Here is a 60,948-nt window from a genome sequence, read left to right as displayed (position 1 = left end):
ATTTGATTGGATAATGCTAGTAGAATTCACATCTAAAACTTTTGATGATTATTGCATGTCGATTGGGGTTGAATTGAACATCAAGTACCTCATGTTCATACCCACAACTGCCTGGCATAATCATTTATTAAGCGTTTACAAATGATTGCTTAATCGTTGGTCATACGTACCAAGCTCCCAATCACTGCTTGGGGACATGCAATATTTCATGCATCCATATTGGTCCACCTGAGGCATGTTGTGACCTAACCATATAGCGTCATTCAGTTGGTTACCGAATACGAACTCGACATATCACATCTGTGCGTTTTTGGTTGTGCAATTTATGTGCCGATTTTGCCGCCCTAGGTACAAAAATAAGGCCTCAGAGAAGGATAAGAATCTATGTCGGATATGATTCTCCTTCAATCATTCGTTACTTAGAACCTTTGACAGATGATACATTAGCGGGTAGGCAATCATCTGCCCCTACACAAAAGCGTGGCAGACCTCTTGGCTTAAAGGATTCATACCCCTGGAAAAGGAAACCCACGACACAGGCCCCTGAAGAGCCTACCGTGAATCCCACTATCGCCTACTTATTCTATCCAACTCATGAGGAAATTCTAGATTACGGAAACGTCCTTGAAGAGACGAATCCACCTCAAAAAAAACGTGAGATTTCGGTCCATTATGCTAGCTTGGATGATGTTTGTGTAGAAATTAGGGGTGGCCCATGAATCTGCACCAAAATTGAAACTTTTTACGGTGCGGTTTTGAAGCCAAAATCGAAATGAAATCAAATCGTTTAATTTGGTTTGGTGTGGTTTTAAACGGTTTCGGTTTGGGTTTTTGAGAAAAAAATTACAATTTTAAATTTACACCTATTTACTTATAAGACGATCTTATTTTCCTTGTACATTAATCAATGAACTTGCAGCAAAAGAGTTCACCAAAAAAAACAAAAAAAACTGCAGCAAAGGAAGTCAGAAATAGAGAGATTTGTCTGACCATATGCAATAGTAGCACTAATATACAACACACAAGCATTAAAGAAAGTATATATGTATACATTTTTCATATTGCACAATTTGTTTAAGTTATATATCAAGATAAACACTATTATGAAGCACATTTCTCAAGCGAAAGAATGTTGCTATTTACAAGTGTGCTACATTAATCAGGTTTAAGCTTCTAGCACATCTATGAACTATGTGCATTATTTAGATCGAGTGAAGTGTTATGATCAAGGGTTGGAATTAGTAATTCTACTTGTTGACTACACATCTTTTTGTGTGTGGCCAGATAGAAGAACATGAGTTTTGAGAGAGAGATAGAGAGATGTATGGAGTCGAATAGAGGTGCAAAATTTGATGACATTCTATTCTAGTGTAGTTGAGTTCATACTATACATGTATGGACTCTAATAAAGAACCAATTAGAACATAACATTTCAATATATGGTGCAGTTTCAGTTTCGGTGAGGTTTTGAAAACCCAAAACTGAAACTAAACCATTTTCTTAGCCGCTGTTCAGTTTCGAAACCGCAACCGTTTCAAAACCATAAAACCGAACCGTTTGGTACGGTCTGATTTGATTCATGTTTCGGTTTTTGGTTCCAAGTGCCCACCCATAGTAGAAATGAGATGATCGTCGACGATGCATTAACATATGTAGTAGCTACTGAGATCATGTTGAGCAATGACATTGAACCCCATTCTGTTGATGAATCCAAGTCAAAGTCAAACTTGATTCACTTAGCTCCTAATTCTCCACATGTGAAACCCGTTGGATACAAGTGGGTTTTCATTCGGAAGCGTAATAAGAAAAACAAAATGTGCATTACAAATCTTGTTGCGCAAGGCTTCTCACAACGTCCCCGGATTGACTATAACGAAACTTATTCACCCATTATGGATGTGATTACTTTTTGCTACCTTATCAGTTTGGTAGTTTCTGAAAAACTGAGTATGCAGCTGATGGACGTAGTAACTGTGTATCTCTATGGGGATCTTGATACGAAAATTTATATGAAAGTTCCTGAATGACTTACATTGGCTGGATCAAATATTTCCAAATCCTGGAACACACTCTCAATTCAGCTGAGGCGTTCACTCTACAATTTGAAGCAATCCGAAAGAATGTGGTATAACCGTTTGAGTGAGTATTTGATTAGTTAGGGATATGTGAACAATGAACTATGCCCTTGTGTGTTCATTAAAAAGTCACATTCCGGTTTTACGATAGTTGCAGTTCATGTCGACGACATAAACCTCAACGAAACTTCTGAAGAGCTCGAGAGAACTACCGCGCACCTTAAGTTGAAATTTGAGATGAAAGATCTAGGAATGACTCGATATTGTCTTGGTCTTGAGATAGAGCACTGTTTAGATGGAATCTTCGTACATCAATCAAACTACACCCAGAGAAAGTGTTGGGCCGCTTTAACCAGGATAAAGCAAAGCCTTCGAGTACTCTTATGGTCGTTAGATCGTTAGATGCAAAAGGAGATCCCTTCCATCTGAATGAGGAAGATGAAGAGATTTTGGAGCCTGAAGTTCCTTATCTAATTGCGATAGGTTATTGTACTTAGCTTAATGCACTAGACTCGACATCTCCTTTGCTATTAACCTTTTGACAAGATACAGTAATGCATTAACACGCAGACACTGGACTGGTGTTAAAGATATTTTTCGTTACCTTAAGGGTACCACAGATTTGGGCTTGTTCTATCCTTACGGATCCTCAAGTGATGCTACACCCTTTATCTCGAATCGATTCTCACCTTGTTGGTTATGCCGATGCAGGATACTTATCTGATCCGCATAAGGCGCGCTCTCAAACAGGTTATGCCTTTACCGTTTGAGGCACCGCATTCTCTTAGAGGTTAACTAAACAGACCTTAGTTGCCACTTCATATAACCATGTTGAAATTCTCGCCCTATAATGGTTGAGAGTAGTTGTTGGCCATATTCAAGGCTCCTGCAACCTTTACCCCGTCAGTGACATTCCGACGACGATCTATAAAGACAACGCATCATGCATCGAACAACTCAATAAGGGTTACATCAAATGAGACGACACTAAGCACATTGCACCAAAGTTTTTCTTCTCACATCAACAACAAGAGCATCAAAAGATTGAAGTCACGCAAATCCATTCATAAGACAATCTGGCCGACCTCTTCACCAAATCACTACCGAATGTGACGTTTCAGAAGCTTGTTCAAGGAATTGGTATGCCTAAACTTTTTGAGTTGTAACATTGTTAGTTCTCTTTGGAATTATGTCAAACTCAAGGGGAGTATCTTGAAGTATACTTACTTGATCTTAATGTACTCTTTTTCTTACGATTAAGAGCATTTTTTCCATTGGGTTTTTGCTACCTAACAAGGTTTTGATGAGGCACCCACCTTGGGTTGATTATATCCTTAATGATGTCCCGTAGACATTTCATTTGACTTTGTATTTCTCACGCATTTTTCCTTAGCCAATGGGTTTTGTCCCTACTCGGGTTGACCATAGTCATTGGGTTTTTTGTGAGACTTAGTTCCACATGCAAGTTCTTACTATACTTTGAGACTAGCGTGTTCCCAGAATCAATGCCGACGAGTTGGCTTTCTCAACTCTACATAATGCCAAATCTACTTGAGTATTTACACACTCAAGGGGGAGTGTTATAAACTTCTTATTTAAGTGTGATTGTGTAAATCCTAGATTAGATTTGATTATAGTTATTCTTCTCTATTAGGATTTGTATTCCTTGGAGGAGAATGATTTATTCCTTCCCTAATTACTATAAATAAGGGCACTGTGTAGGGGAAATAACACATTCTCTACACAACCCATCAAACACATCTCTCTTTATATTTTCTTTGTGCCGCCGACCCCTTCTCCTTGTCAGTTTAATATAGGCCACAACAAAATAATGATTTTAGCCTAACTTTTTGTTTTTAGTAATTTTTTTTTGCAAATAAAATTTATTTGGATTATACTAATTTATTTTTATGAACATTTAAATCTAAAAATATTTAAATTCTGATAAGAAATTAAAAATTATACAAATACATAGATATTTATAAAATTTTAAGTTAAATTTGATTTAAATAATTTTCTAAAATTATTTTAAACGTTAGATTTAATTTTGAGCCTTCAACTCCTTTTTTTTTTTTTACTATTATATTTGATCTCATCACACCATCAGTCATGCTGTAACATTGCCCGACAACCTTGAATCAATTAATCAAGAAAATGACACTTGACCAAACAGCGCTCAACCCCTTTATATGATTGTTTGACTTCAAGTTCAATTCACTCCAATATGAGAAAAGGAATTATAGGGAAATCAAAATTGAATAAAGGTTAAGACCTTAAATTATGATATTTTAATTGAAAATTTAATTTAACAATGGTATCTAAACTACATATTAATAGAATTCTTTTTGTCAATCAAAAGAGGGTGAAAAAACTAATTAGTCTTTTATCACACCGAAAAAGGTAAGAGCAGTAATGTAATTTTACAAAATAAAATTTTACTGTTTTTTGTATAAGCCTCACTTATAGGTGATTTTAATATCTTTAATTTAAAAAAATTATAAAATAAAAAATAAAGAATAAGCCTCTCTCCCTTTCGCCCCACTACCATGTTCACTCTCACTCTCTTCATTTTTCATTCAATTTTAAAAATAAAAATAAAAAATTTGACCATACTAGCAGTTAAACCAAATCTAACAAAATCTCTACTAATTAATAAAACACTCATTGTCAATCAAAACCCTATGAAATTACCAGTTTAACCATCTAATTAAAAAAGCACATGAATAAGAAATATGGGGCAGAATTGTAATTTCACACAACTAAATTTTGTTTTTTTTTTCAAAGTCTCACCTACATGTAATCCTAACATATCTCTAATTTAAAAAAAACAAAACAAAAAAAAAATTCTCACTCCCACATTCTTTATCACTTTCTTCCTCTCTCCTTCTAGTGGAAAATTAATTGAACTTTGAATTTTCTATTTCTAAGAAGACCGAAATGACCATTATGACCTTGTGAGCACGGCCAGTGCGGGTCCGCTCATTTGACGGGCCTTTGGCTCTCTCCCTTTCAAAATCTCATTTGCACGGTTGCAGTTGCACTATCACTCTCATTGTTCTCTCTTCGCTCCGAGTCGCCGTCGAGCACCGACTTCCAGTTCCGATGACGTCGCCGCTCGTTGACAAAGAGTATTTCAACGAAATCGACAAGGCTCGCAGCTATCTCCGCGCTCTCGTTTACAGCAGAAGCTGCGCTCCGATCATGCTCCGCTTGTCGTATGCTCTCTCTTTCTCTTATGTTTTTTTTTTCCCGAGAAAATTTTCGATGAATGAAATATCCGATTCGGTTGCTTGCATTTTCTCAGTAGCCAACATAACTAGTGCTCGGTGTTTCATACTTACAGAATGGCCTTTGATTTCTCTTTGTAAATGAAGTGTTTGCATGTCATTGTTTGTATCGATTTTGTTAGAGTTATGGTGATTGATTGTTTTGGAGGCGTGAATTTGTAGGTGGCACGATGCTGGGACCTACGATGCCAAGACGAAAACAGGTGGGCCGAATGGGTCGATTCGTAACGAGGTAGAGTACTCTCATGGTTCCAACAATGGCTTGAAGAAGGCTATTGATTTTTGCGGTATGTTCGTTTCTGTTGTTCCGTATCGTCAATCTTTATTCGATTTACGAAACTTGATCAGTTGATCTTATGGTTGGAAAAGACCAGTGATTAATTTAAGCAACATTCAATTCTGTATACGAGAATCGAGATGATTGTAAGTTTTTTTTTTTTTGGTGTCATATGACATGCTATGCAAGCTTAATTGATTCATTGGTTGTTTCTGTGAGTTTATCGGTGATACTGAATGTGCATCTATGTTACAATTGGTCTTTGTTTGCAATTCAGACAGCAAAAGTCCTTAATGCCAAGCATTTAACATGTTTAGATGGTTTCACTGTCTTGTATATGTAACTGAGAAGACAATGTGCTTACTTGAGTGAGCTTCAATTCTGATTTTCTAAATGAAACTGATAAGGGAACTATAACGAAACCATACGTAAGCAATTATGTATTGAAGTTGTCATTATGTATCATATTATGTTGTCTCCAAGGTGCTTTACTTGTTTCAGTATTTGTGTAATAATAGTGCCATCCTTTTGGCCATTATACAAGATTGTATGATCACTAATTCAACAAAGAGTACCTACAATTAATGCTTTTGAGAGTCATGCTTTTGAGTTAGATATACAATGTAGGGTGTTTTGACGGGTGCTTCTTTTTTATGTCAGAGGAAGTGAAGTCTAAGCATCCAAGGATTACATATGCAGACCTATACCAGGTGATTATAGTTCTGAATGATTTACTCAGCCTGTTATATAATTTTAGCTCATCAAATTATTTGCAAATGAAGAGCTTGTACAAAGATCATCACAGTTTTTCCTAAAAAATATGTGGGAGATAGCATGGATTCTTTTATGAAGATAGCAACTAAGGGGCACGCTTACTTGTATTTTCAGCTTGCAGGTGTTGTTGCAGTTGAGGTCACTGGAGGCCCCGCCATTGATATTTCTCCAGGCAGGAAGGTGTGTTGCAGCCAGTGATCGCTTATTTCAAGAAACATGGCTAGTTTCCTTATCACTGTTGTGAATTTTTCTTCTGCTTTTTTCTACTTGTTCTTAGGATTCTAAAATTTCTCCTAAGGAAGGACAACTTCCAGATGCTAAACGAGGTTTATTCCAATACCTAAGATATCTTCTTCAAGTTTTATATTTCCCTATTTTAATATTTCTCATAAGCTAGCTTTTTCGTTGGGTTTTAATTCATATATGTTATGCATTTCAATATCAGAGATTTAGAACATTTTTGTTTAGACTAGATTAAAAGTTCTCTAATAACATCTCTGTTATATTTTTGCATTGCTGTTTGCTTTCTCTAGTGCAAGATAATGGAGAACACTATTTCAAGCATTTTATCTTGTAATCCATTGTTTTATTCTAATTTCTTCTGTTTTATATACATAGAATAAGTTTCCATGCAAAATAATTTGCAATTGGAGCTTGATGGCATGAGTTTAACAGTGAGGTTATCTTTACTGTATTTCAAGTGTGAGTTAAATTTGATGCCTGTGGAGAGTACTTCTCCCAGTACAGTGGTACTGGTAACATAGTTTGCCTGTATGGAAGAGAGATTTATTATCCTAGAGTTTTCTTGTTCAAATTTGTTACTTCTATAAATGTTTTGCTATTAGTTTATAAGAGTCAGAGATACTTGTTAAGCAACTTTGTATCCATGTCAGGATGTGGAACATGGTACGTCTTCAATTTGTAGTTCTTGGTATTGGTTGCAAGCTCTTTATGCAAATAGTTCTAGTCATTAGCATGCACAGGCTTCCTATAGAACTCTTCAAAGCCACAGAAGCAACCGAGGCTTCCAACTTTTATTTTGAATATTACTCATTTTTGGTTGCCACATCACTATTATATTCCAAGTTGAGATTTGGGATTGTTTCTTGGTTTGCACGGTGGGATTGCTCTATTATTCCATGGCATTGCCATAAGCTAATCCATGTTAAAACTCAACCCACTTCTCCCCATCTCCTAGGTTTCTTAATGTATTTAGAATGCTGGAGATTTATGACAAGTTGTCATGCTTGCTTGTGTATCAAGTTTTTGTTGTTCATTAGTAGAAATTTAATTTCTTGTCGGTGTCTTTTGTCTTTTGATAATGGGTGCACCACATTTGAGGGAAAAGTTCTATAGAATGATGGGGCTGTCTGACAAGGATATTGTTGCACTATCTGGGGGTCATACACTGGTAATTCTTCCTCCTTGTTTGTATCTATAAATGCTCTTCTTTGTTATTAGTTAGACATGTTTACTCTGTGTCATTTGCTCTCATCTTATAAGGAAGGCACATCCAAACAGATCTGGTTTTGATGGTCCTTGGACTAAGGAACCTCTGCAGTTTGATAACTCATACTTTGTGTAAGACTTGAAAAATTGGTGAAAATTTACCATTTTATGTCATTATGTTTGCATGTGATTATGAACATTTGTTGCTACTCATTGTTGATAGTGAACTATTGAACGAATCAGAGGGGTTGTTGAAACTTCCTACAGATGCAGCTTTAGTAGCGGATCCTGAGTTCCGTAAATATGTCGATCTGTATATAAAGGTAATTTGGGTTCGGGCTTGTTTCAGTCCTATTTTGCTGGTAAACAGTGTTGGTCGTTTATCACTGCTAGTGCTAGATTATATTTGCAGACCTACTTTGTTTGTTTAGAGCTACTTTAATATTGTCGATTGGCAGTAATTTTAACAAATATCAAATGTGGCTCACCCATATTCTGGTGGTGCGTGATCTGGTCAACCCTGACCTGCCAACCACTCGGAAATTGCTAGATTTGGATTGAGCCATTTATAAGATGTTTTACTTCTTAGTTCTAATAAGGCCTTGTAAGTTTTAAGCAATCCAATAAAAAAAAGGTTCGGTCTGGATTGAAATGGAGTTTACTCAAGTAAACTATCTCTCCTTTTCTTCAATTTGGGCTAGCATATTATCTTAATTGATATTAACCGATACTGGGTTAAACCAGGTTCATTGTCCCTAAATATGCAGTAACAGAACACCTCTTCTGGGACCATTGCCACTTAAAAGCTGAGGCTAATTTGGTTAATTTTTACATTTGTCATGGTTCTTCGATAGGACCCATTTGCAGCAGATACGGAACCCCAATTTCGTGTTTGGTTGAATTGACTGAACTTTGTTAGACCAAGTTACTTAGCTAGGGATGGGCATGCGTGAGTTCAGGGCCCTGCACCAGCTGGGGTGCCTGTCCCGCTGTGCATATATATTTTTATATCATTATTGAATGTTACATTTTTATTAAGTTAGATGATTTATCTGATTATTTAAATTATTAGGTTTGACATCTAATTACAGTAATTATTGTGTCAAAATTCAGTGTTTGTACGATTATTTGTGATTAACATTTAGACTAATATTTGATATTTAGTAAGACGTGTTTGAATTTAGGACGTTTAGCCAATACAGAAAAAATATATATAAGGTGGCGGGACGGAACATCTGAGGGTGGGGATCAAAACACCCCATGAGGTGCGGATGGGGCTGATGAATTTTAAGGGGAAGTTTGGGATGATGAGTGGCATCCCGACCCAGTTATCTCTTGTGCCCATCCCTTTGTTTGGTTTTGATGTTTTTATTTTTTTATTTTTAAGGGGAGGGGAAGGGTTTGAAACTATTCCAATAATGTAGGGGAGGGGGAGTTCCGAAATCAGGATGCATGGGTGGAAACACCCTATCCACTAAGTTATTGGACCACGTAAAATCAAATATGTATAAAATTAGGATTTTTTTAGATATCTATAAAATTAGCTATTGTTGCGAGTTTATTTATGCTTTTTTATTTGACATTCCTTTTCTTACTTTTGTTAAATTTGGCGCATGACAGGATGAGGAAGCATTTTGAAGAGATTATGCTGGATCGCATAAGAAACTTTCGGAACTCGGGTTTACTCCAAACCCCACTTCCTGTAAGGCAAGTGCTAAGGACAGCACCGTACTGGCACAAGAAGCGGTAGGAGTTGCTGTTGCTGCTGTTGTTGTGAGCTTAGGCTACTTATAAGAAGCTCACAAAAGAGCCAAGTAGAGTCGTAGAAGTCGTATACTTGCTTAACTGATTACCTCGATCTTCTTTATTCTTTCCGGCTGGAGATTTCATTGATCCCGTATGAATAATTGCCACAAGCCTTTGCAGCTTAGTATCTCGATTGGGTAGTAGAAAGATATAAGTAAACTTTATATTCATTTCGAAGAAGATAGTGACATGAGCACCTACTACTGCTCTTTTATCTACTCTCTTGAAACCTTTACTTTGGTACTCGAATGCGTGACGTCCTATAAAGGGGCTTCTTGTTTCGTTTGCGTGTAAGTTGGCTAGTTTTGTTATTCCTAATAGATTGCTTAGGGCTAGTTTGGTATTGTTGTGCTTTGAAAAAAAACTGCTGTGAGAATAAGTGGCTGTGCTGTGAGAATAAGCGGCTATGAAATAAATCAGCAGAGTGTTTGGTAAACTTTTTTGTAAAAGTGCTTTTGGAAAAAAAAGCAGTCTGATAGTAGGTCTTTTCATTAAAGGAGCACTGTAGCTCTGTGTGCTTTGAAAAAAAACCAGTTTTCCAAAGCTGCAAATAGTAGCTTCAGCTTTTTCCTTTGATTTCAACTTATTCTCACAGCAGCTTCCAAAATAAGCCTTTTTTTTTTAGTTTACCAAACACTTAAAACCCTCACATCTTTTTTTCATGGATGTTTTTTTTTAGGGAGACTTTGGATGCGGTCCCTAGTTATGAACAGTCTTTGACTGAAACCTTGTTGGTTTTCAATTTTTGATCCAAGTCCCTGAAATTAATTGATGATTTATTTCTATGTACGTTACTATATTTTTTAAATTAAAAATTAAAATTTATAGTTGTTTATAGTAATGAGATTTTAAATAAAAAACCATAATTTGTGGGATTAAAAATATTAAAATATAAATATACTATTGTGTGTGTGTGTGTGTGTAAACATGGGTACATTCATAAAAAATAACCAAAAAATTATTGTATCAAAACATGGGTACATTTAGCAAAAATAAAAATGGGTACAAATAAATAAAAAAATATGGGTACAATACAAATAAAACTTTAAAAAAATATGGGCACAAAAAGAAATTAATATATGGGTACAAATTAAAACTGAAAGGAAAATTGGTACAAATTAAAAAAGGGTTGCAAATTAAAAATGGGTACAAACTAAAAATAAAAATATATGATAAAAAATTTAGCCATAAATATAAATATACTAATTGTAACATTTTTAATATTAAATGAATATATTTAGAAATAAAAAATATTTTATTATTGAAATAATTAATGATATTATTAATACAAAGGACCTTGATCAAAAATTGAAAAGTAATAAGGTTTTAATCAATAGAGTAGTAAAAATAAGGATGAAAACCTAATTACTCCTTTTTTTTAAGCACCTCACTCCCAAACCACCCCTTAGTCCACCGTACTCTAGTTATACTTGAGATTTTCTCTGTACGATATCCGTTCATTCACATGATTTGATTATTTGAAGGATAGATTCCTCGTTTAGAGCTTATATTTTAGGTTTTAAGTGCAAATGTGATACTTAAAACCTAAAATTTAAATAATTAACCAATTCAAGACTAAAGGGTTGAATTTTAAGCTCTAACAGGTGATTCTACGCTCTGAATAACCACCTCGATAAAAAAAAAGCATTAAGGTTGAACAATTTAGAAAAAAAAGGTGAAAATTTATCAGAGAACAAACGTTCTATTTAGAACGTCAAGAAATGTACTATCTTTTTAGATCATCGTCGTGATAGCTTTGGTGACCAAAAATTAGTCCTATGACAGCCTTCGTGTCACATTGAATTCCGTGTGAAATTAAAAAGAAAAAAAAAACATCGTCTAATATGAGAAAGGATACCGAATACGCTAGGGAAGTTAATAATAGGATTAGGCCTAATTTTGTGAAGGGTAGAGGTTTATCCAAATGCACCATGGTCCATGCACTGCATGTGGGTCATTGAAAAAATAGACCGTGCTCTAAGTTCCACAGATGCCCCCACATGGGAAGGGGCAGCCGGCCAAAAGAGGTAGGTAAAGCTCAAAGGACAGCCCTCCACCTCAATACCTAAGCACATGCCATTCACGTGTTGATGTGCTGGCTCTCACCTTACAAATACAATTGTGATTAAAATTTCCGATCTGGGGTTACATACATCCATACCCTCCTAAAGTTCCCTTAACCAAATTGCCTAATTGCTTTGATTAGTTTTGATTCTCTTGCCACGTTTCTTGTTGCTCCCTTTCTTTGCATTGTCCATGTGCCAATGTGGGTGTTTTGTAGGAAAAACTGGCTGCAGATAGAAACCATGTAGCTAATCACTGGTGTCAACACACAACCTAAAAGATTGCAATCATTGCGTTCAAGTTAGTAAAGAATTTGAGATTTGCTAGATGTGGGGATATATTTAATAATACGAGTCTCTAACAAGTTTTTTTTTTTTTTTCTTTCAATTAAGCGTCAGCTGATCTTGACTGTTGATGCATTGTGCATTTTACTCTATAAAGAGTAGATTTAGGCTAAGTCGTCCTAGTGGCTCAAATTGCGTAATGATAACATATATGCAAGAAGAATGCTGGAGTCTGAGCTGATCCTGAGGGTTAATGCATTATGCATTATGAATTGTACAGTATAGTTGGAATTAGTCAACGAGTCCTTGGCCTCAATCCACCTCATCATTACTCTTAGTTCAAAAAATATGGATAAGGTTAATTGTGAGGGGAAGTGATTAAGAGAGTTGTCCTTGTAACTTGTGGGGAAGGAGTGAAAATATTTGTTAAAATCATGCCAAAGTTCAACATCAAGGAGTGAGTGAAAGAAGCCATAAGAAGGAGGAGGAGTTGCACTGGGTGCCATAGGACAGTCTGAAAAGGATGACAAAAGGTAGGTGAAATACACGCACAGATAACAAGTGGACCTCTCCCTCCCTCTCTCTCTCTCCCCCCTCTCTTTCGAAAACAACTTGTGCCCATGATCCTTAACTCTCCTCCTACCATCCACTTGAAATACATGATCATGAGAGAGAGAGAGAGGAGAGAGAGTGCATGTGTGGTGGTGGGTAAGGTAACAAAAAAAATTTAAATGCAAATCCCCCCGGGGGGGGGGGGGGGTGTGGAGATGACAACAAGACGGTGAATCAAAGCTTCGCATCGCTTCCCAAACCCTATCCCTTGTTGCCTAAACTTGCACCACAAGGTTGGAAGGGGAAGGAAAAAGGTGGAGGGTGAACCAAAGGCCACATACACCTACAACCATACTCATCAACCTACTTTTTCTTTCATCATCCTCCCTCCCTTTAACCCCAACTTCCCACCCTTCTAGAAGCCATTCTCTCTCTCTCTCTCTCTCTCTCTCTCATGCATTACCAATAGAATAAACAACCACAACTACCATCTCTGTTCTTATGCACAAGAATAGCCAAATCAGCTAGTGACATCTCTTCCCAAAAACCCACTACAACCAACTTATTAAAATAACTAGGTTCATTACTTTTACAAATCTACCTCACTTCATGATCTAAGTATAAGTCCCATAAATTTTGATCAGTATACAACATTTATCCAGACATGTACTCGACAAAAATTTACAATATCACTAATTATATACAATTATATGTCTATTTATTTCGTGATATTATTCGTCACAAAACGAAGAGAGATAGGAACACGTAATCGCTTCTATCATGACATTCCATGGAACCAACTCTGAAGCATTCAAGACTTCCAACAGTGAGCAATAAAAACTAGCAGAAGAAAAAGAACCAGAATTTTGCCTTGGGAGGGGGACAAATGAAAAGTACTGCAGACAAAGACTCTCATGGTCAGTATGAACTACTACACCGTTAATATTCAAATAGTTTCCATCTACATTTGTTATCGTACATGGTGTCTGGTGAACTGGAGTTACATATTTTATCTTAAAAGTTTCAGAAACACACAGATAAAACAGAAATCTCACCATGTTTTGCCCTAATATATAAATGAAATTGTTATTGGCACTTCAAAAATCTTATTTTGCATTCTAAACTTTCTATACTTAGAAAGAAAAATACGTTTGTAAGGAGTGTATAATGAAATTTTTGAAATGCTAATAACAGTTTTTTATATAAATACATATATATATATATATGTATATATACTTTACTAAGATTTTGCACTCTAAACTTTCTATACTTAGAAAGAAAAATACGCTTGTAAGGAATGTATAATAAAATTTTTGAAATGTTAATAATAGTTTTTTATATAAATACATATATATATATATTTCTTTTACACCTACCTGAAGGTTCGTAGGGCCAACAGTTAATGTCCCTTTAACTTATTATATGCGATTTTGATTCCATAATAATATCATCTAGTGAGAGAGAGAGAGAGAGAGAGGAGAGAGAGCCCACCAGCCACTCCCTCTAACCTGTCTCACCAACTCGCATCTAGAAGCAATTAGGGTCCCTTCTCTCTCTCTCTTTCTCTCCCTCCTCTTTTTTCTCTCACTTCTTTTTCTCTTAGTCAAAAGGCTATAAAATCATACGCCAAGTCCTCACAAGGGCCGGCCTTTCTGTTGCAGCAAATGCAAATACAAAAAAACAAGGCCTTCCATTTTTTTCCACCACCACCAGCACTTCATCTGTGTCTAAAACCAAAAAACCAGACATAAACAACAACAAAGGCAACGGCTTTTCTAGCTGCAACTAATTATTCTTCTTAAAGCTTTCAAGTTTTTCCATATTTTTTTTAAATGGGAAGATCTCCTTGCTGTGAGAAGGCTCACACCAACAAAGGAGCTTGGACCAAGGAAGAAGACGACCGCCTCATTGCCTACATCAGAGCTCACGGCGAGGGTTGCTGGAGGTCACTGCCCAAGGCGGCGGGCCTCCTCCGATGCGGGAAGAGCTGCAGGCTGCGGTGGATCAACTACCTTAGACCTGATCTCAAGCGTGGCAATTTCACTGAAGAAGAAGATGAGCTCATCATCAAACTCCATAGCCTCCTCGGAAACAAGTAAGCGCAACTAATTCATTTATCTCTTCGTGCATACCCTGTTTTAAAAACAAAGTGTTTGCGAGTTTAGACGAGAATAATACTATGATGGGTAAACTCATGCGAAGTCCTCGTGTAATAAAAACAGTGTTTAAAAACATTTGAAAATTGTGTTATATGTTTTTGGCTTCTTTAAGATTAATGGGTTTTGTTTGGATTATGCTTTCAGATGGTCTTTGATAGCTGGAAGGCTGCCTGGAAGAACAGACAATGAGATAAAGAACTACTGGAACACCCACATAAGAAGGAAGCTTTTGACCAGAGGGATTGACCCCACAACTCACAGGCCACTCAATGAGACACCTCAGGAATCTGCAACCACAATTTCTTTTGCTGCCGCTTCTGCAAATATCAAAGAAGAGGATAAAAAAATCTCCATAACCAATGGGCTTGTTTGCAAAGATTCAAAAAACCCAGTTCAGGAAAGGTGCCCTGACTTGAATCTTGACCTTCAAATCAGCCCTCCCTGCCAGCCTCAGCAACCCAGTGACGGTTTGAAGAGTGGAGGGCGGGGACTCTGCTTTTCTTGCAGTTTGGGGCTTCAAGATGCAAAGAACTGCAGCTGTGGGAGGGATGCTATTGGTGGCGCCACCAGTGGCACCACCAATATTGGTTATGATTTCTTGGGGTTGAAAAATGGGGTCTTGGATTACAGAAGCTTGGAGATGAAATGAGGTTAATTAATGAGTCATGAAAAATTAAAAAATTGTAAGATGTAGTTGGAATGAGAGTGGAGAGAAATGAGAGAAAGAGATTGCTTTTGCTAATTATCCCATCAAAGCTCTCTACTTTTTTCTCTAATTTTTATGACGGTTGGTGCATATTTTAGTATAATACCAGTACAGAGCTGATTGATGATGAATGCCTATGATCATATTTACTAGAATGTGAGTTATTTTTATGTTTATTGTTTTAGAAAAAAATTTGAGCCATGTTATTTCCCTTTCTTTTTCTATTTAAAAGGACAAATTGGGATTTGTCAGATTCATACCAGATCTTCAAAAGGGTTTAATGCCATGTTATGGTGGTTGTTGCTACTAGCGACTTTAAGTAAGAGTGTGATGCTATTAACATACCTTTTTTTTATATTTCTTGCATACTTTTGTTCATTGATTTTTTTTTTAATTTATTCGATTTAAATATTGAAAATTAAAAAAGGTGTGCAAGAGATAAAATATGTGTGTGGATAGCACTAACTCAATTTTTTTATTGGGATCTTTGTATACCCAAAGATAGGGAAATGGTTTTTGAGATTTTTGTGTATTTCTCTTCCAAACTCAAAATAATGACACTTCTTTGTTTTTCAACTAAGAGCAATATTGTTGTTTCTTTTTTTAATTTTGACAAAAATGATATTTTAAACTAGGAGAAATTAGGTTCTCATCCTTCCTTTTGCTACTCCATTGATTAAAATCATATTCCTTTTCAATTTTTGATCAAAGTCCTTGGGTATTGATAACATCATTAATTATAATAATTTTTTTTATATTTCTAAATATATTCATTTAATGTTAAAAATGTTACAATCAGTATATTTATATTTATGACTAAATTTTTTTATCATATATTTTTAGTTTTAGTTTGTACCCATTTTTAATTTGTAATTCTTTTTTAATTTGTACCAATTTTCTTTTCAGTTTTAATTTGTACCCATATATTTTTTTGTATTTGCACTTTTTATTTTGATAAATGTACCCATGCTAATTATATGTACCCATTCATATAAAACTTTTTAATCTTAAAATGTACTCATTCTTAAATATACCAATTTGTTATATGTAAAATGTACCCTTTTTTTTATATAAAATCTATTCAATTTTTTTCTAATCCATTTTTAAACTTATATGGGTACATTCTTTTTTCTTTTATTTTAAAATGTATCCATGTCAAGTTTAATCGAAGAAATTTACTAATGTTATTAAGCCTAATATCTTTTTTATTGTGATTTTGAAGAATGTATCCATGTTTTGATACAAATTTTTTTGGTTAATTTTGACAAATGTACCCATGTTTGTATACACACACACAATAGTATATTTATATTTTAATATTTTTAATCCCTCAAATTATGGTTTTTTATTTATTTAAAATGTCATTTATATAAACAACTAAAATTTCTAATTTTTAATTTAAAAAATATAGTAACGTACATAGAAATAAATTATCACATTAATTTTAGAGACCTTGATCAAAAATTAAAAACCAATAAGGTTTCAATCAAATAATATTCATAATTAAGGACCGCATCCAAAATCTCTCTTTAAACTATTTTGATATAAGAGAAAGAGAATTTAAACTTGAAAAATAAGATATCAAGCACACTAAATTGACTTAACTTATATCTTCGAAACTATAATGATTTTGCTTCAAGACTTGAACATGATAGTGTAGTCAATCCTTACCCTCCTTGTTGGAGATATTCAAAAAAGCATAGTTTCTTTTTTATTAATTTCTATAAACAATTGTTTTTAAATATCCAGTCATCTATGAAATCACCAATCCATTATTGAGATTTGATATTTGAACCAGTTGTTAGATTCTTTATTGGGTTGGGGGGTTTGTCTCTTTGTTGAAGAAGGGGATTGAATTATCATTTGGGAGGAGATGGATAAGCTCTGAGAGGAGGAGAAATAAGAGAGATAGGGAGTGGTGGGTAACCTATCACTTCTTTAGTTAAAAGCCCAGGAAACTATTTAAAAAGCGTGAAGGGAACTAACAACTGTGCGTAGTATCCCCATATCTCTACCACCAACTTCCCAATTAGTCTCAAAGCCCCACCTTCAAATTATCAAAAACCCTTGAGGACCCAACCTACCATACTATTTTTCACAAATATGAAAAACCATAGGTACAACCATCATGGGACGGTCTAGTAGTTGGAGACGAATTCTAAGTTCGTATTTCACACGGCACGTCTTGGGTTCGATTCTTGATGGTTAATCACACGATTGTGACTATGAGAGGCTGAAATACCTCTATAAGTCTTTCTGGCCTCCAAAAGAGTGAACTATAGTGACGAAGCCATCAGCTCGTCCCGTTTTTTTTCCAAAAAACAAAAAAAGAAAAAAAAAGAAAGAGAGAGAACCCATACCTATATATCCCCCTCTTGTTAATTTGATTATTTTCTCATTCATGACACCACCTTCTCTCTAGCGAAATTCATTAATACTACAATTCTCAGAAAATCTACTCTATTTTTTAGGGTAACGAGCTATGTCATGTAAAGAAAGAGAAAAAAAACGCATAATTGTATACAACTGGTGACACTCAAAACTTTCTTATTTCGTTTAAAATTTAAACCAAATCAAATTACTTTGCAAGGGTACTTCATTCTACAAAGAATGAAAAGTTTGGGATTTAAGGGATATTCATTATTGGAGAGAATCATTGTAGTATGCATACTAGTTATCTTTCTAATTTAGAAGTTTTACAATAACCACTTACCTAAACCCTATACATCCCACCATATTTTTTAAGGAATACTAATGAAAAGGGCTTGAAAACTTTGAGTTTTAACGATAAGGACAAAATAAAGGGTAAAGTAAATAGTAACTGTGAACACGGAAAATTCCTGAAACGAAAGAGACAAGAACAACGTGCACAAACAAATATTTGTAATTTTGATGATTTTGGGTTACAATCTCTCTCTATTTTGATCATCTGATTCGATCTCCGTAAGGTGTGTATTTGTGGGTGTTTCGTTGATCCAAGGGTCGTCGAGGCTTGATCTTAGATGAACAGTTGGAAGTTTCTTCAAAGGGTCGTGGGCTTGATCTTTGAAGGTGGATTTGAGCGGATCTTCAAGGGCGTTTGGGCTTGATCTTGAAGAACAGTGATGAACGGATCTTCAAGGGCTTTTGGGCTTGATCTTGAAGAATGGTTGGATGTGTGGATTTGTCGACGTTTGTTGATCCAAAGGGCCGTTGGGGCTTGATCTTGGATGAACGGATGATGAACGATGGTGTTTTCTTCAAGGGCCGTCGGGGCTTGATCTTGAATTGGTGGATGATTGTTGATCCAAAGGGCCGTTTGGGCTTGATCTTGGATGAACGGATGATGAACGATGGTGTTTTCTTCAAGGGCCGTCGGGGCTTGATCTTGAAAGAGCGATGAACGAAGAACGAAGAACACTTTCTTCAAGGGCCGTCAGGGCTTGATCTTGAATTGGTGGATGATTGTTGATCTAAAGGGCCGTTTGGGCTTGATCTTGGAAGAACGATGAACGAAGAACGAAGAAGGCTTTCTTGATTCTTCGGGAACCTGGATGCTTGAGAGCTTCGGAGTTTCAGAGCTTTAGAGCTTCAAGGTGTAATATGAATTGGTTCCCTTAAATGAATGAAATGGGCTTGTATTTATAGAATTTTCCAAGGCCTAATTTTGAATATAATATCCCAGATGAAATAAGTCGTTTCTGCCAGGTGTTGACACGTGTCCTATTTGATGACTTTTCCAACTCATTTCAATTTTCGTTGAGTCACACGCTACGTGTAAAATTTATGTAATACATGAGCGTTGACACTTTGATTTATCGGTCAACATTTATTTACCGAAATTTCGATGTCTACAAATGCCCCCACTTCAAGGCACGTCGTATACATGTGCTTGTCACGTGTAGGAGATGCGTTTTGAAGTCCCTTACTGTAGATGTCGATCCAATGGCCGTTGAGGCTTGATCTTGAATTGGGCTTGAGATTTCTTCAAGGGCCGTTGAGGCTTGATCTTGAATTGTTGTTTGAAATTTCTTCAAGGGCCGTCGAGGCTTGATCTTGAAGGTTGAAATTGGACCACAAGGAGCTTCATGTGGTAGATGATCTTTGGCTTTGGTAGTGGATGAATCGGCACGTATTTTGTTGCGCTTGTTGACTTTCCACAGCTTTGATCTTGAACTGGATTGGAGGATTTTCTGGATTCCTCCAATTGTTGATTTTTCCACAGCTTATTCTTGAACTAGGTTTTGATTCAAGGGTGGTAGACACTTAATCTTGAATCGGACTTGTGATTACCTCAAGGGCCGTCGAGGCTTGATCTTGAATTTGGCTGGAAACTTCTTCAAAGGCCGTTGAGGCTTGATTCTTGAAGGTTAATTCGAACACATGACAAGCAGGCATGAGGTGAAGGTGACGACTTGTTGCTTTGTTCAATCTTTCTAATTCACACCTGAGTAGTTTGGTTAACGGTATGATCTTCGAGATTGATGGGCTCCTCCTCCAATTGGTGACTTGGTCTTTAAGGATTTGATTCAAGGGTGGTGAATCGGCACGTGCAGCCCACAACGCCTAGTAAGTCGACCCAAGAATTTGAGGGTCAAAACGAGTTCACCGTCCTCAGGCAGATGCGGCATCTTCTCGATTTCTTCATCTCAGACTCTTTATGCTGAGTTGACTGTGCATGCTGCATTCGTCTCTGCTTGTTTCTTTAGGCAGATGTGGCAGCTTCTCAAGTTTCTCAGTTCGGACTCCTTCTGCTGAGTTGATCGTGCAGACCGCATTCTTCTCTGCTTGTTCCTTCTGCACCTTGTCTCCACATGCTGCAAGGTATCATTTTCACTTGCCTTATCTGTCCTCCAAGTAGATGTGGCAGCTTCTTTGAAAGTACAGCAGCAGTGGAAGGCGAGTACTCGAGAGCAGTGCTAGGTAGGCAATCAGGGAAGGGTTCCAAGTAGTCGGTTCCTTACCCGAGTTTGAGTGGAAGTTCCGGCATATTGTTTTCTTTATCCTTGTCTTTGTAGGTAGGAACAAGGACAAAGGAAAGGACAGGGAGAGTGCATGATATGAGATACTCTTGCTTTCTACCCTGGTGATATGAGATACTTTTGCTTTGGAGTCATTGGCTTGCAGAGGTGCTCCAAGGAATAAGGAACACTGAATGACTCGAGAGGTTTCGTTGGGAAAACATTTTTTTGAGATGAAGAGAGGCTCTGTGTGTCTGCCTTGCTATGGAAGGTGAAGGTGGACAGTTATAGGAAATTCGTTAGTACCTGTAGAGGTACTATTCTTTTACTCGTGTCGGTAACCAATGCGTGATTGATCAGTATGGCTTCACGTGCTTTCTTCTTTATCAGAATTTTTTGACAAATTGTCCGTAATTTTCATCAAGCTGAGCGTGCGTGTGATAGGTGTTGACGAGGCTGAAAAAGACTGGCGCTTCTTCGATATCTGGGATTTCCGCAAAGCTGAGTTTGCGCGTGACGGGTGCTGACGAGGCTGAAAAGACTGGCGCCTCTTCGATATCTGGGATTGGCGTTTCGACAAACCATCCGTGATTTCCGCAAAGCTGAGTTTGCGTGTGACGGGTGTCGACACGTCTGGAAAAGCAAGATGCTTCTCCGATTTCTGAGCTTGCCTCTTCGATTTTTTGAATGGCCTCTTCGATTTTTGAATGGCCTCTTTGAATTCTGAGCTCGCCTTTTCGATCTCTGAAATCCCGTCGAGTGCTGCTTTTTATAGAGGCATGCAGTTCGTTTCAAAGCACACTTGAATTTTCGGTTGTGAAAACTCCCCTCTTGTACTTCTAAGATCTTGATTTGTCCGATCTCTTCTTCCTTCAATACTTTGAAAATGTCTGGACCCTCCGACCGTCGTTTTGATTTGAACCTTGGTGAAGAGGTAGTCCCGTCTTCTCCGGATAACATATGGCGCCCATCCTTTATATCCCCTACTGGTCCTCTTACCGTTGGGGATTCGGTGATGAAGAATGATATGACCGCTGCGGTGATGGCCCGGAACCTTGTCACTCCCAAAGATAACAGACTACTTTCCAGGCGGTCTGATGAGTTGGCTGTTAAGGAGTCTCTGGCTCTTAGTGTGCAGTGTGTGGGTTCTATGTCCAACATGGCCCAACGCCTATTTGCTCGAACCCGTCAAGTTGAATCGTTGGCAGCTGAAGTGATGAGTCTCAAACAGGAGATTAGAGGGCTCAAGCATGAGAATAAACAGTTGCACAAGCTTGCACACAACTATGCCACAAACATGAAGAGGAAAATTGACCAGATGCAGGAATCTGATGGTCAGATTTTACTTGATCATCGGAGGTTTGTGGGTTTGTTCCAACAACATTTACCTTCGTCTTCCAGGGCTGTACCGTGTAGTGAAGCTCCAAATGATCAACCTTTGGCTCCTCTTCTTCCTGGAGTTCCGCCGAGTGGTGAAGCTTCAAACAGTCAACCTCCAGCGCCTCTTATTTCTGGAGCTCTGCCGAGTGGTGAGGCGACACCTGATCGTCCTTGAAGATCCCCTCTTGTAAATTTGATTTGATTTATGTAAAATTTCCAGAAAAAATAAAAAAAATGAACCTTTTATTTCTCTCTATGCATTTTTTTTAAAATTTATTTATTTATTTATTCTTATTTTTTATTTATTTATCTATTTATTTATTCTTTTTCTTTTGGTGCTGGATGCACCAAGTTCCATCATTTTTATTTTTTTATTTTTTTTATTTTTTTTTATTTTTTTACAATTTTTTTTCTTTCTGCACATGGTGCCCATGCACCATCAGAAACTTTTGATCTGTCATGGGGCTGTTGTTCCCCATCTTTGATCCACCATCCCATTTTCTATTATTTTTTTTTTTATAAATTTCGATGATGGGCTGGGGAATTTGCAGGGAAGGATGAAGGCGAACTTAGAGCTGGAGCTTGAGGAAGAGCTTCTCGGCCGGCTAGTCGTTTGACAGCGGTCTTTGAAGTTGTTGGCAGTTGTGAGGCAGGAGACGGAGGAGGTGGAGGTGACCTTGATGTCGGATCCAGCTAGAACCCAGAGCACAGCCATTGAGCCCAACCACTGAGCACAGCCGCTGCACCCCCGTCGTACTGCCACCGAGTACCGCCGCTGCGCATCCGTTGCACTGATCTCGAGAAGGCACTTGTTCGATGAGACTCTGCACAAATTGGGACTAGAGAAGCACAACCTCGACAACATTCAGAAAATGCACTGGGAATCGCTCGAAAGAGAGATCGTTTCATGGGTGAAGGCCTTCAAGGAATGCACCACCGTATACTTCTCCGGCGAGCGGAAGTTCGTGGAGGCGGTGTTTGCTGACTACCCGTCCATCTTGTCGAGCCTGTTCAGCAATTTGACCAGGGGGTGATGATACAGCTTCTCAATTTCACGGAGGGGATTGCGATATCGAAGCGGTCGGCGGAGAAGCTGTTTAAGACGCTGGACATGTACGAGGCGTTGCGGGAGGTGATCCCCAAAATGGACAACTTGTTTCCGGCAGACTGCGTGAACGAGCTGAAGCACGAGACCTCTAATGTCCGGACCTGCCTCGGCGTGGCAGCGATATGCATTTTCTGTGATCTGGAGAACTCAATTAAGGCCGAGACGGTTAGAAAACCGGTTCCTGGAGGGGCGGTCCATCCGCTGACCCGATACACGATGAATTACCTGAGGTACGCGTGCGAGTACAAGGACACGCTCGAATTGGTTTTTTCAGAGAGCACTCGAAGATCGAACGCGCCGATTCGACGAGTCGGCCCGAACGCGACGAATACGAGGCATGGGAGGGATCCGGGAACGCGAGCGACGACCAATCGCCGTTTTACTTGCAGCTGATGCGCGAGATGGACTTGATGGACTCGAATCTCGAGACAAAAGCGAAGCTGTACAAGGACGTGGCTTTGAGCTCCATCTTCATGATGAACAACGGGCGATACATCTTGCAGAAAATCAAAGGGTCGGCAGAGATCAACTCGTGTATAGGCGAGACGTGGTACCCTCGGCGGTCGTCGGATCTGAGGCAGTACCACAAGAACTACCAGAGAGAGACGTGGGACCGGCTGCTGCAGTGCTTGAGCCACGAAGGGCTGAGCGTGAACGGGAAGGTGGCGAAGCCGGTGTTGAATGAGAGGTTCAAGAGCTTCAACGCCTTGTTCGATGAGATCCACAAGACGCAAAGCACGTGGGTGGTGAGCGACGAGCATATGCAGTCGGAGGTCGGGTAGAGATTCGATTGTGCGTGGAGGGAGAGACGGTGCCGGCTCTGTCCCTCGATCCTCAACCACCGTCGGCAGAGCAGAGAGCATCGTTTCCGGTCGCCGGAGCTGAGGGAGTAGAATATGCAGGCCAAGCACTCGTCAGGAAGATCGGAGAAGGGTTTGGAGTCAGATCTGGGAGTTGAGACTCTCGGGGTTGTCGGGATTTGAGTCCCCACCGCCAGGCTGCTGCTGCTACAGACGCTGCTGTGTTATCGGTGTCACATGAGCCGGATCGTGTTAAGGGAATTCCTGAAGAAGAAATGTTTGCTAAAACAGATGCCGTCTCACGAAATGGTAGGGAGATTCAAGAACCTGAAATCCGGGAAGATTTAATGGCCAACAATTCTAAGCTGCTTTCTGCTGAAGATGGATTCAGGCTGAACAATCAGACTTCTGGTCTTAAACACAATAACTTTGAGAATTCCTCAACCTCCGAAATTTGCCAAGAATCAAAAGATAGTGCCATCAGAGGAGAGAACCGGGCCTGGTTGCTGGGCTTACGGTTTGGGTCGGCGGAGAGATGGAGACGGGCCTGATTTTGTAGCTGGGCTCAGACATGTATATATATATATTATATATATATATATATATTTTTTTTTAGATAACATATGTATTTTTTTTTTTTTCAAAGAAACTGTAATTTAATTTTGTACAAAGAAAATTGCAAGTAATTTTGTAATAAAATTGACCTTTATCAATGAGACTTTAATCAAATACCCTTTTTTTTTTTATGTGACTGAACTCGAAATCGAATGCTCGAGCTGCTTACGTACCCTTCCAAAGAAAGAGATCAAGTCAAAACGTAGTTCAAAATACACTTTTTTTTTTTTTTTTTTTTTGGTGCCGTATGCAGTTTATGCTCTTGCAGGCCAGGAGCTTTAGTTCATGCAGTTTAGGCTCGTGCGAATAAAGAGCGGGAATTTGTTGCCTTTCAAGGGTAGTAACACTTCAAGAATTTGCCGTTGATAGGGCCGATCTTCAAGCCGTCTTCCACCATGATTAAGTAGGCGCCATTGGTGTAGACTTCTTGTACTACGTATGGTCCATCCCATTTTGACGTGAACTTGCTCTTTGTCTTGTGAGTTGTGATGATAGGTCTACGCAATGAAAGGACGAGATCTCCCATTTGAAAAGACCGAGGGAGAACTTTCTTGTTGAAGGCTTTAGAAAGTCGCGCTTGATAACACTCCATGTGCTGCTGGGCTTCGAGTCTTTTCTCATCCAGTGCCTCCAGTTCTTGAAGACGCAACTTTGCGTTCTCTTCGTCAGTCAAGCCTTCTTGTATAGCCATCCTTAGCGAGGGGATTTGACTTTCGAGTGGTAGAACAACTTCTACGCCATATACAAGAGAATAAGGTGTGGCTTGGGTAGGCGTTCTATATGTTGTCCTGTATGCCCATAGGGCTTCGCCTATTCTTTCATGCCAGTCTTTCTTTGTTCTACCGATTACCTTCTTCAGGAGGTTGCACAATGTCTTGTTGAATGCTTCTGCAAGACCGTTGGCCGGAGCATGATACATGGAGGATTTGCGCTGCTTGAACTTGTACTTCTCGCAGAGCTCGTCCATGAGTCGGTTTGAGAAATGCTTTCCGTTGTCGGTGACAATGTAGCGAGGCACCCCATATCAATGGATGATATGTCCCTTGATGAAACGGACGACAGTTTCCTTCTTGACTTCCTTCAGGGGTATGGCCTCAGCCCACTTAGAGAAGTAATCCGTTGCAGCCAGGATGTAAGCCTCCCCTGTAGATGACTTTGGCGCAATTGGTCCTACGACATCCAATCCCCATGCATCGAACGGCCATGAAGTAGCTGTGGGGTGTAATGGTTCAGGCGGTTGGTGTATGAAGTTAGCATGAAATTGGCAGGCTTGGCACCTTTTGGCGTATTCTAAGCAGTCATTTACCATGCTTGGCCAGTAATAACCCATTCTTTTGAGCTGGAAATGAAGCTTTGGTCCGGACTGGTGCGCTCCACATATTCCTGAGTGTGCTTCTTCCATGGCTTGATTGGCTTCTTCCTCGCCTAGGCATCTCAGAAGTACCCCTTCAAAAGATCGTCGGTAGAGTGTCCCTTTGTAATAGAGGAAGCGATGTGCTCGTCGACGTACTTCAGAGCGTGTTTCGGATCATCTGGAAGCATTCCATGCTCCAAGTAGTTGATCAGAGGTTGTCTCCATTCTTCAACGTTGACCGGAAGTATTGAAATAACGTTTGTATCACTTAGTACTATTTCAGTGACAAGTGGGATTTCCCATCTTTGGCAGACTGGCACGTTTGTAGCTTCGTCTTCTCCTAATGTCATGCTCGAGGCTAGGTTGGCGAGAGCGTCTGCCATTTGATTCTCTTTTCTTGGCACGTGTTCTAGTGTTACGGCCTCAAACCTTTGTAGCAACTGCGTTGCCAGCCGGAAGTATGGGACAAGGTCGTCTTTCCTCACCTCATATTCCGTCAGGAGTTGATTGATTATGAGCTTGGAGTCGCCGTATATCTCAAGGGCTGCGATTTCCATGTTGATTGCCATTTGGAGTCCGAGGATCAATGCTTGGTACTCAGCGACGTTGTTGGTGCATAGTTCGCTTAGCTGGAATGAATAAGGTAGTACTTGCCTTCGTGGTGACATGAATACTACTCCTGCCCCCGCTCTGTCTGCTCGTGCAGATCCGTCAAAGAACATCGTCCATGTCGGGAATATGTCGATGCAGAACACTTCTTCGTCGGGCAGGTCATCTGCGATTTTCCAATCGGCTGGGATTGGATGGTCGGCAAGGAAGTCTGCTAGCGCTTGTCCTTTGACGGCTTTAGCTGGGACGTAGATGATCTCGTATTGATTGAGAAGTAATGCCCATTTAGCTAGTCGCCCTGTCAAAACTGGCTTAGACATGACGTATTTGACCGGGTCAGCTTTAGCAACCAAGTGGATGGTGTAAGCATGCATGTAATGTCTGAGCTTCTGGATGGCAAACATCAAGGACAGGCACATTTTTTCTATTGGGGAGTAGTTCAATTCAGCGCCGGTAAGCGTTCGGCTGAGGTAGTAGAGCGCTCATTCTTTCTGGGCCTCGTTTTCCTGTGCCAAGAGTGCTCCAACTGAACTTTCCTGAGCAGCAATGTACAATATGAGCGGTTTCCCTGGTACAGGTGCCCCCAGGACAGGTGGACTTGATAAATACTTCTTTATGCTTTCAAAAGCGTTGTTGCATGCTTTGTCCCATATGAACGGAACATCTTTCTTCATGAGTCGACTGAACGGTTAACAACGCCCTGCAAGGTTGGAGATGAAGCGTCTGATGAAGGCTAGCCGACCTTGTAGACTTTTCAACTCGTGCAGGTTTCTTGGCTCGGGCATGCTTTGAATGGCCTTGATCTTTGATTGGTCTACTTCAATGCCCCGATGCTTGACAATGAAGCCAAGGAACTTTCCAGATGTGACGCCAAATGCACATTTTAACGGGTTCATCTTGAGGTTGTATTTTCGCAACCTTTCGAACACTACTCGCAAATCCTTCAAGTGATTTGATCTTTTCTTTGTCTTGACCACCACATCGTCCACATAACATTCTACGTTCTTGTGTAGCATGTCATTGAAGATCTTCTGCATCGCGCGTTGATATGTAGCTCCAGCATTCTTCAGACCAAAGGGCATCACCTTATAGCAGTAAATACCTTTCGGAGTGCGGAAGGCTGTTAGTTCCTCATCTTCAAGAGCCATGCGAATTTGATTGTATCCAGAAGAGCCGTCCATGAATGACAGTGCCTCATGGCCAGTGGTTGCGTCCACCATGATTTCGATGATTGGCAAGGGGAAGTCATCCTTTGGGCAAGCATTATTGAGGTCTCGGAAGTCCACGCAGACACGTATTTGTCCAGATTTTTTAAGGACTATGACGATGTTGGAGATCCACTTGGGGTATTGCACCTCTCGAATGAAGCCTGCTTCGATCAACTTGTCGATCTCGGCCTCGATTTGTGGGATGAGCTCGGATCGATAACGTCTTTGAGTTTGCTTTATTGGTCGCGTTCCAGGCTTGACTGCAAGATGATGCACCGCAATGATAGGGTCGAGGCCGGGCATTTCCTTGTAGGTCCAAGCAAAGACGTCCTTGTACTCTAATAGCAGCTGGTAATACTTCTCTATCTCGTCCACACCTAATAATGCACGCACCTAAGTTGAGTTCTTTGAGATCGTCAACTGTGGCTTGCCCCCCATCTTCGAGTTGTGACGGTGCCGCCATGACATCTTCCTCGAGGATTTCTTCTTCACCTTCTTGGATTGTGATGTGGAAGACGTCTTGGGCTTCTTCTTTGGTGTTATCCTCTCGAGCTAGTTGGCATGAAGATTGTCCAGTGCGAATGATGGTGCGCCTTTTCACTTTCAGTGATCCGACTGTGTTAACCTCCAAAATTGCTTGGCGCTTCATTCTTGAAGGAATGGAACTTCGGACGTCATCCTTTTCCGCCAGGCGATCGATCTCTTCTGCTTCTGGTGTCGTCTTTCTCCTTTTGGAAGGCTCTTTGGCTTCTCCAAGTCTTTCCATAACTGACTGTCGTGGAGGGGAGCTAGTCTTATTGCTTTGGTTTTTAGGTTTCGATAACCTTTTAAAAACAGAGCCTCGAGATGCTGACGTTTTGAGCCTTTTGAAGACGGAAGTTTTGTTTTGACCGCTCATGAGTTTAGGTGCCGAAACTCTGGCATTTGAACAGTTCATTCTATCGAATACTGATGTCCGGGGGGCAGGTTGAGGCTCCTCTTTATCTTGTATAATGCTTACGCTGATGTGTTAAGCGCTAGCATTTTTTGCCTTACTGGAGATCTTCACCGGTGCATTTGGTGTGAAGCCAAGTCCAGCTTTGTTGTTGCTAACCCCGTAACCATGCTTCTCCAACTTCTTCTGAGTTTTAGTGAGATCACGTTCGTTGTCTTTGACGGTGTTCAAATCATTCTTTCCCAAATTTGCAGAGGAGGTGAAGTCATACCCAGCTTTCGACATAAGTTTGTAGGCGTTTGGATCAAAACCTTCTTCGGTCCTTTTGGTTGGGAGAAAGCTTGGTTCTTCCCCCTTTGGCAGGCCTTTTATGAAGCCCTGTGATGGTTTTGCAACCTTGGTGTCGCCTAGCTGGGTCAGAGGCAAGACTGCATTCGTTTTGAGCAACTTTACATTATCTATGTGCCGCTGTGCATCGGCTTTACTCGCTGCAGTTTCAAACGGGGATTGACCATTCTTTCTTCTCGACGTCGGGATGTACCGGAAGACGGGTACGCTTGGTCCATTTGAGGTCGTCCTACTTCCTCTGGTCGTTGCAGGTTTAGAAAGCTCATCGTCGTTTTTGCTTGAAGATGGCATAGCTTCTTCTTCTTGCTTCTTGGGCATAGCCTGCCACTCCTGTTTTTTAGGTGCTGCTTTGCTCATGGATTTAATCTTTTTTGGAAGAGTTTCGGGCACCATGTCTTCATTCATCTAGAACTTGGCGTCTGCGAAATGTGATTCGGCTTCGGTGAATGGCTTGGTGTCGTCATAGATCACCTTCACTCGTTCTTGGTAAAATTTTAAACATTGGTGAAGGGTGGACGGTACCACTCCGTTCGCATGGATCCAAGGCCTTCCTAAGAGCAGACCGTAGGAAGTTCTTGCATCAATCACGTGGAACATCACGCTTGACTTGAGTTCACCAATGGTCATCTCCACTCGGATCATGCCTATCGCTCTTTGTCCTCCTTGGTTAAAACCTTGGATTAGTAGACGGCTTAGGGATAGTTCATCCACCTTGATGCCGATTGCGGTCATTGTTGACTTTGGCATGATATTTATGGCTGACCCGCCGTCCACAAGCATGCGGCTGACTTTATGCTCCCTTACGTACCCAGAGACGAAGAGAGGTCGGTTGTGAGGCTTGGATCCTAGCAACAAGTCTTCATCGGCGAAGTGGATTGTGTCCTCGGTGGCACAGCATGTGGCACACTCGTGTGGCCGAGGCCTCAAGCCTTCGTTCTTGCTTTCTTGCACTTCGTGGTCGTTTGGACTCGCTAAAACCGTTGCCAATGCCCTTCGTATCTTCTTTGGCAATTGTAGCGCTTCCTCGATGCTAAAGTGTATTGGCAGACCTTCTTCAGGTGTCGGAGTATTTTCTCCCTCAGCGGCGATAATTTTGCCCTTTGAGGGTTCTTCCATTTTTACTTCGACTACGTGACATGCGGTGATAGTGCAATGTTGGAAAAAGTCCTCCGGGAAGTACTCGTGCAATGAGACGGGAATGCGTGGCTTTTGCTCCGCAGGTTCCCCAGCATATATTGGCTTAGCAGCTCTTATGTTTCTCTTAGGCTTCCTATTGCCGCGACGGCGGTGCTTTCTCCCTTGTTCCCCCTTTTGCTTTATAGCTTGCGGTTTTGGTTTCCTCGTCCTCTTATAGGTCACCAATGTCCATCCTTTGTCATCGTCAGTAGGTGCGTCCTGGTTGCTTGCCCCCAGTGACGGTGGTGCAGAATGTGCAGTGTGGTTTGAGTATTGCCGAGCATGGTCAGGCATTTCTTGAAGAAACACGGGATCAAAGGATCCGAACACGACCGTAGTGGTGTGCGTCGCAGCTGTGTCTTCTAGGTCGAGCTCAATCCGTCCTTGTTGTGCCAATTTCATGATGAGTTCTTTTAGGATGAAACACTTGCCCACATGATGACCCACGATACGATGGTACTTGCAGTACTTGGGATCATTGATGCGATTCATTTCTTCAGGGCATTTGCATTCGGGTAACTCAATCACCTTCTTCTCCAGTAGGTCGTCCAGCATTGCGTCCATGTCGGAGTCCGGAAAAGGGTATACCTTCTGCTCCAATTCCCTCAAGGTGTTTTTGTACCTATCTTGGGTGTGGGAAGGCTCACCTTTTTTTATCTCCCTTGCTTTATTGAAAGAGATTTTGACGGGCGCGGACGAGGTCTTGATAGGGGTGGTATTGGTGGTAAAAGCTTCCTTGGCGGGCTTTTTTCCATGATTGTCTGCTCTTGAAGTGAACACCTTATCCCTTTTGAAATCGGTGATTGGCTCATTCTTTCCATGGTGGGCGAGGCTCAACTCCATGTCGTGGGCACGGGTGGCTAATTCTTCAAAAGTTCGTGGTTTGATACCTTGAAGGATGTATTGTAAACCCCATTGCATACCCTGGATGCACATCTCGATTGAAGAAATCTCGGAGAGTCTGTCCTTATAGTCGAGGCTTAGATTACGCCATCGGTTGATGTAGTCCATGACTGGCTCGTCCTTCCACTGCTTTGTGTTTGTTAGCTCTAGCATGCTCACAGTGCGGCGGGTGCTGTAGAAGCGATTGAGGAATTCCCGCTCCAGTTGCTCCCAACTGTTGATGGACTCAGGCTCCAGATCTGTGTACCACTCAAAGGCGTTTCCTTTCAGCGCGCGCACAAACTGCTTGGCGAGGTAGTCCCCTTCGGTTCCTGCGTTGTTGCAAGTCTCAACGAAGTGGGCGACGTGCTGTTTCGGGTTTCCCTTTCCATCAAATTGCATGAACTTTGGTGGTTGATAACCCCTCGGCATCCTTAAGGCGTCGATCTTCTTTGAATACGGCTTTGAATACAACCCGGATGTATATGAGCTCCCTTCGTACTGTGCCTTGATGGTGTTGGTGATCATCTCTTGCAGCTGCTGGATAGAAAGGGATCCCATGAGTGCCGCTGCTTGGTCTGGTTTCGGCTTCCCATCGATTTTCTTCACCGGGGGTTCTTCGTCTCTGCCAGCTCCTCCCTTTAGCGGATCATCCTCTGGGTCGGGTTTCTCACTATCCTGCGCCTCCAGTCGGTTGACTAATGTCGCGATTTGCAAGTCTTTTTCTTCCACAGTTCGAGTTAGTCTTGCGATTGCTTCATTCATTTGAGCAAGCTGTTCCTCGACTGAAGTTGCTCCAGCGGTCATGACTTGCATGGCTGAACTGCCGCTTGAATCGTCATCGGAGAGCATGGATTCAGAGTATTCCCTTGGTCTTTCCCCCTTTGGTGCCCTTAGTGAGGCTAAAGTGATCACAGGCTCATGCCTAGGGTACTCTCGTTCCCCTGGCAGAGTTGATGCAGAGGTGAAAGAGGTGGCAGAAGTATCTTTTGCTTTGCTTCGAGTCGTGACACCCAACGTGACACCACTTGCGACGAGGGCGCCTTTGTTCTTTGCGCCGGTTATGGGAACAGCTTGAGCCTTCCTTGACGTCATTGATTTTGGAAGTGTGCTTATATTCCTTGAACGGAGGAAGAGATGAGAGGTAGAGAGGTCCCACCGGGCGTGCCAATTTGTGAACACGGAAAATTCCTGAAACGAAAGAGACAAGAACAACGTGCACAAAATAATATTTGTGTTTGATGATTTTGGGTTACAATCTCTCTCAAATTTGATCCTCTGATTCGATCTCCGTAAGGTGTGTATTTGTGGGTGTTTCGTTGATCCAAGGGTCGTCGAGGCTTGATCTTAGATGAACAGTTGGAAGTTTCTTCAAAGGGTCGTGGGCTTGATCTTTGAAGGTGGATTTGAGCGGATCTTCAAGGGCGTTTGGGCTTGATCTTGAAGAACAGTGATGAACGGATCTTCAAGGGCTTTTGGGCTTGATCTTGAAGAATGGTTGGATGTGTGGATTTGTCGACGTTTGTTGATCCAAAGGGCCGTTGGGGCTTGATCTTGGATGAACGGATGATGAACGATGGTGTTTTCTTCAAGGGCCGTCGGGGCTTGATCTTGAAAGAGCGATGAACGAAGAACGAAGAACACTTTCTTCAAGGGCCGTCGGGGCTTGATCTTGAATTGGTGGATGATTGTTGATCCAAATGGCCGTTTGGGCTTGATCTTGGAAGAACGGATGATGAACGATGGTGTTTTCTTCAAGGACCGTCGAGGCTTGATCTTGAAAGAGCGATGAACGAAGAACGAAGAACACTTTCTTCAAGGGCCGTCGGGGCTTGATCTTGAATTGGTGGATGATTGTTGATCCAAAGGGCCGTTTGGGCTTGATCTTGGAAGAACGATGAACGAAGAACGAAGAAGGCTTTCTTGATTCTTCGGGAACCTGGATGCTTGAGAGCTTCGGAGTTTCAGAGCTTTAGAGCTTCAAGGTGTAATATGAATTGGTTCCCTTAAATGAATGAAATGGGCTTGTATTTATAGAATTTTCCAAGGCTTAATTTTGAATATAATATCCCAGATGAAATAAGTCGTTTCTGCCAGGTGTTGACACGTGTCCTATTTGATGACTTTTCCAACTCATTTCAATTTTCGTTGAGTCACACGCTACGTGTAAAATTTATGTAATACATGAGCGTTGACACTTTGATTTATCGGTCAACATTTATTTACCGAAATTTCGATGTCTACAGTAACATGATTGACTTTTTAGTGTAAAAATGTAGTTTTTCGTTAAAGTGAATAGTACCAGGAGTTTTTCGTTATGGACAATTTGACCGTTAGTGGTAAAGTAATTCACTTCAACAGCCATGCCAGGAGCTTGACTCTCGTCTTCTATTTCACAATCAAATAGAAAACTCTTTTCACGAGTTTATTTTTCCTTGGGTGCAAGTTGTTTACTAGAAATGTATAATGTACATATTACCATAAATTATGGTACATAATTTTGTTAGGCCTTAGACTTTCTCATGAGAATTAATAGTCCAGTGATGCAGTATGTACCGTAGCATGTTGGCAAGCAAACTTTAGTTAATATAATTGGTTACAGGTTGGTGCTACCAGCATCAGCTACCTCCATTTATATATATGGATGAGATGATAAATAAGCAATATGGAATAATTTGGTTGAATTATGAAACAAGAAGTCGGTTATTATACATTTTAAAATGGATAAATTACATAGTAACCCCTCAGGTTTGAGGTTTATTACAACCCCATACAATATTTTTAAAACATTTCACTTTCATACCCCACGTACTATTTTATTTCAAAATAATACATCTGTTACATTTTCCATCCATTGATGTGACGTGGCTGCCAAATGTGTGCCATGTGACAATTTTTTTTTAATTTAAAAAAAAAACATAAATCTTCAACAACAAAAAAAACTTAGAAAACCCAGATCCCATCACCCATCCCTTCTCCCCCCCCCCCCCCCGCCCCCCCACTGAAACCCCATCCCCTTCATCATCTTCCCCATTCGTCATCCCTCCTTGCAACCCAAATCCAAAACCACTCCCACCCATCCTCCACATCCTCCTCCACACCCATCATCCACCTCCTCCACACACCCATCTTCCCATCTCTACCCCCCAACCCGAGCCCAACCTGCAACCTAGAAAAAAAAAAAAAAACTTAGAAAACCCAGATCCCATCACCCCACCCTTTCCCCCCGCCCGCCGAAACCCCATCCCCTTCATCATCTTCCCCATCCGTCATCCCTCCCTACAACTCAAATCCAAAACCACTCCCACCCATCCTCCACATCCTCCTCCGCACCCATCCTCCACCTCCTCCGTGCACCCATCTTCCCATCCCCACCCCCCCCCCACCCGAGCCCAACTTGCAACCCAAAAAAAAAATTAAAAAATTATTTTTTTGTCACATGGCACAAATATGGCAGCCACGTCAGCGCTTAACGGATCAATGGATGGAAAATGTAATGGAGGTATTATTTTGAAATAAAATAGTACGTGAGGTATGAAAGTAAAATGTTTTAAAGATGTTGTATGAGGTTGTAATAGACCTCAAACTTGAGGGGTTACTATGTAATTTACCTTTTTAAAATTTAATTCATGAATTGAAATCTCTTCTACTAACAAATTGATTAGACTTGAAGAGTCAACTCTTTCCCATTATTTTTTAATTTCTCATTATTTTTCTATGCTAATTAATTAATTAATCAAGTTTAAAGACCTTGAACATGTCCTGGGTTTGATGCTCTAAGCTGATGAGTTTGCTGACTGTGGTCACGGGCATGGTGAAATTTCCCATAGCCTCTTCAGGACCATATAATCGTAGCTTACCACCAGTTGTCCCCCTTTTTCATAAAAAAAAAAAAAAAGAAAGACCTTTAACATGGAAGAAAGAGGCTTATATAGCTAGATTGTCGATGGAGGTATCACAACAACAACAGCCTGTATATATATTAGGTCAGAATTTAAGGGACACCATTGATACTGGCTACCAGAAGATTTGAAGCCCTTATTTGTTGACTTCAGCATGCATTTTTACTTAGCCAGATTGTAAAGGTATACCAGGTTTGATGATTTTGTCAACTCTAACATATACATGTGCACCAATTATTTTTCTTTTGTTTTCAGATAGTCAGGGAGGGAGGCTTGTTTCCATTAATTATTTAATACTTGCACACCTTCATTGGACAAGTAGCACAGTAAGTAATGCACGCCCGGATAGTTGGAACTCAAGATTTTGCATCAAACAGCTCCAGTGTCGAGTGCATGTACTTTTAGCACTAGGTTTACTATTCATGCTCTGATTAGGGAAAGAGAAAAAGGAAAACTAATTAAAAGGGTTTGAAAACTTTGAGTTTTAATGATAAGGACAAAATAAAGGATAAAGTGAATAGTACCATGATTGACTTTTTAATGTAAAAATGTGGTTTTTCATTAAAGTGAACAGTACCGGGAGCTTTTCGTTAAAATTCCCAAGAGAAAATGGGTGGAATATTTGGTCGGATATGTGTTACGTCTTTTCTTTTATAATACTCTCCGATAACTATCAGTTTCAATAATATAATAACTCCGATGAGTTCAATTTCAATGGTTAATAATAATAATATCTACCAGGGAGGGTGTTCATAACTTTATATTCCTTCATTCGAGCTTAGACCATGAAAAATCTAAAGGATGAAATGAAAGCTTACGTTTACTCATTATATATATGATTATATATAATGTGAAAAGTACTTTATGAATTATGCAACAATACACGTTACATGTGAGTTCTTCTTGTTCAAGCATCAAAACTTTTATTATAAGTTTTCTTAAGTTGTAGTTCTTATGCATGCCTCATGAGCTCTTCTTGTTACATGTGAGTTCTTCTCGTTCAAGCATCTCTCATTTAAACTACTTAGTTTTCTTAAGTTGTAGTTCTCATGCGTGCCTCAATCAGAGGTCAATGAGTCTTAGCCACCTTCCAATTTTTATCAACATACATGTACTGGTTGGTATGTTATGTCACTTTGGGGTCCGACTAGAACAAACAAATCTTTATTAATTCATCTAGTAGGTACTATATGGCTCCGTTTTATTGGTTTAGACTTAATCCGTGATCACCTAATTATATAAGTAATTACGAGTAAAATCCTATATAAATTAGTGATTAATAATTGCGTTATGGACATATTACCAACGTAATTATGTTTAGTTTAGAGATTAGTGCAAAACAAAAAAAGAGGCAGACAAAATACAAAAGCGAAATCTCCCAAAGAAGAAAGATGAACAAAAAACCAATGGCCCCTTAGAAAGGGAGCTACTTTATTTTTTTCTTCTTTTTCAAAGGTGTTAGGTAGAAGCATAGGAAGGCTGGAAGCTTCCATGAGAATTTTTTTTTCTTTTCGCTAATTAATTCCGAAGAAAAAAAGTGCTTACCAAAGACTAAATTAAGTTAATGATTAAGTATTGCTTCTCTCTCTATCAATACTCAATAGGGTAATTATTGTTCCACCTTAATTATATATATTGTTTCAATGGCTTCAACTTCCACCAACATCATATGCAATGCATCACTGACCCTTATAATTATTTTATTTTATTTTTTTAGTGGGTCTTTCTTCTAGATCCTCGGATGTGTTTTACTTAAATACCCTTAGGGTTTCCCAATTATTTAATAATCGCTTTCGACCATATGCTCCTTTTGTTGGAATATGATCATCTTTGTAAGAATTCTAAAGATGTGTTCATCAATTGAATTTTTATTTAAAATTGAATACAAACAATACATAATGAAAGTTGGTCGTATGATGTACAATAAACAATTAAGATAAACTGACTATAAAATTCTCATAAAGAGAATCCAAAGACGATCCTCATTGTTTGGTAAAAAGGTATTGTTTCCCAACTCTTATTAGATCAAGCAGTTTTCCAATTTAATGACAAAAATGTGCATGTTATATGAATTATGGTCCTATCATCGGACTCCACATGTGTAAAGAAGTAAACTAATAGTGGTTCACGTTCACATCATATTGCCCTGCACTGCACCCCAAAAAAAACCAAGTTTAATCAAACTTTATAAAGAATATAATGGTTGGGAGAACGTGACCACACAAAGGTTGAGCAAGAAATTTATTATGCTAGGTTAGAAGAGTTATCAAGAACTTAACAAATAAAGTGTATTGTATCCTTGCAATTATATATCCGTCATTAGGCAATTGTGAACGTGTGACTGAAAAGGGATGAGCAGTGGGCATCTATAGCGTGTAGGATTTTTCGCCTTTGATAAAAGTGGACCTTTTGAGTAATTCATCGTCCTACTATAACAGGTTGATATCGCTAGGAATGACTTTGAGGTGGGTCGAGTCAGTGGGTATCAGACAATTCCATTGGATATACCGGACACCATTACATTTTATTAAATTAAGATACGAGAATTAAGGTACGGGACAACTTTTTTTTTTTTTTTTTTTTTTTTTTTACGTTTATTTACACGTAAGAAATAAAAAAAGTGTAAGTTTTTCATTAGAATCCATAATCAAATACCTAAGGGGACTAATTGATATGATCCCTTTCCATATTTCTCCTAGTTCTAAGTTCTTCGTTTATTTTTAATATCTCTATTAATTAATGAAACCCTCTTTGTCAACTAAAAGAGGGTGAAAAGACTACTTAGTCTTCTATCACACAAAAAAAAATGATGGGCAATAATGTAATTTCATAGGTCCAAATTTATTTATTTATATTGAAACCTCACTTACATGTGATGTTAAAATACCTCTAATATTAAAAAAAATTAAAAAAAACCAAAAACAAAAACCTCTCACTCCCCCCACGTTCTCTCTCTCTCTCTCTCTCTCTCTCTCTCTCTCTCTCATTTTCTAAAAAAATGTGTTCATACACACAAAGTGTGTAGGCAAATGCTAGTATTTGTTAAGTAAACATACTTTAAGTGATCGAAATAAACAAAAATGTGTAAAAGAAAATCAAGGTGCGGATATCATTTTCAATTTTAGAAACCAGATTTGGATCACATCCGAATTCTCTTTGTGAAGAATCATGGGGATTCTCACATCTTATCCGTTCATTGTACATCGTGCGGTCAGAATTTATTTTAAATTTTTTTATTTAAAATTAAACACATATTGTATTTAACGAAAACTGATTACACGATGTATAATAAATGTATAAGATGCTAGGATTCTCTCCTCATCCTTAGCAACCCAATTATGAAAAGGGTATAATTAGTCTAGTTACCAATAACTAATGACAGGCTTGTAAATTAGTGGATGATGAAAGGGCAAATAGAGAGAGAGCAAAGGGTTTCCATGTTGGTTTTTTTTTTCGCTGGGTCTAATTTATTTTATATTTACATTGAAAATTAAAGGAGGGAAAGGGTCTCTGTCCAACACGCTACCAACTCCCCTCGTTTCGGGCAGTAGTTGGCAGCCATCCGACGTAGGCTCATGTGCTCGGTTGCGGCGGCGGGCCCTCCAACCTTTCACTCTGCTTTCTGGGCCCCACGCCTACTCACCCTCAACGACAACGAGTTCACCTAATTAATTATTGAATTATTTTATTATTTGCACTTGTCCTCCCTAGAACATGCCTGCTTTTATTATCTTTCTTTTTCATTTCTGTCATTTTCTTCTTAATCTTATTTGTTCTTCCTAACCTATATCCTAACCTAACTTCTTCTTCTTCATTCTCCTAATCATACGTTAATCTTCTAATTAATAATATCTCGCGACAGGACGGTTGTTGCCATTCTAATTTTTTTTTATTTTACACTCCTCGTAAGTGTATTATTTTTATTAAATGTAAAAAATTAAAATAAAATAATAATTTTAGAATGATAATAACAATTATCATTCTCGACAAAACAAAGTTAAATTAATGTCTAGAACATATTGAACATGCATGTTCCAAATTTGTTTAAATTCAAATATCATGAATAAACACCAAAAAGCACCCAACTTTCCGTCTACCTTTTTGCATGGCTATGTCCCCTCTTGCAAATCTTAAAAACATGCTAATCTTTTCGAGATTATGAGAAGAATTCATACATGATTATAATTAGTTAATCTTAATTATATTTATAATTATACCCCTGGGACTAGCTAGGAGCTTTTTGCACATTCGAAATGTCAGGCTAGGCAATATGATTAGATTATAATTTGTAAGTGGCTTCTCATCTTTTGAGAATCCCATATTAATTTGCGTTCCTAGACTAGGACACATGATAACATCTCGTCATTAGATATGCATTTTTGTTTCTAACCTTTGCCTATTACTAATATTTTGTAACTTTTTTAACAAATGATATTGATTATATTAAGGAGATGAGATGAACTTAGTCTCGTAATGGACTAGCAATAATATGATTCACATTCGTCTTTAACAAAAATCGAATATAAAACCTTTTACTTATAAATGAAGAATAATACTTCTAGACCGTAATACTAAGTGACGCTATTTTGTATTAGTCCCTTTATATTTTTATATTTTAGGGTTGCAAAGTATCAATAATACATTTGGACTTTTGCAAAATCTGACCTCAAGAATTGGGTCAGGACTTCTTCTTAAACTAGATTATTTCAAAGAAGATCTGAGTTTGGATGAGAGAGTCGATCTCTTATTGATAAAGATAAAATTAAAGAACTTAATTCTTCAAGACGTATAGGTTAATGAGAGAGGTAACCATGTCAAGTTCAAGATGCAGGAAATTGGAATCAAGGTAGGAATAATAAGAGTTACTTAAAGATCAACAACAAAATTTGTAATGCACAATTGGTGCCCAACCAGTATAACGAATACTAGTCGGAGAATGAAGTGAGACATTTTTCCGAATCAAGCAAGGAATGAAGCAAAAAAATTTCAACAAATTTAGTTGCGAAGTCGAATTCTTGTCATAAATATATGAGCAAGTGATGCTAATAACCTACAGCGGAGCTATAAGCCCCATAAAAACAGAAAGTGAATCGTTTCTAATATCTCTACATACTCCTTATACACTTTAGCATCAACGTTGCAGAAGAATTTTGTTTACTACGTTTATTATTTTTGTCTTTTTTGTGACAAATCTAACTAGTGACTCATGGTTCTTGTTGTGGTAATTGTGTAGGGGTTTTCCTTTTTTTGCGAATTTATCTTTGTACAAGAGATTGATCACTGGAGAAATATACTCATTTGATGCTTTCTTGTATATGTTTGGGTGATTGATGAAATTCTTTATAGCTTTTAAGAGAGAGAGAGAGAGAGAGAGAGAGAGAGAGAGAGTTTGTTTGCTTATCAATTAGCATCGACCTAGCTAGGATAAAGATTTCATCCAAAAAGAATGTCATTATGGCGTGACATCCCAAACCAATCATGAATTGCTATACAAAAAAGTTAAATTTCTCTTTTGTATGTAAATATTTCTCTTCTAAGAGTCATGTAGCCACGAATAATGAGGAAAATGAGGTATATAGGTTAAGAACTCTGCGTTGAGGGAGGTAGATGATTAACAATAATAATGTGGGATAAGAAGTACAAACAGACACAAGCTTCGCGTTGGATTGGATTGGGGGATGAGTTGAGAGAGAAGGCAGAGGATATGATATGAATCAAAGCAGTGTGTGGCTGAGATCGATGGATGCTGAAGTTGTTAGGTGGTGGTCGCTGGGATGATGGCGACGGATCCCAAAAGTCCATCTCAGAATATCAGTCAACTTTATGTCCTTTTCACTACCACCCTTATTTTCTCGGTACAATTTATAATTCTAGGGTTCTCCTCCTCTCCTCTCACCGTCTTCTGCCCATGTCATCCCTATTCATAAATCCCCTTACCTGCTGTCCACTCTTCTTCTACCTTTATCTTTTAAATCATACATAATGTTCATATGTAATATATATAAAATAAAAGAGGGAGATGAAATTCTCATATTTGAGTTTAAAAGTGATAGAAGCGGCTTAACACTTTTTACAATTTTGTTTAGTCTGACTTAAAAAGTTTTATCCACTCAAATCTAGATACGAGTTTTGAACCATATCTAATCTTATATGCGAAGAAGCCCCACTTGTACTTTTATAGAAATCTTAATTTTAACATTGGAGAGGATCTTCTCTTTCATAGAGAAGTGCCCTATGCCAAAAAAAAAAAAGAATAAAAAAAAACCCTTGCATGCTCACTTTTATTTATTTACGACGTGTAGATTAAATAAATCAAAGATAATTAAAAAATATAATTAAATAGGAGAGTAAGAAAACTATTTTTCTTGAAATGTTTGACATCTATGTTAATGAGAACGTCATTTTGGACTAAATATTCAAATGACCAACAATCTAGAATTCTAGACTGATTGAAGTAAATCTGACAACATAAACAATACATACGCTGTCTTGACAAAGAGAACATTTTCTTAATTAATATACAAATGATCAAATATCGAAATGTATAAAAAGTTAAAAGGGTAACAATGGGGTGGCCCACATTGCATTTGCAGATAAAGAATGATTTGAAAGTTGGGCAAAATGGAAGGGTGATGACGGTGTATTTCCGGTATCTAAATCCTGGCCGTCCGTTTGCCCATTTGGACCAAAAGGATAAGTTAAGTAATTGTAAGTTATGTGATATGAGTCAAATGGAATAAGACGTCTATATAAATGTATGCAGCGAAAAGACAAAAATTAAAGTGAGTGAGCAAAATAGTAGGTAGAAAATTGTATACCAAACAAATGGGTAGGTGCCTAAATATGATTAAGTAAATAACGGTGGATTATTCAATGCCAAACTTTAATCATCTGAAGAATCAAGAATGCTTTAACAAATGAATACCCAAAAATACAAACAAACAAAAAAACACAAGAAGAGGAAAAGGACCCTTCAAGACCAAGTCCTTCCCCTCATGCTTCTACAAAAATGAAATGCAAGCTAAAGATTTTCTACAGGTCTCTAAATTATATATGTTAAAATTAGTTTTAAGAAAAAAATTTTGACAAAAATTTTCTACAGGTCTCTAAGGGGTAATTTGGTATTGTTGTGCTTTTTAAAAAAAAACTGTTTTTGTTGTGCTGTGAAAATAAACAGCTGTAAAATAATTTTGTTAAGTGTTTGGTAAACTTGTTTTTTTTTTTGTAAAAATGTTTTTAACAAAAAAATAGTATCTGAGTGTTTGTCAAAATTTTATATAAATTGCTGTGAATATGTTACATGACTAAAAATGATATGATATTTAATGTGATATAATACTTGTTAAAGAAAATAATGTAGAGGTAATGATTGTAATTTTGTAAAATATGTGGAGGTATACTTGTTATTTGAAAATTTCATTAAATGAGCACTGATTTCTATGTTTTGAAAGAAAAACAATTATTTTAGAAGCATGGTAAACCATGCTTATGCTTTTCTACTATCATTGACAACAATTTTTTTTTTAAGAAAACACTTTTTTTTGTTTTACCAACACATTTGATGTTTCAGATTTTAATATGCTTTTTTTTTTAAAAGAAACATCACAATTTCAAACCAGTCCTAAATTATGTATGTCAAACTTAAGCCTAGAAACAACAGCAGTATGAAATTATTTAACCAAAAACAAGAATGGTCATACAAAAATTTAATCTTTATAGTATTATTTTTGTAACTTTGGCGAAAAATGTGTTAAAACGTGACATGAGGAGTTTTTGTTTTAGTGGTATCTCTATCTCAAGTCTCAACTTGTTGAAGAGAAGTCAGTTCCATGTGTGTGGAAAATTGAAGACATTAAATATCAGAGGTCCATGAGATGGGGGGGCATCGCATATTTCTTCGCCAAATAAGGTTAAATTAAAGTTTATTGGTATGAGAGAGAGAGAGAGAGAGAGAGAGAGGGGAGAGCAGGTTAAAGGGGTGTAGAAATCCGTGTGACTCACTGAGATCGTTGTCAAAAGGTTGGGTCAGGACTCAAGTGGGCATGATTATTGTTGTGTAGCCGTGATGCTCCAAACAGCAAACAAGTTGTTGTATGCCAATTGAATGAAATATCAAGGGAATGTGAATGTGACTGCCTAGCTATAGGGGTATTATGGGGAAAGTCTTGGTCGTCATCCAGATATTTCCTGACGTTCTTGTAACGCTCATTTCTGATTGTACGCAAGTTTTACGTGATAAGTTTTACAAGGACATGGAGAATTATCTCTATCTTCAAATATATGTCGGTTTCACGCGATGAATGCTATACGAATACAAAGATGTATCTTCGACTTTATTTTACGATGAGTGTTATATATAGTTATGTAAATGGGTATATCTCTTATCTGGAATGTAATTAGCAGTTTCCATATGATGAATACTATAAGAATAAGATGATACATTCCAGCCTCGATTATATGCATATTTTACATGATGAACATATCTTTTAGAGCATATGTAAGTTTCTCTCTTTATTATGACATGGGTTTGGTCTAAAAGTTTAGCCAAACTCATATGAACACATATATGCAAATGAATAGGAAGCTGAAAAGAGCAAGCAATTGATAATAAACTTTCAAGAGGCACTGGTCAGACTGGGTTGGTGCCTTGGTCCCAAAGGCATTTATCACAAAAAGAGGTTTTTTCACGGTCAAAAAGTGTGTGCAGCCACTCAAGTTTGCTGGTACATGGTTTTGGTGCAGTCTGTAAAATGTTTATGTTCTTTGAAAATTCTTGGGGAAGAGATATGAATGCTTTGTGTATTTCCAGCATTTGACAGCCTTTTTGTGTGGTAGAAATAAAGGAGTTGAGATTTTTTTTGGGACTTTATTGTCTAAAGTTCAAAGATCAAGAAATTCGGATTGTTCAAAAGAGTCATTGCATATTGGATCTAATAGACATTGCATATTGAATATATCTTCTGATCTAACCAATGATCAATATGACAACAAATCTTTTAAAAGTAATAGAGTTGGAAAATTTCAATCAGTGAGATATATTAAAGGTTGTAGAATATATCCATTTGCTTAGAGCAGTCTTGGTTAAGTAGTTAGTGTAGAGTCTGTTCCTATTTTCTTTAAACAGGAAACTCCATCTGGTATCAATTTTACTTTGTTTTAGTTTGGCTTTTTTATTAATTTGTTAAACTTAGTTTTATCAAGAGACCGATTTTTGCTGGAATATTTCCACTGAAGTTAATAGATTGAGGTTGGAAAGAGACAACTCCAGTCCAATTGGAGATTAGAGAAGGTCAGATTGGACCAATGTATAGACACTAGTAGAAAAAATTATTTGCGCAACGAAGCAAATCTCATCACACAATTTACACTAGTGTAACGAATTTAGCCCACGGTCGTGCAAAAATAGCTTCCAAAAAAAAAAAAAAAAGTAAAACAACCTATGCGACGAAAAATCGCGTCGCGCAATACAACTTTGCACGAGGAGGACATACTTTCATTGTGCAAAGAGGAAGAAAAAAGGCGGGTAAGGTGAGTTTTTGGCGCCAACAACTCGTGCAACGAAGATTTTCCCACTACAATGTTGCGCGAGGACGTCTCGTCGTGCAAAGGGCTTTGAAATTGCAAGTTGAACATTTCTCGCAATGTGATTACTGCATCCTTTGCACAACGAAAGGTCCGTCACTTTGAAAATGGCAAATTGAACGTTTCAACCAATGTAATTACCACATCGCGCAAAGGTCCTTGGTTTTCTTTTGCCCTAAACCCCTTATGTCCCAGTTCGTACGATGGCTAAATCCGTCAGTGGTACAAGTAAGGGGTGTGAGGGAGAAGGATCTAGAGAAAAGAAGGCAAAGATTACGCATACACATGGTAGAAGAGGAAATAATGACGGGCGCAAGCGAGTCAATTTGAATGATTTCAGGGGATCTAAAAGGGAGTCTCACACTGAACTAGTGCACAAGATTGGGTATGTGTTGCGGAACAAATGTCCTATGGTCGAGTGGGCATCTTGGAAAAATGTGTCAAAGGATCTGAAGAAGTCTATATTGGATGACTAAGCAGTAAGTGTGAGTTAATATATTAGTAATTATTTTTATTATATAATATATTATAATGTTTAATTTTGAATTATTTTTTGCATAAATGGAGTGGTATATTATTGATGAAACGGAGCCGAACCTGATGAGATTTGTGGTGATATATTCAAGAGGCGTTACCGGCAGTGGAAGTATGACGTAGCCCGACATAGAGAAGCACCACCAGCAGGGTAGGTTTTTTTTTTTTTTTTTTTTTTTTTTCCGATGTTATGGACAAATAAATTAGTTTTATAATTATGTATTTGTGGATAATAGCATTAAATAATTATTTAATTTCTATTAGGAGTAACAATTTAATATGGACTTTAAGTATTTATTCTCTTTGAAGATTCGGTTGACAAGTCTTTGGTATGTTGTCCTTGCATTTTTAGGACCAAAGAGCATAACCTTGTAACAGTACATACCTTGGTCAATAGCAAAGAATGTTGCTTCTGTATCTGGCTCGTACATCTTTATCTAGTTGTACCCAAAGTAGGCGTCCATAAAACTTAGTAGTCATGGCCTGGGTCGAGTCCACCAGAAGGTCGATCCGTGGGAGCATTAGTCGTCGTGGTGCTATTTGGTTTTTCTTTCAAATCCTCTCACACACATATCCTGCATATAAATCAATCAATATATCAATAAGTAAAATTGTTTGTCACTTTGTACTGCTAAATTACAATATTTCTTCTGAATGTAACTGTGTTGATATATGCTTGCTAGCCAATGCTTATTCGTCCTATCAGTCGTTGGATTTTTAAATTAGGTTCAAATATTATGCATATGCTAACTTCATGTCCGTTGTATTTGTGTGTGATTGTTTATTGCAGGTTTTGGACCCCGTGGAGGAGCCGAAAGTGAGCCTGAACTATAAAGTGAATGAGATGGTGAAGACGATGAGGTAAGTGATTATCATCTCCTAGACAGTAAACGTAGTTGGGTTGGAGAACACTTTAAATCGTATGAGGTTAAGATTCTAGTAAGCGTCAAAGATGAAGGAGGAAATCTTGTAAAAGATGAAAAGGGGAAAACGTTAATGGTTGAAGAAGTAAAACTTAGAGCTAAATGTATCTATCGCCCCAAAGATAGAAGAAACTCGGGTGATCATACAGCCGATCCAATTATAAACGGGACGACCGGCATGAGATAACATCTTGAAAGACAATTTAGATAGTACCCCGTGAACATGAATAAAAATAAAAATAAAGTCTTTTTGGGGATAAGAAAGCGGGTAAAAAGTTGGTTGCAGGGATGTTTAACCAATTCGAATGTTTGGAAGGATGTGTAGATATGATTGTTATTGATGAGATGCCCTTTAATACCGTTGATAAGATGGGGTTTGATAGGTTTTCTAGTGTTGCAATTGTATTGCTTTGTGTGCTTTCTAGGAGGACTCTTGTTAGAACTTTTTTAAGAATGTATGACTAATCTACGGCTAGTTTGAAGAAAGAATTGAATGCTCACCAAATTTCTCTTACACAGACAATTGGACAAGCACTCAAACATGAATTATATGGTCCCCACCGCACCCTTTATTGATGACAAATGGAATATGCACAAGAGGATCATTAATTTTTGTGTTATTCCTAACCACTACGAAACCACAATAGCTAAGTTGATTGAAATTTATTTTTGAATGGGGCATAAGTAAAGTACTCACAATGAAGGTTGACAATGCTTCGAAAATAGTTGCATTGGATCCACTTAGGTCAAAGATGAATAGGTGGGAAATTCACAAGCCATTTTGAGTAGGGAGTATTTACATGTGAGATGTACAACTCACATTACCAATGATAGGGATTTTACTACTCATGTGAACGGGCTAAAAACTCCTTTTATACTTGCAAGAATCACAAGGTTGTTGTAGTATAAACGGATCTTGCAAGGTCGTTCTCCACATAGATTATTAAAATAATTTGAAACAAATCAAATTCCAATTAATTATTGTAAGGTAGAAATTGAGATGATTGATTTTATAACCTATTTAAATTAAAAACTAATTTAATTAATAAAAATAAGACAATCTGCACTATTAAAACTAGAGGGAAAAGAAAACAGTTTTTTTATTTTTGGGAGAAATCAAATTAAGAAAGCACTAGGGTTCCACCATCACCTAGCAATCCTATGAACTTTTACCAATTACTTATGATCTACACATGCCACTTTGAAGGTTAGATTTTCCTAATTCATATTCTACTTGGAACCTCCAATATAGAACGTATATCTAACATGCAATCCGTTCGGACGTTCGGATCAAATCTGAACATGAAAGACTCATTATGCTTTATGACAATCCTTTGAAAAACCATGCAACCCTTAAGACGTGGTGTTCATCCTAAGTGAAATTACAATTATTAATCACAAGAAGCCAGCGTCAATTTCAGGGAACCTTCCATGTAGCCTTAGGTGTAGTAGGTTGCTGTATCTGTTGTTGAAATTGTGGTTTAGCATGCTGATCTCTATCCCACTTTAAATTAGGATGATCTCTCCGACCTGGGTTGTAAAAATTTGAATAAGGGTCATTTCGGGGACGTTGAAAATTATTAAATGAATTAACCTGCTCCACTGTAAACTCTGGATAAGCATCGTTATGTGGACAGCTCAAAAAATCATGATTTGTCATGCTGCAAATGCTGCAAGCAGCTTGTAAAGGCTGCTGTACAGCAACCTGTGAACCCGAAATTCTTTGTAACAACATGTCAAATTTTGCATCAAATCTTTCAAGCTTTTTCTCCATTTTTTCAATTTGTGCCGACACATATGGTGAACCATTAGACATCTCAAAAATGGATCTAGATTGTGGCTGCTCAACTGTCCATTGTTGTGTATCTGCTGCCATTTTTTCAAATAACAAACAAGCCTCTTGTGCAGTTTTATCCTTGTACGAACCTCCGCATGAAGCGTTGACAAAAGTTTTTGTAGTCATATTTAACCCTCTGAAAAATATATGCATTTGATCTGTACTGTTAATACCGGAATGTGGACATTTTCTAATCAACTCTTTGAACCGTTCCCACGCCTCATGAAACTCTTCATTTGGTTTTTGGACAAAAGATAAAATCTGAGTTCTCATGTCAAGAGTCTTTGAAACTAGATAATACTTGTTTAAATTTTTTTCACTAAGTTGGGCCCAAGCAAGGAATTAAATATCGATATTATCGACGAAATATCGCCGATAATATCGTTATTTTCATATAGCGATATTTTCAACGTTTACAGTTAATTATCGTAATAATATCGATAATATCGCGTTATTAACGATATTATCGCGATATTAACCATAATATCCCCGAGGATCCTCCGTCGTCGTCGCAACGGCAGCCGAAAATGAGCAATCCACGCTCAGACCCTGAAAATGAGCAATCCTCTCTCTGCAATCCACGCTCAGACGCTGAAAATGAGCAATCCCTTTCTCCAGATCCCAAAACCCGCTCGGATTTGATGGGGGGGGGGAGAACCGGAGAAGGATCGAGAGACTGAGGGACCCAGGAGTCATGGTCGAGCCCCCGCTGGGTGTCCACGTCGACGCGGCCAAAGCCCGACGAGGTCAGCAGCTGCTTGACGCGGTTGGCGAGGTGGGGGGAGCCGGGGGCGGGGTACTTGATTTGGTACATGGATCTGGGGAAGCCATAGAAGTCGTAGATGGTGCTGTAGCGGCCGGAAATGGAGCTGACTGAGGGCACAACGGTGTCCCAGTGGCCGGAGATGATGAGGATGGAGGTGGGTTTCTGAGAATACACCGTGTCTTTCCACGACTGGAGGAATTTTCTGGCCGGAAGCGACTCGTCGATGCTCAGCGTCGGCGATCCGTGGGATCGAGTGTGTGGTGTGTGGTGTGTGGTGTGTGGTGTGTGGTGTGTGCGTGTGTGGTGTGTGCGGTCTGCGTGTGTTGCAGAGAAGAGATGGGGGGCAGAAGAAGAAACAAGGAGACTGTGGGAGAAGGATCGAGAGAGCCCTGCACGAATCCCTCTACGTTTCTAAAAGATAATTAAATATGAGGAAATTGTGAGATATGACATGTGGCTAGAAATGCCGTGTGAAAGTTTCCATATTGCACATGTATATATTATTGTCAGTTTTTTTCTTACTTTTCAAATTGTTTGTTCCACATTTGTTAATTTCATTATATATAAATGATTTTGGTGTGTTTAATTTTTTTTCATTAATTACTACATATTTTCTACATTCACAATGTTTGCCAGCTCGCTATATTATCAACTTAAATCAATTAAATTCATCATGCAATGCATTTCCTTCCAATTTTTTGTGATAAACTAATAGATAATTGACTAAATAAACATCCTGCAAAGTTTCAATAAACATTTCCAAGTTTTTCTTACAATTTCCGTGGTTTCCATGTAATTTTTATCGATATCGATATTATCCCGATATTTCCATCGATATTTCCGTGTTTTTGGACTACCGATATTTCCGATATTACCGATATTTTCTTCCTTGGGCCCAAGTACTAATGCTTCCAGATGGGAGTGTGAGGAGCCATCTCCTTGCTTGATCTTTTAGAGTGTATGGAAATAAACGGAGCTTAATAGATTCGGCTGAAAATCCCCTCACCAAAATATTCTTGCATCCCATTAAAAATTTTGCAATATGCATGTTAGGATCGTCAGTTGATAACCCATGAAATGTAGGTAGAACATTCAGCATGTGCTGTTTTATTTCAAATGTTGACCCTTCCTCCATTGCCGAATAAGTAATGCAACTTGATATGTTAGTGGTATGAGCTGTCAGTGAATCACCCAGGAGCTGACCAGCCTCTGGAATTACAAATGCCATTGTTTCCTTACTGTGCAGTCCCCCAGAAAATAAAGACTGCAGAAAAGTACCCTCCAGAGAAGAAACCCACTGCAAATTTTTCTCCCTGCATCTCCTTAAAGTCTATTCGAGTTCTGGATCGAAAGGAAGCAAGTTCTGCACTGTTGAACGGGTGCTGACCATGCACAGATTATCTTTGTAATCTGCATTATACTGCTGTAATCTGAGAAAAATAAAATAAAAACGAAAATTAATTTTTTTTATATATGTATATACAACAATAACTAATTGAAAATCTGATTAGTAGGGATTATTTTAAATAATCCCCGGCAACGGCGCCATTTTCTTGATAGGGATTTTACCACTCATGTGAACGAGCTAAAAACTCCTATTATACTTGCAAGAATCACAAGGTTGCTGTAGTATAAACGGATCTCGCAAGGTCGTTCTTCACAGGGATTATTAAAATAATTCGAAACAAATCAAATTCCAATTAATTATTGTAAAGTAGAAATTGAGATGATTGATTTTATAACCTATTTAAATTACAAACTAATTTAATTAATAAAAATAAGACAATCTGCACTATTAAAACTAGAGGGAAAAGAAAACAGTTTTTTATTTTTGGGAGAAATCAAATTAAGAAAGCACTAGGGTTCCACCATCACCTAGCAATCCTATGAACTTTTACCAATTACTTATGATCTACACATGCCACTTTGAAGGTTAGATTTTCCTAATTCATATTCTACTTGGAACCTCCAATATATAATGTATATCTAACATGCAACCCGTCCGGACATTCGGATCAAATCTGAACATGAAAGACTCATTATGCTTTTTGAAAATCCTTTGAAAAACCATGCAACCCTAAGACGTGGTGTTCATCCTAAGTGAAATTACAATTATTAATCACAAGAAGCCAGCGTCAATTTTAGGGAACCTTCCGGCCAAAATTGCATCAAATTACTTTTCTAAAGATCCTAATGATGATCAGGCATTAAGACAATTAGATAGTTTTTATCTCGGTGATTAACAATTCAAAGTATGCATGCAATCAATCGTAAGCAATTGAATAAAAATCACATATTCATACTAAGGCTCAAGGCTTCGCCCTAGCAAAAGAAATTAGTTACGCATATTCATAATTGAAATCATAGAAAATATTATTAAGAAAAGGATTGAAAACACCTTCAAGTAGAAAATCTCCAAAACCCTAACAATTATCTTTGTCTCCAAAATTGCATAAAAGAAAGCGTAGTGAAAAATTGTAGACGGCCAAGCAATATATCTGCGAAGCCCCCACACAAACCCTAAAAGCAGGTCCTTTATTCCCCATAGGAAACTAAAATTAATAATCAAATAAAATAGGAAACATAACCCTAAATTAAATGGTAAAATTCGTTTAAAATCTGAACAGCCACGTTTTGGACCCATAAGCTGTTCCAAAACTGGCCCAATATAGCTGGATTTAATGTTTGAAATATTCTGAACACTTCTCCATAAGGCCACGAACCCATCCGAGGTCATCTTGTGCTCCAAAAACGCAATTTAAGCCCAAAAATGTCATTTTCCAACACTGCGCATCGCTCCTTTATTTTATCGTCAGAAAATAACCGTTTGGTGGAAAAATCCCAAATTTTGATACAATCAAACTAGGTGACTCACGAACGTCCTCCAACTGGAATTATTCCAAAATTCTTCCATTTGGTCCTGTTTTACTCCAGAGGAAGTCGAAAGTCCTATATTGAAAATACAATTCAAAGCATCAAAATTCTTCTAAAATATTAACCAAAATATACTAAGATTAGGGTAAAATATATAATATAAAATCTACTCATCAACCAACTTAATTGTGAGTCAAGGTATGAAGAGGCTAACCAAGGCCTTTTATCCGTAAGTAATTGTGGGAGGTTTGTGAGGAGCTATTCACAAAGATTAGAGTATTTCAAGCAAGCTGTGCATATGAAGAAGTTAATATGCTATTTTTTTTAACGAAGAAGTTAATATGTTTAGATTGCCCACAAGGTGGAATTCAACATTTATTATGTTGAAAGTAGCCATAAAGTTTAAAAAGGCTTGTGAACATTTTTGATGTTGCATTGCTTTTTAGGTTGAACCATTTATGTTTTTGGTTTGAAGGCATGTTGATTTTAACTAAACTTTGTATGACTTTATTATGGTTACTCGAACTTGAAGTTCGCTTTTCATTTGGGTTGTACTAATTTCATAAAACATTTCTTTTGATAATGCTTGGTTGTAAACATTTAATTGAACGTTTGATGTGGCATGAAATGGATGGATGAAATGGAATTTAGGGTCAAACTCATTTTAATTAGTGAGCAACATTTTTTTGGATGAAATGGAATTTGGGGTCCAACTTATTGTAATGTCCTTTATCACACTAGCAGGACCCTTTTTTATAACTACCAGGATCTTTCTTCAGCCCAATACCAAAAATTGGGCCCACACAAACAAAACAAAAAAACCTGTAAAATGTGCTACACCCCATGATACTGAACCGAATCAATACCAAAATGTTTTTTGGTTTTGGATTCGGTTCCACTCCCACACCATACGATACCGCACCATGGCCAGAGCTAATACGCACCCTTATTAGCCGGAGGCAAATTCTCTGCCCTCCCACTTCCTGTGTCCTTCTGTTTGTGTGGTCACGGTTAAGTCACGTCAACATTTTATATTACTATTCCTTTTGTTTTATTATCTCTATAAAAAAATATAAAATGTTGTGTACCCTACCGTTGACCGAGAGTTGACTTTTGGTCAACGTGTCTCGAAACGTTCTAGATACTAGAATTAGTACCACAAGACTAATTGAAGTTTAGTGGGCCTATATTGGTTAGATAGTGACTTGAATATAAGAGATATGATTATTACTTTAATTTCTTATATTAGTAACATTGTGAATATGAATTGGTCTTATAAATATGATTTCTATTGAAATGTGATTTTTATATATTTAGCCATAGACCTATGCTTATTAAATATGATTTGGCTTGTGTACTAATGATGTTTGTGTTATGTGTTTAATTATCTTTTTAATAATGTGATTGATAATTATGATGAATGTTATGACAATTATGGGATCTCAATATTGTTTGATAATTATTTGGATATGATTGCCAACTGAAGACCTATTTGAACTTGGCATTACTACCTACCATGAGATGGAGATGAAAGTCCGGAGATGAGTTAGGTAATTTATTAGATTTTTAGTAGAAATAGTGATTAAGGGAATTATTTGTGTTGTGCTCCACATGACTAGATGCTGGTTGATATGTGGAATTGATATCATGTGTGCGTATAATTATGTATAAAGTGTGATGATGAGATTGCACCATGTAGTAGTGGTACATGGATGGTCTTGCTTGGTATATCCGCGATGGGGGACCATACACATGCTAGGAGTGATCATGCTTGGTATATCTGCGATGGGTGGTCACTACCTAGAGCTTGCATTTTTAGGACCAAAGAGCATAACCTTGTAACAGTACATACCTCGGTCAATAGCGAAGAATGTTGCTTATGTATCTGGCTCGTACATCTTTATCTGGTTGTACCCAAAGTAGGCGTGCATAAAACTTAGTAGTCATGGCCTGGGTCGAGTCCACCAGAAGGTCGATCCGTGGGAGCATTAAGGGTTATGGTGTTATTTTGTTTTTCTTTCAAATCCTCACACACACATATCCTGCATATAAATCAATCAATATATCAATAAATAAACTTGTTTGTCACTTTGTACTGCTAAATTACAATATTTCTTCTGAATGTAATTGTGTTGATATATGCTTGCTAGCCAGTGTTTATTTGTCCTATCAGTCGTTGGATTTTTAAATTAGGTTCAAATATTATGCATATGCTAACTTCATGTCCGTTGTATTTGTGTGTGATTGTTTATTGCAGGTTTTGGACCCCATGGAGGAGCCGAAAGTGAGGCTGAACTTGAAAGTGAATGAGATGGTGAAGAAGATGAGGTAAGTGATTATCATCTCCTAGACAGTAATCGTAGTTGGGTTGGAGAACACTTTAAATCGTATGAGGTTAAGATTCTAGTAAGCGTCAAAGATGAAGGAGGAAATCTTGTAAAAGATGAAAAGGGGAAAACGTTAATGGTTGAAGAAGTAAAACTTAGAGCTAAATGTATCTATCGCCCCAAAGATAGAAGAAACTCGGGTGATCATATAGCCGATCCAATTATAAACGGGACGACCGGCATGAGAAAACATCTTGAAAGACAATTTAGATAGTACCCCGTGAACATGAATAAAAATAAAAATAAAAATAAAGTCTTTTTGGGGATAAGAAAGCGGGTAAAAAGTTGGTTGAAGGGGTGTTTAACCAATTCGAATGTTTGGAAGGATGTGTAGATATGATTGTTATTGATGAGATGCCCTTTAATACCGTTGATAAGATGGGGTTTGATAGGTTTTCTAGTGTTGCAATTGTATTGCTTTGTGTGCTTTCTAGGAGGACTCTTGTTAGAACTTTTTTAAGAATGTATGACTAATCTAAGGCTAGTTTGAAGAAAGAATTGAATGCTCACCAAATTTCTCTTACACGGACAATTGGACAAGCACTCAAACATGAATTATATGGTCCCCACCGCACCCTCTATTGATGACAAATGGAATATGCACAAGAGGATCATTAATTTTTGTGTTATTCCTAACCACTACGAAACCACAATAGCTAAGTTGATTGAAATTTATTTTTGAATGGGGCATAAGTAAAGTACTCACAATCACGGTTGACAATGCTTCGCAAATAGTTGCATTGGATCCACTTAGGTCAAAGATGAATAGGTGGGAAATTCACAAGTCATTTTGAGTGGGGAGTATTTACATGTAAGATGTACAACTCACATAACCAACTTAATTGTGAGTCAAGGATGAAGAGGCTAACCAAGGTCTTTTATCCGTAAGTAATTGTGGGAGGTTTGTGAGGAGCTCTTTACAAAGATTAGAGTATTTCAAGCAAGCTGTGCATAGGAAGAAGTTAATATGCTATTGTTTTTTAAACGAAGAAGTTAATATGTTTAGATTGCCCACAAGGTGGAATTTAACATTTATTATGTTGGAAGTAGCCATAAAGTTTAAAATGGTTGTGAACATTTTTGATGTTGCATTGCTTTTTTAGGTTGAACCATTTATGTTTTTGGTTTGAAGGCATTTTGATTTGAACTAAACTTTGTATGACTTTATTATGGTTACTCGAACTTGAACTTCGCTTTTCATTTGGGTTGTACTAATTTCATAAAACATTTCGTTTGATATTGCTTGGTTGTGAACATTTAATTGAATGTTTGATGTGGCATGAAATGGATGGATGAAATGGAATGGTTGCACCTTGCAAGAAATGGATGGATGGATGAAATTCTTGGTTGTGAACGTTTATTGAATGTTTAAATGAACATTTGGTTGTACTAATGCCAATATTTGAATGGATGAAATGGAATTTAGGGTCGAACTCATTTTAATTAGTGAGCAACATTTTTTTGGATGAAATGGAATTCGGGGTCCAACTCATTGTAATGTCCTTTATCACACTAGCAGGACCCTTTTTTATAACCACCAGGATCCTTCTTCAGCCCAATACCAAAAATTGGGCCCACACAAACAAAACAAAAAAACCTGTAAAATTTGCTACACCCCATGATATTGAACCGAATCAATACCAAAATGTTTTTTGGTTTTCCATACGATACCGCACCGTAGCCAGAGTTAATACGCCACCTTATTAGCCGAAGGCAGAGTCTTTCTCACACTTCCCGTGCCCTTCCGTGCCCTTCTATTTGTGTGGTCACAGTTAAGCTACGTCAACACTTTATATTACTATACCTTCTTGTCTTATTATATTTATAAAAAAAAATATAAAATATTGACGTGACTTTACCGTGACCACATAAAACAGGAAAACATAGAAGGGCACGGAAAATGGGAGGGCAGAGAATCTGCCTCCATTTACATTTTTATTTAATTTATTCAATCTGCTATAATCTACGCCAAATTTACGAGCAGGGAAATTCGACCATGAACCATTAAAAGCGATGCATACTGAGACTGCTCTGGTTCATTGTGTATGCCAAATTCTGCGCAGATGATTACAACATGTTTAATCTAATTTAAAAGATGAGACCACCAATATGCATATTTATCGATCCTCCCATGTTTGATCGTGGAATCTCTCAGAAGACCCGCTTGGGTGCATGCAAAGGCTCAGAATTACTATTTTCATTCGTATTTTAGATACACACACACTCCATTTTCAGACTTTGACAAAAAAGGAACATAAATTTGGAGAAATCCATTCATTTACAAACCCAAACAGCTATCAAGAGAGGCATATCACTTCTTATTTTGAGGACTTCAACTTGGACGAGGATTTGGATTCAGCAGCAGCTTTAACAAGCTTTGTTGGCTTGATCACGCTCTTCGGGTTCAGAGCCTTACTCACCTTGAACACGGCCCAAGCTGCCCCTATAGCGTGCCCTGCGGCATCAAGCCCTTCATTCGTCACCTTCCCCGCCGGTTCTCCGTACCTGCAATGAAGAACACATCACATGTAGGTCAGCCATTGATTCCCTTAGTTGACAATATAAATATATACGAAAACAAAAAGGAAAATCTCGTCTAATCATTATGGCCAAAAACTAAATCCATGTCTCGGAAAAGCATGCAAACCAACTATGACGGATCTGGTATACACCCAAATCTAACCTATACTTGCATTGACCTAGCTCTAAGAATCAAAGCTACAGCAGCTGCAATAGTTGTGCAGATTTCATGAAAACGTTCTGAACAAACACCATTAAGAAAACAACAAAGAAAATCTTCTACAAACATCCACCGAATAGCAACCATGAGCACTACACGGAACCAACACCATCGTGAAATTTTAAGGCCCGTTACCGGACAAGAAACTACACCATATAGTGATCAGAACTATAAATACTGAAACTGATAAGGATTCGATCAAATAAGTAAAAGTTCATGGTCACATTAAGAATTACCTATGTGAAACAAGCCCAGTGGTGACGACCGATGTGGTTGACATGACATTCCTTCCCGCAACTTCCACAGCATCACAGACCTTGTCTGTGTTTTCAAACACAAACAGCAAACTTGAGCACAAGAGAAATGTCACTAGTCCTATTTCCTAAGATTGCAAAAAATGGGGAAAAACTTGATATTCCACTCCAACTCGCATAATTTCATGCTCAGCACCTCCATATCTCAAATATCAAAATCCAAAAACCAAACATGTACACCTCAAACAAAAGACTTACTGAATCCATCCAAGGAAGCAAGGATGATTTCTCCAGGCAAAAGGCTAAAAAACTTCTGCCCCACTTTAGAGTTAACTATGGAACTCGTGAAAAATCCAGATACTTTGACAACCCCTGAAAGGATCCCGGTGGCCACTTCCTCCGACCTCTTGGTCAACTTCTTAACCCTGAAATTTGCAAATACATTATAGGATGTTAGCCTTGTACTGCTGCATGCTAAAAACAGGGTGGTTCTAGTATCAAAGTTTGACAACACTGACAAGTAACACCCGATCATCGAAACTCAACCCAAAACTAAGAAGCTGAAAATCATCTACAATTGAGCTCAATTAGTTGGCTTGCTTAAGCAAGAAATTTGTTGCTTAAGCAGTCATCTTAAAGGGGATCTTCTATAATTTCGCACCTGAGGGGTTGAAGAAATTCGACCGCCCCCTACACATATTTGATACCCTCTCCTGCGAAAAAAACTCGCAATACCGACTACCACAAAAAAATAATATTTTTTAGGAATTTAAGGCGGAAATGGACGTATTTTTTTTCTTTTAATAAATATCCTGATTGTTACCAAAATCAAACGGGCAGGCGCAAAAACTTTAAAAAACAATTCTGTTTAATTAAAAAACACACCTTTGGATCCTCCTGAAGGCCTCCGGACTAATCTCCGATGGCGAAGTGGGTCCCATCCTCATCTTCAAGAACTCGTTCCCCCACTTCAACCTATCCACCGTCACATCCCCACACCACAGAATTCCCCTTATCATCTGCCCCGAACCCGCCACAATCAACCGCGCACATTTCCCGCTGTAATCCTCCACATTCGGAGCCAGAGTAGTCCAGTACGCCGCGGCCCTATCGCCAACCTCCTCCCCCTTGGCGTCCAAAACCTCCCAATTCCCCACCCCCTCAACCTTCCCCTCCGAAAAACAACTGTAATTCCCCAGAATCTGATCAAATTCCCTCAGCAAACCCTCCTGCCCCGCTGACCCCAAAGTCAACCCGTAATTCAGCAACTCGAATTCGCCTCTCTTCCCGGTCGAGTCGTCAATTTCTCCTCTTTTTGGCCACCCATCTGCCGGGACCCGAATAGTGAAGAAGTAGTGGGACTGATCGAGCTTCACGGAGGGTTCGTCTTTCGCCAGAGGCCACTGAATCTGGTCTCCCACGCGCGCGAGTACAGCGACTACATTCCCGTTCTGCCGGAGACCAACGACGGTGAGTTCTCCGCGGGCGAGTTCGATGCTCGAGTCCTTCTCTATGAGGTGGACGATAGCGCCGGGGATTTTGACCAGGAGGTCCTCGGAGGAATGGGTAACTGGGATTTCTGTCGAAACGGCGTCGTCCTCCGGGAAGAGGTTCTCGGCGAGGTCGTTCATGTCGACCGATGGGTAAGAAGTGGGTTTTGAAGCGGACATGGTCTTAGGTTGGTGTCTGTCTGAAATTTTGAATGTTGGTGGATTTCGGGTTGGGGAAGATATAACTGCCAGATATGGGGGTTTTAAGGTAGGAGAAATCTTGCGCTCAGACTTCTAAGAAAATGGAGGGCGTGTCGGTAAGGACGACAATGGAGATGCCAAAACACGTGGCGACGGGTGGATTTGCCGCGTAATGACCGTGGGTGGTGGATGCTGTGATAAAGACTAAAGTAACTGTTTGTTGGTTTCAGGGTTGTTGAGCTCTCGCCACGTACAATTTGGGGGGCTGCGTATTAAGAAAGAAGTTTATTTTGGAATAAATAGAGCGTCCTTCGTCAATTAATTTGGATACGACAAGAGTTGAAGGTTGATGCTTAGGAAGATCAAATTTTTAAAATTAAATTTACAACAAAATGTTGTGGTTATAGATAATTAAATTATTAATTAAATATAGATTATTAAATTATTAATTAAGTATAGATTATGAATTATTTTGTAAACATAATCCCTACGAAAAACTTTATTAAAGCTAAGATCTTTTATTCAATCGATATCTCTTGTTATATGAGTCCTTGTAAGGAGGGTATCGTGTGTGCGGCAAGGCTCTAGGATTAGGGTTCAAAAACTGTGACGACGCTGATCTATGTTGCCGCTTTCCGGATCAAATAGATAACTTGGGATCAGATTCTTGGTGGGTTGTGAGTACTGGAGAATTGCTGGCACATTCCTATCAGTGCACAACTAAGTCTAGTGGTTCTAAGGTTTGTAATCGAGATGATTGGCAAGAAAAATATGGAGTTTTTGGCAACGAAGTTTGGATCTAGTCTATCATTGTCAGAGAAGGAGAAAGGTGGGATTAAAATTGAAAAGAAGGCTGTTAAGGGTGCTTTATTGGGTTTCCATTACAGTGTGGTGGTTGAGGTTTTCTCTACCAAAGCTGTCAATGAGAATGGGATTATCGATCAATTCACTAGTTTATGGAGAGGAAGGGAGGGGTGTCAATTAGGGCATTCGGTGGGGCTTGATTTGGTTGTTGATGGCGCTTGCCATGGGCAGTGGGCAGAGCCCTTTCACTTGGCTACAATGTGGGTGCAATTGCATAATGTTTCCCCACTCAATATGACGGAGGTTATTGCTTCGACAATAGGGGGTTTGATTGGTAAAGTGGCCGAGGTGGACAAAGACGATGGTCGAGATTGCATTGGTAGATTCTTGTGTGTAAAGATTTCCTTTGATGTTTGAGAGCTCTTATGAAGGGAGCAAACGTGGAGTTTCCAAATGATGGGATGATCTGGATTAATTTTCATTATGAGGGGCTGCCTAACTATTGCCTCATTTGTGGCAAGGTGGAGCATGTCACTCAATGGTGCAAGGTTGAGAAACTTGGTGAAGAGGCTTCAGAGGTGGACACAGAGGCGTTGTATGTGTCCAATGGGCTTGATGCATAATATGATTTGAGAGGGAACATGTTTTGTGGGTAAAGGTGATGTGCAAAGATAATTAAGGGGGCAGAGTGGTTCATCTTCATCGTTTAATTGGAAGCGATAGGATAGCTTAGGAGGGGTTGACCCGCACGGACGTCGTGCCGTGGAGGCTGAGGAGAAGGAACACCAGAGAGTGGAACGGGAGAAAGCTTTTGATGCAAGCTTCATTGGTCTGGGAGGTTCAATTACGCCTGAAACTGGGATGATAGTGTTGGAGAACCATCCGGAAAAGCTCATTGCGAATGGGGAAAGTACTGAGGTCATGCAGCCTAGTCATAACATTGATCTAAACATTCCCATTGTGGTTGAACATGATGGGTTCCATGATAGAACTCCTGAGAGGGAAGGTGGAAGTATGGGGATGGGTTATTGTCTCAGGACTCGGATCATTTTAACCTTTTCCCCATAATTGAGGCTATTATGAGATGAGAAGTGAAAAGGAGCCGTGAGGATGATGGTACGAATTTGGAAGTGATCGAAGAAGATTTGACCTGTGCGTATAAGATTCCAAGGTTTGGAAGGGACCAAGCGGAGGCCACCTACGAAGGGTCTCCGCGATCGTAATGAAAATCATATGTTGAAACTGTCAGGGTATTGGGGGGGGGACCTGACAATTGACGATCTTTTGGAGCAAAATCAGCTCCACTCCCCCGAGGTAATGGCTTTATTGGAAACTTGGTATATGCTTGTTTTGGAGAGACGCGAATGATGTTGTTTTGGTTAACTATGGTGATTTTTTCATTGAGGTGCTGATTGAGGATGTGATCGACCATTGTAAATGGAGGCTGGTGGTTGTTTATGCCAGTACTGATGATCGTAAAAGGGCACAACAATTAGGTGTATTAACGGACTACCTAGTTTATAAGAATCTAAGAAAAAAAATGGGCAATATGTGGACGACTACAAGTATGAGGTATTTTCAGACTTTTGTGACAAACACACAACTGTTGGATTTGGGTTTTGAAGGCTACTCGTATACATGGAGGAATAGACGTGAGAAAGTTTATTCAAGAAAGGATTGATCGTGCACTTGCTACAAATGAATAGGTGCAATCTTGTCAACAAGCTGTAGTAAAGCATGTGGTGCTAAAAGGGTCAGACCATGCAATGTTAGTACTTTCGACAGAGGTGGACCAATCTCGGCGAAAGAAACGATTCATGTATAACCTATGGTGGAATCAGGAGGAACAGTGTGTTAAGGTGGTGCG

General features: G+C 38.7%; 4 protein-coding genes, 1 non-coding gene and 1 pseudogene across 9 annotated transcripts; 4 read left to right on the top strand and 2 right to left on the bottom strand.

The window, feature by feature from the left end:
* The first annotated feature begins 5,058 nt into the window (after positions 1 to 5,058).
* On the top strand, positions 5,059 to 9,868 carry LOC103412451 (L-ascorbate peroxidase 3). Of its 4 annotated transcripts, none has more exons than XM_070807333.1 (9): positions 5,060 to 5,290; positions 5,525 to 5,649; positions 6,300 to 6,349; positions 6,528 to 6,593; positions 6,691 to 6,739; positions 7,762 to 7,824; positions 7,921 to 7,994; positions 8,106 to 8,185; positions 9,483 to 9,542. In XM_070807333.1, exons 1-6 carry the CDS (start codon positions 5,178 to 5,180, stop codon positions 7,767 to 7,769), a joined length of 411 nt encoding a protein of 136 aa, XP_070663434.1. In that variant the 5' UTR covers positions 5,060 to 5,177; the 3' UTR covers positions 7,770 to 7,824; positions 7,921 to 7,994; positions 8,106 to 8,185; positions 9,483 to 9,542. The 4 variants fall into 4 exon arrangements, with proteins under 4 accessions (XP_017181680.2, XP_070663434.1, XP_070663433.1 ...); XM_070807332.1 differs by having other exon boundaries at positions 5,061 to 5,290; positions 7,917 to 7,994; positions 8,086 to 8,185; positions 9,483 to 9,868; XM_070807334.1 differs by having other exon boundaries at positions 5,096 to 5,290; positions 8,086 to 8,185; positions 9,483 to 9,868.
* Positions 9,869 to 14,260: 4,392 nt separating this feature from the next.
* On the top strand, positions 14,261 to 15,463 carry LOC103426993 (myb-related protein 308-like). The gene is given in 2 exon segments (NM_001328877.1): positions 14,261 to 14,663; positions 14,872 to 15,463. Coding segments are annotated over 2 exon segments (768 nt in total). The 5' UTR covers positions 14,261 to 14,400; the 3' UTR covers positions 15,377 to 15,463.
* Positions 15,464 to 22,310: 6,847 nt separating this feature from the next.
* On the top strand, positions 22,311 to 24,212 carry LOC103406638 (exocyst complex component EXO70C2-like; annotated as a pseudogene).
* Positions 24,213 to 25,300: 1,088 nt separating this feature from the next.
* Positions 25,301 to 25,678, bottom strand: LOC139188612 (uncharacterized). The gene has a single exon (XM_070806232.1). The coding sequence runs from the start codon at positions 25,676 to 25,678 to the stop codon at positions 25,301 to 25,303; it is 378 nt and encodes a 125-aa protein (XP_070662333.1).
* A 22,058-nt stretch (positions 25,679 to 47,736) lies between these two features.
* LOC114819343 (small nucleolar RNA R71) lies at positions 47,737 to 47,841 on the top strand. Its single transcript, XR_003766399.1, has one exon. It is a non-coding gene; the product is annotated as a small nucleolar RNA R71 (small nucleolar RNA).
* Positions 47,842 to 55,761: 7,920 nt separating this feature from the next.
* On the bottom strand, positions 55,762 to 58,569 carry LOC103426994 (protein EARLY-RESPONSIVE TO DEHYDRATION 7, chloroplastic-like). Of its 2 annotated transcripts, none has more exons than XR_003776721.2 (4): positions 57,472 to 58,520; positions 56,845 to 57,011; positions 56,569 to 56,714; positions 55,762 to 56,097 (listed from the first exon to the last, which is right to left on the bottom strand). XR_003776721.2 is itself a non-coding variant. In XM_008365072.4 (4 exons), exons 1-4 carry the CDS (start codon positions 58,254 to 58,256, stop codon positions 55,911 to 55,913), a joined length of 1,224 nt encoding a protein of 407 aa, XP_008363294.1. In that variant the 5' UTR covers positions 58,257 to 58,569; the 3' UTR covers positions 55,762 to 55,910. The 2 variants fall into 2 exon arrangements, 1 of the variants encoding a protein (XP_008363294.1); XM_008365072.4 differs by having other exon boundaries at positions 56,569 to 56,653; positions 57,472 to 58,569.
* Positions 58,570 to 60,948: the final 2,379 nt, after the last annotated feature.

Source organism: Malus domestica, chromosome 10 (assembly GCF_042453785.1).
Source record: "Malus domestica chromosome 10, GDT2T_hap1".
Classification (NCBI taxonomy): Eukaryota; Viridiplantae; Streptophyta; class Magnoliopsida; order Rosales; family Rosaceae; genus Malus; species Malus domestica.
Note: the sequence above shows the minus strand (reverse complement) of the source record. Positions and strands in the feature narration are given on the sequence as shown.

What these genes read in the sequence shown, in the direction of transcription:
- LOC103426994 (XM_008365072.4), bottom strand. Translation starts at nt 58,256, where the DNA reads ATGTCCGCTTCAAAACCCACTTCTTACCCATCGGTCGACATGAACGAC. An exon ending in GCCTTCAGGAGGATCCAAAG is followed by an intron (nt 57,012 to 57,471) that starts GTGTGTTTTTTA and finishes TGCAAATTTCAG; the next exon opens with GGTTAAGAAGTTGACCAAGA. An exon ending in ACTGGGCTTGTTTCACATAG is followed by an intron (nt 56,098 to 56,568) that starts GTAATTCTTAAT and finishes TCTTCATTGCAG; the next exon opens with GTACGGAGAACCGGCGGGGA.
- LOC103412451 (XM_017326191.3), top strand. Translation starts at nt 5,178, where the DNA reads ATGACGTCGCCGCTCGTTGACAAAGAGTATTTCAACGAAATCGACAAG. An exon ending in CCGATCATGCTCCGCTTGTC is followed by an intron (nt 5,291 to 5,524) that starts GTATGCTCTCTC and finishes GTGAATTTGTAG; the next exon opens with GTGGCACGATGCTGGGACCT. An exon ending in CATATGCAGACCTATACCAG is followed by an intron (nt 6,350 to 6,527) that starts GTGATTATAGTT and finishes TTGTATTTTCAG; the next exon opens with CTTGCAGGTGTTGTTGCAGT.
- LOC139188612 (XM_070806232.1), bottom strand. Translation starts at nt 25,678, where the DNA reads ATGGAAGAAGCACACTCAGGAATATGTGGAGCGCACCAGTCCGGACCA.